Source organism: Papaver somniferum, chromosome 9 (assembly GCF_003573695.1).
Source record: "Papaver somniferum cultivar HN1 chromosome 9, ASM357369v1, whole genome shotgun sequence".
Taxonomy (NCBI): Eukaryota; Viridiplantae; Streptophyta; class Magnoliopsida; order Ranunculales; family Papaveraceae; genus Papaver; species Papaver somniferum.
The window spans coordinates 53,193,009-53,265,097 of NC_039366.1; the positions used below are offsets into that span (position 1 = coordinate 53,193,009).

General features: G+C 35.2%; 4 protein-coding genes across 6 annotated transcripts; 3 read left to right on the plus strand and 1 right to left on the minus strand.

Annotated features, from left to right (window-relative positions):
• Nucleotides 1–13,761: 13,761 nt before the first annotated feature.
• LOC113310251 (T-complex protein 1 subunit gamma) lies at nucleotides 13,762–19,246 on the plus strand. The gene is made up of 15 exons (XM_026558859.1): nucleotides 13,762–13,918; nucleotides 14,013–14,060; nucleotides 14,502–14,563; nucleotides 14,735–14,807; nucleotides 14,929–14,996; nucleotides 15,149–15,218; nucleotides 15,769–15,837; nucleotides 15,990–16,061; nucleotides 16,295–16,368; nucleotides 16,523–16,800; nucleotides 17,409–17,793; nucleotides 17,873–17,998; nucleotides 18,305–18,409; nucleotides 18,496–18,570; nucleotides 18,652–19,246. The coding sequence occupies exons 2-15, from the start codon at nucleotides 14,036–14,038 to the stop codon at nucleotides 18,838–18,840; spliced, it is 1,671 nt and encodes a 556-aa protein (XP_026414644.1). The 5' UTR covers nucleotides 13,762–13,918; nucleotides 14,013–14,035; the 3' UTR covers nucleotides 18,841–19,246.
• A 1,392-nt stretch (nucleotides 19,247–20,638) lies between these two features.
• LOC113313491 (serine/threonine-protein kinase PCRK1-like) lies at nucleotides 20,639–23,215 on the plus strand. 2 transcript variants are annotated; one of them, XM_026562272.1, is made up of 5 exons: nucleotides 20,639–20,843; nucleotides 21,117–21,559; nucleotides 21,866–22,126; nucleotides 22,292–22,414; nucleotides 22,512–23,215. In XM_026562272.1, the coding sequence occupies exons 2-5, from the start codon at nucleotides 21,155–21,157 to the stop codon at nucleotides 23,052–23,054; spliced, it is 1,332 nt and encodes a 443-aa protein (XP_026418057.1). In that variant the 5' UTR covers nucleotides 20,639–20,843; nucleotides 21,117–21,154; the 3' UTR covers nucleotides 23,055–23,215. The 2 variants fall into 2 exon arrangements, with proteins under 2 accessions (XP_026418057.1, XP_026418058.1); XM_026562273.1 differs by having other exon boundaries at nucleotides 20,837–20,976.
• Nucleotides 23,216–52,478: 29,263 nt separating this feature from the next.
• LOC113310093 lies at nucleotides 52,479–57,811 on the plus strand. Of its 2 annotated transcripts, XM_026558656.1 has the most exons (12): nucleotides 52,479–52,867; nucleotides 53,672–54,094; nucleotides 54,186–54,358; nucleotides 54,968–55,041; nucleotides 55,192–55,246; nucleotides 55,825–55,899; nucleotides 56,049–56,122; nucleotides 56,222–56,270; nucleotides 56,676–56,760; nucleotides 56,899–56,955; nucleotides 57,324–57,357; nucleotides 57,511–57,811. In XM_026558656.1, the coding sequence occupies exons 2-12, from the start codon at nucleotides 53,725–53,727 to the stop codon at nucleotides 57,551–57,553; spliced, it is 1,089 nt and encodes a 362-aa protein (XP_026414441.1). In that variant the 5' UTR covers nucleotides 52,479–52,867; nucleotides 53,672–53,724; the 3' UTR covers nucleotides 57,554–57,811. The 2 variants fall into 2 exon arrangements, with proteins under 2 accessions (XP_026414441.1, XP_026414442.1); XM_026558657.1 differs by having other exon boundaries at nucleotides 52,480–52,867; nucleotides 57,324–57,668.
• A 414-nt stretch (nucleotides 57,812–58,225) lies between these two features.
• Nucleotides 58,226–59,563, minus strand: LOC113310094 (transcription factor TCP15-like). Its single transcript, XM_026558658.1, has one exon. It carries the CDS (start codon nucleotides 59,164–59,166, stop codon nucleotides 58,390–58,392), a length of 777 nt encoding a protein of 258 aa, XP_026414443.1. The 5' UTR covers nucleotides 59,167–59,563; the 3' UTR covers nucleotides 58,226–58,389.
• Between the last annotated feature and the right edge of the window lie 12,526 nt (nucleotides 59,564–72,089).

Consider the following 72,089-nt stretch of genomic DNA (forward strand, 5'->3'; position numbering starts at 1 on the left):
AAAGGAAATATGCGCTTAGAGTATCTAATCACGTGGTCAAGTTAAATGGGTGCTTCTATCAACTATTGCGCTATAAATATATACCCTTTGACGACATTCATACAAGTATTGTGGGTAACATCTTTCACTTAAATCAACATTTGCACACTTCACTTTTCTATTTCCACTTTATTATCTATCCATGTGATTTCAGTATGTGAGTGTTGTGACAAACGTTGCAACAAGTACGATGACTGTCTTAGTAGAGTTTTGCAAACAGGTTGAATGTCATACATAAGTAATTGCTAATGTGTGATGATTGGAATGTATGTGGGATGTTTACAGCTAAAGAACATATGCAAGCTAATTATTTGACTTTCTACTTTGTGTCTATCCTTAGTGGTTCTTACAAGGCGAGAAATTGGAGTAGGTTTTGTGAGTATACCTCTTGTAATCCCTCACGAGACTATAACTCGTCCACTAGGGACACATAGGGGTTTAAAGGCCTGTTATTCATGCTAAGAATAACCGTATCCTCACGACATGGAGTTGTTGTATTTAGGATTAGTTTTATTTAGCTTGCTCGAGGACTAGCAAAAGCAAAGTGTGGGGGAATTTGATAAGTGCATAATTCATATGATTTTAGTGTCTATTCCATACTTGTTTTAGCTATTATTCTTGCATATTTTTTCGTATTATTACTCTTGTTTTCTCTTATTTGTCTCAATTAGGTGAATCATCCAAAAAGGAGCTACAAAGTGCTGAAAAGAGCTATGAATAGAAGTATTCTAAGCATTCAAGTGCCCAAGTCCAAGAGAAGTGGAAGAAAAACGACAAAAATGAGCAAAACGCTCAAAATCAAGAGAAGGGCCAAAGACCGATCTTAACTCATTCAAATTAAGGATTTCTCATCATCATCTTGAAGAGAATTGAAATATAAAAAGAATGCAAAAATAATGAGGTCATTCCGAGTTCGTACGAAGAAGTTGTGGTCAAAACGGGTTTTTATTGAATACCGAAGACAGTAAGGTACGCATACGGGTACGCGTACCTTAGTTCCGAAACTTTCTGCTGGAATTTGAGGTATGCGTACGGGTACGCATACCTAGCAAGTAGGAAAACGTTTATAAACTCCTTGGAAGGTCTAAGGGCACGTTTGGGAACGTTATTTCGTTATTTTGGGTCGGGTTCTTGAACCCAACTAAATACGTGAAGGCCAAGCAATGTAAACCTATAAAAAGGTGTTATGTTATGTAAAATGATATCATATCATTAGGTCATGAAATTGTAAGTCTTGGAGAGGAGAAATATCAAAGCTAGGGTTTCAGAGCGATTCTCAATCGTAACGTTATCTCTCTACTTTTATCATATGTATATCATGGATGTTTCTACATCCATGAGTAGCTAAAAACCTATTGATTGAGGATGAATTCTAAGTTGTAAACAAGATTTGAGTTATTATATTAATCTACTTTGAAGTTCTTCATATGATTATCGTTTGTTTATATTAATTAATATTTATGATTGATTGATATATTGTTTAGGTGGACAGCTAAATTGATTTGTTGATTCAATCTATTGCTAGTATTGAGTTAGGAGATAAGTAATTGTCGAATAACTTGTACACAAGTAGAGAACACAAAACCTTGCAGAGGGATTCTGTGGAGCGATTGTGTATATAAACAACACTAAAAAGTGGACCTTGATCTAAGAGTCTAACTAGTAGGATCAACATATAAATTCACAAAAGATAAAACATTCGATTGGATTACACCTTGAGTGATCTACTACTTGGTGGTTCGTTAAATAGAATCTGGTATGCGAGAACTTCCGTATCCAGTGATATAAGGAGTTTAGGGGATAGCACTGATCTAGCTGTTATTCTACGGTTGGTGATAATCTGTGATTAACGATGAGTAGGAAATTATAATAACTCATTGACGGTTTATATACGAAGAAGGATTCCTCGATCATATCTATCTCTATTGATTACAATACAATTTTATTTGCTTTGATTTTATTTTGTTTACAATCTAAAACAAACCCCCCCCCCCCTTTTGTGACACTTTGATAACTAAAACTCACCGCTCTTCGTGGGAACGATCCTTACTTCCATTATATTTCCATTTAATTGTGTGGAAATAAGATTATTAATTTGTTGAGCCTACGACACCCATCATTCATTTGAAAGAATCAAGAGAGTTGTTAGCAAACAGATTTGTTGTTCCTTTACTGTTTGGAATACGATCCAAAGGAATTGTTCCAGTGCGTGCAGTTATTGAATGTCGGAAGCGCAGGGATAATGAAGAAACTAAGTGAACTAGGTTTAGTTGCTTGGTCTTAACTATACGAAGTTGGTTTAGATTTTGTATAACCGCTTAATTCTGAGAGTATTCAATTCTGGACTAGGTCCCGGGGTTTTTCTTCATTTGCGGTTTCCTCGTTAACAAAATCTTGTTGTGTCTTTTACTTTTGCTTTCCGCAATTATAATTTTTGTTATTATAATTAAAAGTAAAATACACAAACGTTAACTTTGTATTACTTGATAGTGATCCTATAGAGTTTGGTTAAGTCCAAACATATTATCAAGTAATCACCCTTTGATTGTTGATTGTCTCGATCTCATATCCATAGACGATCACACAAAGTGTGAATACCGATTTGTAGTATTATCTCGACTTTATAGGTGGATAATTTAAAGATTGTGGTTTATACCATTTAGTAAACCTTTCCATATCCAACTATCCGTTCTCTTTGGTTTACTATCTATATGAAGGATATCGTAGTTAGGGCAATACTTTTGTTTTAAGATAGTAGCACACAAAGATTTGAGGTTTTGTTTTAGATTCCATCCCATCTTTGCTATCATAGCAAGGTTAAACTTTTTAACATTTTTTATACCTAATCGTCCTTCCTCAAGAGTTTTACATATAACGTCCCAATTTTTTAAGCACACTCCTTTTTTCCCATTTTCATTCCCCCCCACCAATAGTTCCTCTGAAGTTTTGTTATCTTATCACATATTTTGACCGAAATTCTGAATTAGTTCATTTGATAGACATACAAAGAAGTACTGACATTTTTAATCATAACAGTTTTCCCAGCATTATTAAAATTACCACCATTCCATCCTATAATTCTAGTTCTCATTTTATCCACTAAAGGTTCAAAGCATTATGTTAGCAAAAAGTGGTGAACCTAGATATTCATCAGTTAAAGGTATTGTTGTTACTCCTAAGATTTATTTTACTTTTCTTCTTATATTGGTATCCGTCTTAGAACTAAAGAAAACCCTCAACTTATTTAGGCTTTTTAGTCGCCCAGAGGCAATACCAAAATCCTTAAACAGTTTAACTAAACTTTCACACGTCTTTTCATTTACTTTAAAGAAAAGAAGACAGTCATCGGCGAAAAGTAAATGGCTTATGGGTGGAGCCTTATGAACTAATTTTATACCTTTGATCAGACCCGTGTTCTCAACATTCAAAATTGTTAGGGCATAGCTCGGTTGAATCCAACAAGCGTTGGTATGTCAAGTTTGGTTGTCATATTTTAGTGAATCAAAACTCATCTAAGAGTCGTTTGATTATGTACTAGAGACAACTTCGTATATGTTATAGTGGAAATCGCAGGGTCATGGCTAGGAAAAAACCTCAAGGAGTCGAGGAAGTTATAGTGGAAATCAAAAATTTACTCTATATTTGGGGAGGCAAAGAAATCTTCAAAGCCACATTTTTCTGTGAACTTATCACACATTGGAAAATAGTTATAGATAGCAGATAAACTTTTGTACATATCAAAAATGGGGGCCTTTCGAGCCTTGTTACATTTTTCTTTTAATACAATCTCAACCTTTTAAGTCAAAAAAAAAACAAACTTCGTATAGGTTAGACTAGAAAGTCTAGGAATATGAGACATACAAGTATTACTCGAAGACCTGAAGAACGTGAAGAAGTAACGAGCTACAACGGCGACATCATTCTTCCTCTTGAGGTTAGTAATATTGACTTGAACTGTTCATTCCTAATGTATATTTCAAGTCTTGTTATATTGAAAACATAACTGCGAAGCTGTGAATGAATATTTTACTCTAGTAGTGAGACATGATCATATGATCATAGTATTAAGGAATTAGACTACGAAGTATAACGCTTATCTTTTGAATTTCGTAGATACGACATCGACATAATCTTATGAATGCTATTGTGATTATGTGAATGGGTGAAGGTGAAGATTTTATCCTAGGAAACGATGTGTTACATTTTTTTAAAGGAAGTACATTCATTAACTTGTTTTATGAATCAAAAGGGAAATCGCCAGGCTTATTGGTATTGTTATTATTCATTGCATATCTTTGAATTACCAATATGTCTGAGATGGTAGAACCGATCATAACTTGTTATGTATCTTGGTATAACTAATCAAAATGCCCGACATATGATTTGGTAGGAATAGTTTTGATTAATTAGTGTAACCGATCTTAAGTAATCACATGAGATGGTATGATCGATTTTTGTAATTGGTGTGCCGATCTTAGTAATTGATGTGATGGATCACAAAAAGAATTGTGTAATCGATCCTTGTAATTGGTGTAACCGGTCCTAGTAATTGGTGTAACCGATCCTAGTGACTAGTGTGACCAATCACAAGCAATACCATGAGTATATGGTAACCGGTCCTAGTAATTGACGTAACCGATCCTGGTAGCTGATGTAACCACTTCTAGTAACTTGGGTGACCGATCACAAGTGCTCCATATTAAGGTATAATTGATCCTAGTGATTGGTAGAACCGTTTGAACCCATGAATGTGATTTGATATTTGATCAATCACATAGTTATCTTGGAATACAGATGAACCAATTCTAAACTTGTTTGGAGGTGTGGTATAACCGATTCCAAGATTGTAAATATGAAAGATGATTTACAAAAAAAAAATGTCAACATACTTTGAACATGAACAGTAACTCTTATCTTTTATTGTTCAAAGATATTCCTTAATTACTCGAGGAGATCCCGGTCCGAAATAAATTAAGCATCTTTTAATTAAGGTTGTTAGTTGTATATGTTTTAATTACCAGCAATTAAATGCATATCTCTAGAGAATAAAAATTAATAATGTGCATATACTAATTGGAGATTTTCTATTGAGAGATTTCGAAAAATATTGGAGAAAGCATTTCCTGGAATTATAAAAACCGAATGGGCATTTATTGCATATCTTGAGAATACTTTCGGTTTTGGAATTCCTTGGTGTCCAAACATCCTTGGTCAATAAATACCTAAGTTTGCATTTCTAGCAAACTATCCTAAAAACCAGGAAAACCTCATCTTTTTGTTGTTTCTGGTGGAGTCGTCTATCCGGAAAGGAAAGTACCCTAATTAGGCGAAATCTCTTACGACCGCTCGTTTAAATACTTATGTGGGATCAAGAAGCTCTATGAGTACCGTTGGTGGGAAACTAGATAATTGCAGTTTATTAGTTTTCGGTTAATTTGATTGACTAACAGTTTTTGAACTTTCATTGCACCTAGTTTGTTTATTCTTGAGAATCTTCTCTTATGATATAAGATTCACTCAAACTAGATCGAAGTGTCGACGGGATCTTTAGAACTGTTTGTAGATCTAAAGACATCTTGTGATAATCCATTATAGACTGACTTCTTTCTGTGCATGATTGATCACAAGAGATTCAAGTGGTGTTGTGCAGGTTTAATTGAAGATTAAAGAAGATTTGAAGACGAAGAAGATTTCTTATTGGTTTCTCATATCTTTGTGTAGCACAAACCTTGATCGGCTTGGATCCAACTAGAATCGGATTTATTCGATTAATTAGTTGCGTGAGATCGGTAGCACCTAATAGTTCTATTTATATCTATTTTGATTGTTACAAATCCGAATCTTATTACTTATGTAATAGAGATTGGATTGATCTAACCTGGCAAAGAATTTTATTAGTTTAAATGGAGGAGCCTTTGCATATGACTTGAGATATCTTTATCTGGAAAGAATCAATAGAGTTGTTACCAAACTGATTTGTTGTTCCTTTACTGTTTGGAATACGATCCAAATGAATTGTTCCAGTGCGTGCACTCATTGAATGTCGGAAGCGCGGGAAAACTGAAGAAACTAAGTGAACTAGGGTTAGTTGCTTGGTCTCAACTATACGAAGTTAGTTTAGATTTTGTATAGCGGCTTAATTATGAGAGTATTCAATTCTGGATTAGGTCCCGGGATTTTTCTGCATTTGCGGTTTCTTTGTTAACAAAATCTTGTTGTGTCTATTACTTTTCTATTTCCGCAATTATAATTTTTTATTATAATTAGAAGCAGAATACACAAACGTTAACTCCGCTTTACTTGATAGTGATCCTATAGAGTTTGGTTAAGTCAGAATCTATTATCAAATAACCACACTTTGATTGTTGTATTGTATCGATCTCGTATCCATAGACGATCACACAAAGTGCGATACCGATTTGTCGTATTGTCTCGACTTTGTCCATAGACAATCACTTTCGGCAAGAGGACTTATAGGTGGATAATTTTAAGATTATGGTGTATTTGGGTACCCTCGTATTTTCAATTGGTATTAGAGCAGGCAAACACGAAAAGATCTAACAATTTGTGTTTGGTGTGATCCAACCTATAAGAATTGAATCTAATGACTGATTCAGTTAACTTAGAGCAAGAAGATGATATACTTCAGAAAGGCAATTTGTTTTCAGAACCTGATAAACAGCTCAGTATTGTTAGTTCACCAGTTGAACACAACTCGGGAAATATTAACCACGATGTGTTAATAAGAAAACAAATACTTGCGACACATAAGTCGGATTCATATGACAGTGATGAAATTAAATTTTTCGTGAAGCTTGCTGAAAAATATAATTTAAAAGATAATATATATTATCCATCTGTCGAGAGAATTATCAGAGAATCTTGGGTAATAACCATGTCTCATGAAGAAGCTGTGTTTCAAGAAAATCTTTAATTTCATGAACCTCATGACATGATGATAATCACATCTAGTCTATGTCAAGATGAAAATACAATCTTGTTTTCTCTTGAAACCGAATCTGAAAATTTTGACGATGATCCTAAAGTCAAAAAAGATTTTTTAGTTAAGACAAGGGTATGTGATTCTATCTCTCAGAATCTCTTAACTAATAAACAACATTTGGATTCTAAAAGTTTAAGCACTTGCAAGAATCAGAAGAGACTTGTTTCAAAGGATAATCCTGTGACTAATATCCGGTCAAGAAAAACCGTCATTTATTATGACAAGAATTATCTCTCTGAAAGGGACAAAGATCAGCTTAAATGAGTGGTGGTGTTATATTATGGTGTGGGAAGCTTGCTAACAACTTCTTGTACCGCTCCTAATACTCATGGAGTGATTCCCCTGAAATTTGTAAGACTCCACTAATCTCTTTACGAATCATAGCCGCCTTGGAAGCTGGAAAATACTTCTATAGGAATAGCTTTTTCATCTCGGTCCATGTTGTAACATTCCATGAGGGTAGATAATACAACCATTCTTCGGCTAAGTCTTGTAAGGAGAATCGAAAAGCTTGCAGCATGGTCGTATCAATGTTATCGGTACCTTTCCTAAGACTTGTCATCTTGTGCTGAAATTTTTGCAGATGACGGTTTGGATCTCCACCAGGATGTCCTTGGAATTTCAGTAAATGGTGAATTAGACTCAACTTCATTTCCACTGGATTAGTTATTGTGATACCCAGTGGTTGCGAATCTAAGCATGAAGATCTCAACTCTCACAACTTCTTCTCCGCAGGTGGAGGTGGTGGAGGATTTATCATCTCTTCTGATGTAGATGGTTCTTCTTGTAAGTTTCGAGCTTCTTGTAGTATTGTTCCCTTACGAGTTGTAATCCCACAACGTTGGTAATCCCACTATTTAGGTGCCAGAGATCAAGTACCTGAAACAAGATTCTCAAAAACCAAGTTAGGTACGATAATAGAATCTGACACAGCAAGAATAAAACAAAAAGTAAAAAGAAAACAACTAAAATCGTCCGTTGCTCCCCGGCAGCGGCGCCAAAATTTGATGCGTGTCGTAAGCACAACAAGTTAATGAATATTTTTCCACTCAATTAACAAGTAATATGGTGTTAGTTAAGTTTGTTCCCACGAGGAGCAAGAGGTTTTAGTTGTAAGATTGTCATAAAAAGGGGGGTTTTCTTGTTTTAAGATTGCAAAAATAAAGTAAACAAAGTAATCAAAAGTTTAAGTTGAAATCAATAAGAGCGATTAAATCAAGGAATCCTTCTTCGTTGCAAAACAATTATTCAAATTATGTTCTTGTCTACTTTTTAGTAGTCGCAGATTTTCATCAACCGTAGATTAACAGGTTCGCTTAGCTAACCCTAAAATTCCTTGTTTCACTGAATAACAGGTTCGCTTAGTTATCAGATTCTATTCAAAAGAACCACCTTGAGATTCCCTTACAAGGTGTAATTTTATGAACGCATTAAGATTTATGAATTCAGGTTTGATACTAGTAATTAGACTCGGTTCGCTCGGTCCACTTTCTAGAGTTGTTTTCATACACAATTGCTCCACGGAATCCCTCCGCAAGATCTTGTATTTTCTACTTGTGTAGTGAATTATTCAACAATTACGTATTTCCTAACCACCACTAGCTATAGATTAATTAATAAATAAATTTAGTTGGCCACCTAAACGATCTATCAATCAAGCTTAAACATTAATATTAGTAAAAACAATCGAAAATCATGTGAAAACTTCAAAGTAGGTTTACAACAAAACTCAAATCACATGTTAAGAACTAGGAATTCATACCCAATCCATAAGAAAATTAGCTACTCGTGTTTTTGAAATTCATACCAATAATTAAAAGAAGAATTTTGAAGTTCACACAAATAATTAAAAGAAGAAAAGATGTGAAAAGCAAGCAAAAAACACAAGTGTTGTGTGTGTAGAGGTGTAAAAGTATATATAGAAAAGTAAAGAACTTCTCTATTTATAGGCTTCAATTTGCTTGCAATCATCTTAGGATTAGGATCCTTTTCCCATTCAATCTCCAAGTCCTTGTCTTTGTAAAATCCCTCCACTTCTCTTCCAAATTCAATTTCAAGTCAATTTTCACATCCAATTCCAAATCCAGGTCTTCACACCATGAGAAGTTCACAAAAAATTCTGGTATTTTTGATCACCGGAAAAGTCCTTAGGATCACCAGAATTCGGCCGGCGATGGAATCTTCTTCTCCACCAACGAATATTCTGTCCCGGTGCCTTTATAATTAACTGTCAAACTAACGGTCTTCCGGTAGTCAAAGGAGTTAAGTATGAGCTACCCACACCCAGTTAACTTGAGTTAGCTGTCTTAATCGGTCTTACTGGCTGAGTCAATGGATGGATCGGCTTATCGTCTCACATAAATCGGTTCATAGCCGACTACCGAGTTAACTCGCTGGAATGGAAAACCGGCCGAGTTCTGTTTATATTCAGGGTATCTCTCAGGCCGAATTCAGGCCATTCTTCTTTCCCTGCAACAATCATTCACAGACCCTAACATACATTTATTTCAGCTTCATTTGCAGCAGTTCCATCAAGCCACAACCCATTCAGTCCATTACCATCTCCAATGTCTTTACTTATATAGCAACAGCTAACCCATCACTAGAACCACTGCCTTACAAACTTAAAGACCCACTCCCTTCTCTGCAAGTCATTGCACCAAAACCAGCTCCATCTCTTCTTCAAGCTCTCGAACCAATCAACACCACCACCGTTCTTTCCCTGTCTCAGATTCAATCTCAATCTCAACACCACTGCCAATTCCTAAATCAAATAAAACCCATCTTTTAAACATCACAGCGTCATTCTTCATCTTAATCATCCACCAAAACACATTAACTCATCTCTCATATCTCTTAGCAGTGACCATCAACAACATCCACATCTTTCACCACCATAAGCTGAGCACCACCGAACCCTTGATTGCATCCATCATCTCAAACTTCCATCTTTTCTTTGAACTCAACAGACCTTTATCCTTAATTGATTTCTCACTGCTACCTCTTACAGATTCAAATCAAAACCCATTTAATTCACGGCAGCAGTAGCTTCATCATCTTCCGATTTAGCCAAACCCTTAACTTCAATTTTCAGATCTCAAATCTTCTTCTCTTGGTTGTCTGCAATTCAACCCCTTAATTCGACAGCAACAACCAACACGATCCATAGCCACAAACCCATTTCAATCCCCATCAGTCTCATGGTTCTTCACAGAACCTTTCCTTGATCTCTCGGAAACAACAGCGCAGCCGCTGCTTTTCTCCTTCTCAATTTCAGGTGTCATGAATGAACGAGAGGAATGAAGGAGTCTCTGGATTTTAGGGTAGGGTTATAGTTTAGGGCAGGATTCAGACACCCATGTCCCATAGTTTGGGATAAGAACCACCCCAGTTTGGGTGCCTATAACAAATGGTCACCCCTTAACCTCAACTAGCTGTTTTTAGTGCTCCTCCTCTACAGAGTTGCCCCTTAACCTTGACTGGGTTCCAGATATTGTTCGCCCATGAAATGACAATTTTGCCCCTTTTGCTCAATTTGGGTGATTCTTCTTATTTTTCTCCGTGCGACTCCAAAATAGCTATAAAACTCAAAACACGCATAAAATATATAATTCACAAGAAAAATAGCAAATAAAGTATAAACAATGGATAATAAATAAGGTGTATTCTACGCCTATCATTCTCATACCTTAACTTCAATTCCTAAAGTCTAATAAACATATATACCATGCAAAATACGTTGTTAACTTTCCATTTTTCTTTCCTAGCTTGTTATAGCACATGAGTCTTTTCTTCTTGTCGTTTATATTTTCCTTATTTATTTCCACCCTAACATTTTCTAAGTAGTGAAAGAGGGTGGGACAAGAGTTTAACTACATAATTAGGACTATGGAAACTATCAAGTATCATGTATCAACTAATTTGGGAATTAGAAAAAAAATGTGCAAAACTATACAGGCAAAACAACTCTAAAATGATAATCCCCAAACTTTTTATTTGTGTTAGAGCATAGCTCGGTTGAACCCACCAAGCGTTGGTATGTCAAGTTTGGTTGTCATATTTTAGTGAGCCAAAACTCATTTAAGAGTCGTTTGATTATGTACTAGAGTCAACTTCGTATAGGTTTAGCTTGAAAGTATTAGGATATGAGACATTACAAGTATTGTGAAGACTTGAAGAAGTGAAGAAGTAAGGAGCTACAACGACAACATCATCCTTCCACTTGAGGTTAGTGATATTTGACTTGAACTGTTTCATTCCCTGACGTATCTTTCAAGTCGTGCATATTGAAAACAAAACTGCGAAGCATGAATGATTATACTCTAGTTAGGCATAGTATTAAGGAAACAATACGAGGTTTATTGCTTAGCCATTAAACTTTGTAGATAAGACATCGACGTAATCGTTTGAATTCTATTGTGATTACGTATGGGTATAAGGTGAAGAGTTCATCCTATGAAACAATGTTTTACATTTTTTTTAAGGAAGTAAATTCATGAACTTGTTTTGTGAATCGAAAGAGAAGTCTCCAGGCATTATTGGTATTGTTATTCATTGCATATCTTTTGAACTATCAATATGTGTGATTAGTATAACCGCTCATGACTTGTTTATGTTCTTGGTAAAACTATTCACAAAGGCCTAACTTTTGTATTGGTATGACTTTTATTAGTGAAACCGATCTTAAGTAATCACCTGAGATGGTATGATCGATTTTGTGTTATTGGTGTGACCGACTCTGGGTAAAGGGGAACCGATCCTAGTAAGAGGTGCAACCTATCACAAAGGGACATGGATCCTTGTATGAGGTGCAACAAGTTTTTAGTAGAAAGGGGAACCGATCCTATGGACATGTGCAACAAGTACAAGTTAGATACCATACATATGTGGTGAACCGATCCTAGTACCTAGTCAACCGAATTTTGGTAACTAGCGGGACTATGCACATTACTCAGATGGAGGTAGAACCGAAACTTGTTTTGGTAGAACCGTGAAACCCATGTTTGGTGATTGAGTGTTCTTGATCGATCACGTAGTTCTTGAAATTCAGATGAACCAATTCTAAACTTGTTTGGAAGTGTGGCAAATCGGTTTCAAGATTGTAGGTATGAAAGAGGACTTACAAAGTAAGGATGTCGACATACTTTGAACATGTGCAGTAACGTTTATCTTTAATTGTTCAAAGTTATTCCTTAATAGCTAAAGGAAAAAAATCCCGGATCGAATAAAATAAATTGATAATCTTTCATTTAAGGTTTTTAATTTTATTTTAGGAAAATGAAAATTAGTAATGTGCATTTACTAGTTGGAGATTTCCAAGAGATTTTCGGTCAATATTTGGACAAAGCATTTCCAGGAATTATGGAAACCGAATATGGAATATATTGCATATCTTGATAATATTTCGGTTTTAGAAATTCCTTGGTGTCCAAACTTCCTTGGTCTATACATATGAAAGTTTGCATTTTGAGCAAACTAATCCTCGTACAGCAAGAACTATCTCAGTTGTGTTGCTACTGAGGAAGCCGCCTATTCGGAGAGGAGAGTAACCTAATTAGGCGAAATCTCTTACGGCCGCTCAGTTTAAAGACTTCTTTGGGATTGAGAATCTCTATTAGTATCGTTGGTGGGAAACTAGATAATTGCAGTTTATCTTTTGTTTTCGATTGATTTGATTGACTAACGATGGTTGAACTTTGATTACACCTAGTTTGTTTATGCTTGAGAATCTTCTATTCTGATATAAGTTTCACTCAAACTAGATCGAATTTTCTTAACCACACGAGACATTAACGGCTGGGATTTCTTGATGTCCTAACCAACAGGCGACCCATCCGAATTACACAATATCGGCTGAGAAATGTGAGACTTCCTAACCGAAAACATAGTCTCGGCTAAGAAACATGCAGATGACCCATTCAAATTTTCTTAACCACATGAGACATTAACGGCTGGGATTTCTTGATGTCCTAACCGTTAGGTATACATTACGGCCAAGACGATATGATATCCTACCCGTAAACGCTTCAGAAAACCATTTTTGAAAAACCTAAAATCATCAATCGAACCTATTTTTTCAATCTAATGGTAAAATAACTGGTGGGTGTTTTGATTTTTACCTAGTAGGAGTCATTTGTGGAGGATTCACAGGTGTTTGAACAGATTGGTTCACCACATCTCCATTAAAAGGAACATCAGTAACTTGCCCTGTTTCAGAATCAGGGTTCAATCGGTCGGATCTTGTCACTCTTGATCTTGCTACCATCTTGAGAATCAATAAGAAGAAATCGAATCACGTTGAGCTGCTTCAAAAATCAAAGGAGAAGAGAAGGAGATATTATTAGGTTTTAGAGAGTGTTTTGAGAAAAAGAAGAGAGAAAATGAAAGGGTTTTGATTTTTGATTTTGAATTAGGATTAGGTTTTGGTTATATAAGATTTGATTTTAAAATCGATTTATTAGGGAGGGATAAATCTGACTTTTCAATCACTTCAATTCTCTTCCTATCCATATCTTGGCTACCCAAAACACGTTAAGCCCCCAAATTCCTATTGGGTTCAATCCCCAATAATAGGATTCATTTATTACCAACACCGTAAACAATTCAGGTTGAACAACCGAACCTTGGTGGTCGCTACCCACGAAGTTACCGAAGCCCCATGTTATCCCAAATGTAGCCACGTCCGATTGATCCGACCCATGTATCAAAACTCAAAACCTAAGTTCCGCGCACACACAAAATCTAGGTCGAAGAAAGATTATTCCCAGTATATAACTTTGCTCTCGAAGTCTCTCTTTCTCTTTCTCACTGTAGGGGTAAATCTCCGGCAATAAACCCCCATCACTCGACTGAACTCCAACTTCAAAGATCTCATAGGTACATTCTCTCTCTCTTCCTGTCATCATCATCAGATCTTTTCCTCCGTAGTGATCAAATCTTGTTCGAATCTGATGTGTGGTTTTTGTGTTAGGTTTTTGACAAAATACAGCAATCATGCAAGCTCCCGTTCTCGTTCTGAGTAAGTTCATGATCCCCATCTTGGTATCTCTTTATTGTTGTTTACTGGTGAAGTTAGTTTGAAATGGAACTTGAGATTTGGTTTGGTAAATGAGTTTATTAACTAGGGTTTGTGCTGTCACCAAAGTTATGTTGCTTTTAATATTATTTAGGGTTTAAACTTAAAACTCTAGTTAGCTCCCTTGTACAAGCGAAAGGAAAGTGGGTACTTGAGATTTGGTTTCTGAGCGAAATATTGGAAACCGGAGGTGCTCTTTATTTTTAGCGATTTGTGGGATTTGGCCTGGGAAATGGATTCGAGCTAGAAAAACATCGGGTGACTAGTTCTATTGTGTAGACTAAGTTGGGGCTCTATTAGAAATATATGTTTTTGTTTAGGATCATTTTTTTGGTTTCAATGAAATGGTTTGTCTCATGCAATGTGTGACCTTTGGTTCAACAGAGGATAACTTAAAGCGTGAATCTGGAAAGAAGGTTCAGCATCAAAATATTGCAGCATCAAAGGTTAAGTTTTGTTTTTGAATTAAGCTTCTATGCGATGTATCTCATTCTTCAATTACACTTGTTTTCTTATTCCCTAAGTTCATTTTCTGATTGTTGATATCGCCATCTGAGCTGGATATGTTATATTTCACTGATGTTAGTGTTTGTTGTTTCATCTCACATCTGCTGCAGGCTGTAGCAGACATCATCCGGACAACATTGGGTCCTCGTTCCATGCTGAAGATGCTTTTGGATGCTTCAGGAGGTATTCACTTTGCCATAATAATCAGTTTACTAGCTAATATATGATGAGTTGTTTTTTTGTTAAAAAGAAACCTTCCCTAGCAGTGTCAGTATGGATGAGTTGTTTTTTTGTTTCTCATCAGGTATTGTGGTGACGAATGATGGAAATGCTATATTGCGTGAGCTGGATCTGGCTCACCCAGCTGCTAAGGTAACCTTCTCATCCACCTCCTATATTACAGTATCTTTTAGACTTCTAGTTTCTTAATGTTGTAATAAATTTATATATCAATATATTGTTTTTACTATGATGCAAAGCCTTTATTTGATGCTATTGATTTTTCTGCCTTTTTACTATGACAGTCCATGATTGAACTAAGTCGCACTCAAGATGAAGAAGTTGGGGATGGAACTACATCTGTCATTGTTCTAAGTATGTAACAGTTTTCTCATATCTGTAGGAATTGAGCTATACTCACATCGACTTGATAAATTACTGTACTGGGATAGTTATTTTATGTAGCTCTCAGTCTGTTCTCTTTCGATTATTTTTTTTATTGAATTTCATTAGTCCTTGCCCGGGTTAGAAGTTTGCAGGGGATGACTTGCGAGACATCGAAACTATGGCCATGTTATGTCTTATTTTACCACAGGCCAGGAGTTTGTTAGGGATCTTGGTTAACATGGTTTGATCGAGGCTGAAATATAATCTAGGAACCTAGAGAGAGAATCACTCTTTTTCCTTCCACACACTCTCACAAGTCCCACATAGTAGCTGTTCATGAAAAGTGTCACAGCTCAATAGTTTGTTCTTCGGATTGTGAAAGTGAACCTTATTGGTGGATGCATTTAGGTTTCTTGCAGATATAAATAGTTGACTAAATGTCAGTTGTAGTTTATTAGGAAAGATGAGTTGTTGAGATTTTCATTGATCATATGTTACTGCATCATTTGACTGTTATTTATTTATTTATTGTAAAAAGCTGGTGAGATGCTTCATGTGGCGGAAGCTTTTCTTGATAAGGGTTACCATCCAACAGTCATTTGCCGAGGTAATTTGTAGTACTATGATGTACAATACATCTTTCTCACACACGCTCTCCCTCTCTCTCTTGCTATCTATCCTCGTACACACTTACAATGTGTGGATGTTTCTTTTCTTTATAGTGTTCCTTTATGGATCTAAACTTGCCAAATTTTGCAGCTTACAACCAAGCTCTTGAAGATGCTATTTTGGTGCTTGAAAAAATTTCCATGCCAATTGATGTGAATGATCGTAAGTTCTTATGCCGATAATCAGAACCAAATATCTCGTTTTGTACTTATTACTTATTAGTTGTTTAGGTTTCCTGAAACACAGTTGTTGAGTTTTCTTCCCTTATAACCTGTTCAGAACCTGTTCAGGTTTCCTGCCTAAATATCCATTTAGTGTTAGATTTTAAACATCTGTTGCCATGTTTCTGTTTCAGATATGTAATTTCAATTACTAAGTTTCTTTCCTTTTGGCAGGCCCCTCAATGTTGGGATTAGTTAAAAGTTGCATTGGGACAAAGTTTACTAGCCAATTTGGAGATCTTATTGCCGTGAGTTACTTATATATATATAATCTACCTTCTCCCCCTTGTCCTTTTGTATTTTGTTCAGTTCTACTCCATCAGCCATTTTTTGTTCTTCCTTCGATTTTAGTTGTGAATTGAAAGTATTAACTTGCCATTCTGTGTATATGGTTGATTTTAGGACTTAGCAATTGATGCTACTACCACTGTTGGTGTGGATCTCGGTCAAGGAGTCCGAGAAGTGGACATTAAGAAGTACATAAAGGTCGAGAAGATACCTGGTGGCCAGCTAGAAGACTCCAAGGTTCTGGAAGGAGTTATGTTCAACAAAGATGTTGTTGCTCCTGGGAAAATGAAAAGAAAGATCGTGAATCCAAGAATCATTCTTCTCGACTGTCCTCTTGAGTACAAAAAGGGAGAGAATCAAACCAATGCGGAATTGGTCAAGGAAGAGGATTGGTAAGTTTATTCTGCTACTGCTACTGTGAAATTTGCAGCTTGTTTTAAATTGAAACTTGTCCCTTCTTATGGTCTCTGACACAGTTTGGTTTGAAATTGGTTGTCTGATTGTGATATGAAGCTTCGAAAGAACTCTTACCTTAAACCATGGTTCAAAAGTTTAGCTTGTATGGCTAACATTGTTGTACCAAACAATCTATTCTGCTTCACTTTACGTTTTGGAGTGGTGATCATAAACTATTTTCAGCAGTCCTTGTCTTGTTTCCTGGGGACAAGGACGAAATGTCCAGTTTGGTGTAATAGATTGAAAAGGTAGCTGGTCTGCCGAAATGAACAGAATTTCCAGTTTGCTAAATGAAGCAGAAACTCCCAACAATATTCTGCTTCATTCTGAATTTCGATAATTAACATTATTTATTTTGAGTAAATGGTCACAAACTAGTTTCAGTCATCTGTATCTTGTTTCTTGGGGCATGAACAGAATTTCCAGTTCTTGTAGATAAGATTGAATAAGTCTGCTAGTCTGCCCGGGTCCTGATGATCGAATGTGTAATACAACTACATATGTTTCACATGATATTTACTGCCTTTTTTTGTTGGTGTAACAGGGGAATTATGCTAAAGATGGAAGAAGAGTTCATTGAGGGTCTCTGTGCACAGATTCTGAAATTTAAGCCCGACTTGGTAATCACAGAGAAGGGACTCAGTGATCTAGCTTGCCATTTCTTCAGCAAGGCAGGAGTCAGTGCTATCAGAAGGCTAAGGAAGACGGACAACAACAGGATTGCCAAGGCCTGTGGAGCTGTTATTGTCAACAGACCAGATGAGCTCCAAGAATCTGATGTTGGGACTGGAGCAGGACTTTTTGAAGTGAAGAAGATCGGAGATGAATTCTTTTCTTTCGTAGTAGATTGCAAAGATCCTAAAGCCTGTACAGTACTTCTAAGGGGTGCTAGCAAGGATCTCCTGAATGAAGTGGAAAGAAATCTTCAGGTAACCTATTGTAGAGTCAACTTAAGGAATTTTCTCTCTTTAGTTGGTCATTTTTGAAAACCGTGTACTTGTTTAACAGGATGCGATGGGCGTAGCACGGAACATATTGAAAAACCCTAAGCTTGTTCCTGGTGGTGGTGCCACTGAGTTAACTGTGTCTGCTACTTTGAAGCAGAAGAGTTCATCTGTTGCAGGCATGGAAAAAGTAAGTGTTGCACTTGCTGTATGTGCATCTTCTTGTATACCTCAATTTCGATTCTTTATTTGTAGTATCACTTATTTGTACGATGAAAACATTTGGGAACTTAGCCAATTGAAACAGATAGTTCCTGCAGGCATCTGTTTAAGCTTTAGTGCAGTTCTGAATTTGATAATAGTGCAGTTCTGAATTTGATCATTTAACAGTGGCCATATTGAAATGCATCTGCCGGGTCATGTCTTTATTTTCCACTTGTAATATCCTATTCTTTCACATGCTAATAGTGCAGTTCTGAATTTGATCATTTAACAGTGGCCATATGAAGCCGCAGCAATAGCATTTGAAGCTATCCCACGAACTCTAGCTCAGAACTGTGGAGTTAACGTGATCCGAACAATGACAGCTTTACAGGGCAAGGTAAATATCACATAGACCAAGACCAACCTTCTTTTTTTTTAAGAATCTTGAATACTTGAATAAATCTGGTGAACTCTTTTTTGCAGCATGCAAATGGTGAAAACCCCTGGGTTGGTATTGATGGGAACACTGGTGCAATTGTTGATATGGGAGAGAAAAAGGTTTATGTTCTAACGCACTCTTTTGATTCTCCTTTTTTTGTCTACTAGAATATCCAACTTATATTGGTTTTCGGTTTTCAGATCTGGGACGCTTATAATGTGAAAGCACAGACATTTAAAACAGCTATTGAAGCTGCTTGCATGCTTCTTAGGATTGATGACATTGTCAGTGGTATCAAGAAGAAACAACCACCTGGTGCTAGCCAAGCTCCAAGATCTCAAATTGAGGATGGAGATAATGCAGATAACGAGCAGATGATTCCAGAGTAAGACCTCGGTGTTGGCACTGAGATGTAGTTTCTGACATTCTCTGAAGAGGCTCTTGCTTCCTTTTCCATGGATGCAGTGTTGTGGTTTTCTTCCCTGGTCAGTGTATGTGATTGGAATTTTATATTAGTCGCGGTGGTTTTGCTTCACATTTTGGATAACGAGTTTTATTTCCTTTTTGTGAGCTTAGTAATGAAAAAGGGTTTTAGATGGCAGGTTAGAGGATTTCTACTATTTTTGTACAACAAACATGTAATTTTTGGGGTAGTCTTTAGTTGATAAATTTAGTGTGTTGCGTGACCTTGGTATCAAAAATTCAAAATCCTTGCTGCATTCTAGAATATGTTTAAACCAAGGCTTTGTGTTCAGAGTACAGTATTTCAAATCAAGTAATTCCTTTACCAAAACTACCTATTATCTCGTAGTTGAATCTTGTAGTTGATTTTGTTCGTAGCAGATTAGTTGAGTATGCGAATATCTTACTTTTTTTCAGATAATACTGACCGATGTCGTTAGTCTAAATTATGATCTCAAGAGCACAGACTGGACTGTAGGTGGTACTGGACAAATCTTAGCTGAAGGCGGCAAGTGATAGGAACACAATATGGATTTCATATTTTTTGTTGGGCATGAAATCCCTTCCATTGTCCATTTCAATATGGGTGGGATGTGAGATCTTTAATCTTCCACTCTGACTGCAGATGGGAAGACTCGGGTGCGCACACTTCCAAGAATCCTAATTTGCTTCTAGAAGCGATTCTTTTTGCCCGTCAATTCATTGCACTCTTTCAGACGCGTTTTTGTTTTCTTTTTTTAATACACTACTCAGATATTAACATACAGCAGATGTGTTGAACTTGTCCAAAAATATATATGACATTTTGAGTTAAGACATCACACTACAGAAAAACAATAAATTAGATCAGTTAGATTTCAACTATGGAGGTTTTTCAGAATTTGATATATCTCTTTATCTATGGAGGTCACGACTGTTCCTCCAGAGTCAATCTATGATAAAAATCCAATTTGAAAACATAAAGCCTGAATCTTGACCAATATGAAAAAGCAACGGATAGATCAATATTAGTCTCGTGTACAGCATATTGCTTGATAACGTTATCGCTGACGAATGTGATTAGCAAATTTCTTCATGCTTATCATGCCTTTCTATCGAAGTCTCAGAAGCGTTCTTTGTCAATGACAGTTAGTTCTGCAAAGATACTAGCGCTCTTACACGACAGTAGGAACCACCACCTTACTCAACTCTGGTACTTCCATTCATCGTGCATTGTGGGGCTTCCTCGTATGACATAACACTCTTGTAACGAAGGTTATAGCGGTATGCCATAAGACTGAAAGAGGGCGATAAACAACCGATACCTTACTGTGCTCTCAACCAAGATGCTGAACTGTCAATTATGTCTTCTACGTCCAACAATCATTGTCTAAGGTCTTTTGTACCCACGGACAATCATGCATTAACATCAATCGAATCAAATCAAATTTCATTCAAGCAAGTTGGCAACCTGGCTCAGTAGTTTTATAGAGTTGACCTGCTACTCACCTACCTCTCTTTTTTGTAGCGTAGAAATTTTTAACCTCTTTTTTTTTTACATATAGAATGTTACTGACATTAATAAACTTAACTCTGCTCATTCTAACTCATTATGAATTCACTTCTTAGAGAAGACTTTCTATTATGACTAGTTATCTTTTCTTCATATGCAAGCTCTCCAGACCACCATTGTCATATACAGCTTTTAACCTGTCCTAGTCCCTCTCTCTTTCTTTCTGGATACTTTTTTTTTTTTTTTTAGGTGTTATATTTCAAATGGTTGGCGAAGTTTGCTGGATGGAATTGACTTGCATTTTAGAAGTTGTGGGAAGCTCGTTGTTCTCCTACCGACTTTGGATTTTGTCACTAAGGCTACAATGATCTGAGATTTCTAAAGTTTAGTATATTAGCTTCTCCTCTGGTACCAATTTGTAAAGAGCAACAGAAAAAGGTGAAGTTTTTTCTTCTGTTTCCATGACAATTGAAAGAGAAATTTCTGTTTTTTCGATTCTTTTAGTAATGTGGGCTATAATTTTTCTCATTTTGATCCTCAATCTGGAGAAAAATGGTTTTCTTAGAAATTGGTAAGGATATGGGAATTTATGGATTCAGCTTTGATTTTTTATGCAATCATGTCTTAGCTTAGAGACAAATGTTGCGTTCATAATTTTGATTTGTTTAGCAGGTATTAGATTTTTGATGTTTTCTTGCTTTCTAAATGCAGAGAAGAGGCTACTGTTTGATTACTTTTGTTGAATTACCATGAGGTGTTTTCAATCCGATAACGGGGAGAAGAGAAATGACCTGATAACTACTTCTACTACAAGGTCATCAATGCCTCATTTATCCTCTAGTGCTTCTACGTCGACCGATGATTTTCGAAGACTTGATTCTGCATTTGGATCTCAGAATGTATCAGACATGAGTGCGGGGTCATCAAGCAAGACCCCAAGCCGAAAACATTTACGGTGTCCAACACAAAAATCTAACAATCTTAGAGTGTTCACATTATCTGAGCTCAAGACTGCAACAAAGAATTTCAACCAGCTGCTTATGATTGGTGAGGGTGGGTTCGGGTGTGTTTACAGGGCGCGGATAAATAGTTCGGAGGATTCACGTGCTAAGATCGATGTTGCTATTAAACAGCTTGGAAAAAGAGGATTGCAGGCAAGTTCATCTCTTCTAATTTTATTTTCCTAGTTCAGATGCTTCAATTTCTGCATTTTGATGTACTCTTGCAGCTTGTTCATGTAAACTTGCTAGCAGAAGGCGTAAAAATACACATATGATGATTCATACAACAAGTATGCACACATATAACAGGAGAAATGAGTCTATGTGCTGCATTCCAAATTCTTGATAGCCTCCATAAGAATAGGACTACACTTGCTTCCTTCTTTGTGACTCCTGTTACATCGAAATGTCCCGTATTTTCTCATGGTTGCTGTTTTTTTATGTTGTTACCTTTTTCAGGGGCACAAGGAATGGGTTACAGAAGTAAATGTACTTGGAGTAGTTGACCATAAAAACCTTGTAAAATTAGTGGGTTATTGTAACGAGGACGACGAAAGAGGAATTCAGCGGATTCTGGTTTATGAATTTATGAAAAATAGAAGTGTGGAAGACCATTTAACGAATAAAAGCACAAAAGCTCTTTCATGGTCCATGAGACTTAAAATAGCAGAAGATGCTGCTTGTGGGTTGGCTTACTTGCACGAAGAAATGGACTTTCAGGTAAAAGATTCAGCATTTCTATTCCTATGTCATTGGATATATCGTGATTGCAGTATTACGGGCGCATTTATCGCAATTGAATCAATACTATAAGATGAAGCAGAAAGAAGTCTTGCCATTCTGCTTGTGGTGACACTGAAATCTTTTTATATGTACTTTTTGCAGATTATCTTTAGAGATTTTAAATCTTCAAACATTCTCTTGGATGATCAATGGAATGCTAAGTTATCAGATTTTGGGTTGGCCAGGGAAGGCCCGACAGAAGGAGCTAGTCATGTATCAACAGCGGTATGCCAAGGAACAACTTATATAGGTTCCCAACAGCTTATATACACTTTAGATTGGTACTGATGGGAAACAATTTTTTTGCTGAATTTTGAAACAGATTGTGGGCACTCTTGGGTATGCAGCTCCTGAATATATACAAACTGGTCGTCTCACAACCAAGAACGACGTTTACAGCTATGGGGTTTTCCTATATGAACTCATCACTGGCAGACGCCCACTAGATCGAAACCGTCCAAGGGGAGAGCAGAATCTGATAGAATGGGTGAGGCCTTATTTAACAGACATTAAGAAATTTGAACAGATATTAGATCCAAGGATGGAAGGGAAGTACAATTTGAGAAGTGCCATGAAGCTAGCAGCCGTGGCTAACCGATGCATGTCCCGACAACCAAGGGTACGCCCGAAGATGAGTGAGGTTCTGGAGAAAGTGAAGCTGATAGTGGAAGGAAAAGAAATAATAGGCTCTACCCCTAATGAGATACCACCCTTGCCCCAGAAGAGCTTTGATCCCAATGATCCTTCCGTAGAAGGCGAACATAATTCGAATTCGCCCACTTCAAAGACGTCACTTTCCACAATTACAGATAGTTGTTTGTCATGTATGAAATTCTGGTCCCCGAAGATTGTTCAGGTTAGCTGACCAAGAGATTGCCATACACCAGATGATATTTTGGTTCATAACAATTATTTGTAGCTCCACGCACGGATCCGATGCTCACTAGTCTCCATACAGCTTGCACATTGTTCCTTGAATTTTTGTTCCAAACTTTTCAATGAACACCTTTGTTTTTCCGTTTGAAATTTAGTTAGGGATGGGCAAAGTGGACTACTATGTACCTAGTTAGTCAAGTCAAATGACCCTAATGTGTGTCTACTGTTAATTTAAGAAAAAGGGACATTTTTGATAAACACATACACAACTGTGTGTATGGTGAAAAGTACATTGCACGCCATGCTATTATGACCGAAAGTGATGTACAAGAAAAAAGGTCTTTACGACTTGCAAGAAAAGAATTGGTTTTGGCTGTGTTCCTCTATTTCCTGCGCCACAAAAGAGATTACCTAAAGAAGTCCTTTTGAAATCTATAGTCTAAAGAAGTCCTTTTGAAATCTATTTCTAGAGATTCTTCAGATTCTACTTTCCTTCCTTCACACCCGTATTTCTTGTCACTGTCTAACATGTGCATCAACAGTAACACTTTAAAGTGTCTTGGTTTGAGTTGCATACAAGAAAAAAAGTTGCCATGCTAAAACGTCACATATAGTAAAAAAAGTTTCATATGTTGGTTGGATATGTATGTTTCACTTGCTTCATTGAAATGCCGTACTTGATTTGATTCCTTGACATGTACTGTACTGTACTGTATAAAATAAAATAATAGATGCAGGTACTACTGTTGAGTTATCTGCTGTTATATTGATATTTGCGCCTGAATTATTGGCTTTGGGTCTGTCTCCCCATGTTGTTGATTCATGAACCACAATTCACAGTTCTGAAATTTTCATTATTTCAACCTAATTATGTACCCTAAAGAAGCTCACTGATATCAAGGATCTGTCAAGAAGGAATTGGGTGCAACTTGTTTGTTTATAGATGCTGTGGTTTGGCATGCTTCAAACTTCAAAATTATTGTTCCCGGGGCGTCTACTAACATTTCTTTGGTATGGAGTTATTGAAACCGGATGATGCTGGCTCTACTTTATAGTCATACGATAATAAGTAAAAAGGTGTTGGAAAAGCGGGTTAAACTAGAGGATAAAAACACATACAAAGAATGGGGTATTCCTGACTTCAAGGGTTTTTGGATTCTTTGAGACACTAATTCGACCTTTCCCACATACTTCTCTAGCTGACCTCGTTGTTTAAGATTTCTGGTGATTATTAGAAGAGAAGAAAACAATAACATTTTACGTGTTTTTCAGAGAAACAAATACCATTATTCATAAGGGTTTGCATCTTCTTGAGATGTTTGTTCATCACCCACAGACACCTTTAAGAGGCATCAATAATGGCTATTGGCAGAAACGCGTCTATTCAAATTTTAACTAACTTTGAGATTAAGTTTTCAAATTAAAACCAGAAAAAATGTTTGGGGCACCTTCTGGACACCACATCGTATCAGCATAATGCATACATTTTGAGAATATTCAACGAAAGATTGAAACCAGACAATAACAAGGAAAAAAAAAAGTACCAATTTTAAATTGTATCGTTTTTTTGTTTGTTTGTCACTGTACAAACTTTACAAAGTGGCAAGTGCTCGAGTTCTTTTTTTTTCTTTGGAAAAGAGTCGAACTTCATACAATATATTAATAAACTCGATACTGAAAATCGGTAACATCAGATAAATATTCCAAGTTCATCGTACAATCATCAAAATTATAGTATCCCCTGATTTTTGAACCATCCCATGCTCACAAACACAGTAACCAATTTAGAATTCCAAGAGGACCAAACCTCATCAAAGGGTTATATTGATTTTGTAGAAAAATCAATATGTATGACTGCATAAAGCAGTGAACAAATCCAACCCCAATGGTTTCAAGGCCATGCAAAACTAAGAAACATGATATGTTTTAACAATTCATAAATCTAAGTAACAATAACAATTCCTAATGTAACAAAGGTCATCGAAATGGGTTTTTAGCGGTCTGTAAAGGGACAAATCGGACTGAATCGGCTTAGGTTTTTTGGTAGCATCGGCCATAGTTGATGAAGTAGAAGATGATCTCGATCTAGTTATCTCTGTCTTTGTTTCCATTTCTTGGATTATTGATGTTCTTGTTTCTGCATTTGATTCCATAATTTGGATTGCTGATGATCTTATTAATGTTGTGAGTGAGTTTTATCCATAGAGAAACATGCTTAAATAAATGCTAAAAGACCAAAAGTGATAAGAATCATCAGTTGGGAACCAATGAGCTCGCCGGAGAAGACGTTGGAACTCTTATACCTGTCAGAGATTATTATCATTGATCTTGAAGTAAACATGGATCATACCAAAACCCAAACTCAAGAACATTGTTACATAATCAATCACAAAACCCAAATGTGAAAAACCAAAACAAGCAGTAATCCCATAAGATTGTAATCAGAAAGATAAAACCTAAATCATATAAAGCTACACCTTAATAAAAACCGACAATAAGTAGAATATATAGATCTGATCAGAGATGTCGTAGATGATGCTAGAGAATCTAGATGCACGAACAACCCAAGATCAAAGAACAAAACCAGAAAACACAAGGTACGGAACCGAAAAATAACCTAAAACGAAAAAGAAAAAGCTAGAAAGTAAGTACCAGGCAAGTGATGGGAAGAAGATAAAGCTTGTGAAGGAGGTTGATCTACTCATATCTTCTCCTAAGGAGACAATTTGAGTAGAAACGGTTTCATGTGGTTAGGGTTTTGGAGCACCGTTTTAGAAGAGAGGGAGGAATGCATTTTCAATGTGTGTTTTTAATACTATTTGTATTATTGCAACTGAGTTTGTTTTGAAATTAAAATCGATCAACCACATCTTTTACAGAAATAACATCATGAAATTACTCAATGACCATTACAACAACTACTCAATATCCCTACTAATATTGTTTCCACCACCACCAGTGTCACTGCCTCCTCCAGTTCCCACTAACACCATCACAAGCACCACGCAAAACAAGCTGAAAATCGACCGAATAGACTTCCTAGTCTAACATAACAAAGTTGACTCTAGTGATCTAATCAAGCGACCTTGAGTTTTGGAACTAAAATATGACAACCAACCTTGACATACCAACACTTGGTGGGTTCAATCGAACAATGCTCAAATGTCCTCAAGTCTGTTGGTTGTTCCAGCCATTGGTGTGATCTTATCCACCAATGCATTAGTATTACCAACACAGATATTATGCTTAATGGCTCCCCACGTAAATCTTTTAGCCCAACTAGGGGTATGAGACAGGGTGACCCCATGTCTCCTTGCCACTTTATAGTTTGTATGAAGTCTTTTTCAAGATATCTATCACATCCAGAGGATATTCATCTTATTCATGGCCTCAAGTTAACTAAAGAGGCTCGTAGCATTAGTCATCTGCAAAAAAGCAGATGACTGTCTCATCTTTGCTAGAGCCTCTTATTTAGAGGCCAATAACCTTGTTAGAATTATTAAGGATTTTAGTGTCATTTCAGGTCAAGTCATAAACTTTCATAAATCTGATTGTTTTTTCAGTAATAATATCCATCCTGAATATGCTATATCTCTCATCAGATCTTTAAATCTCAACAAGATTTCCCTCACTAAGAAATATCTAGGCATTCTTCTGTCCATTTCGAGATAAAAATCTTATTCTTTTCGACATCTCATGATCAGTTTGATAAGAGAATGGAAAAATGGAAGGGAAAACATTTAATCCAAAGTGATAGGTTTGTTTTGATCCAGCATATGTTAAAGGCATCACCTATTTATCACATGAATACTTTTAATATCTTTAGCAAAACTGTTCAGCAAATGGAACAATCCCAAAGGGATTTTTGGCTGGGCAAAACCAAGTCTGGTGGTGTGCATTTGAAACAATGGAGTTAAGTTTGTTCTCATAAACTCCACGATGGTTTAGGTTTCAAAAACCTAAACCATGTCAACCTGTCTTTACTTTGGATAACTACTTGGAATTTAATTCATAATTCTTAGGAGTTATGTGCTATTATTCTCAGGTGTAAGTATTTTCAAAATGGTTATCCCCTTTATTATGATAAGAAAAAAGATGGTTCTTATGTATGGAGAAGTATATGTAGAGGTCTAGATTTTGTTAGGAATAAATCTCACTGGGAGGTTATGAATGGTGAAAACATCTTAGCCTTTAGAGACGATTAGATTCCTAATGTGATTTAACCTCTCCATGTAGCTAAACCCAACCCAAAATAATTTGTCTCAGACTTTATCAACAAGGATACTAATACGTGGAAGGTCGACATGGTCACTGCATTCTTCACTGCCCACATTGCTCAACAAATAATTAGTTCTAGGACTCCTTATGGTGGCTAAGATAGACTTATTTGTCCATATAACAAAAATGGCTAGTTTTCTGTTAAATCTGCTTACAAGGTGATTTCTGGTCAAACTGCTTTCACGCATAGTCCTAAATCTAATAATACCATCTATAAAGCTCAGTGGGGGGTTAAATATTCTTCTTGAAGTCCAGATTTTTATATGGAAGTGTGTCATGAAAATATTCTACCATCTAAGTTGCTAGTTAGTAGATATAATAACCATGATCCTATTTGTTCTATGTGTAATTTAGGGGTTTGTGAATTATCTGAGCGTATTATCCTGCATTGTACTTTTGCCAAATCCGAACGGTCTGTGACTCCCTATAATGATCTTATTACTCTAGTCTGTAATAAAAAACTTAATATACGTGATTGGATTATTCAATGGCTATATGTTCCTCATCTCAATGACAAAGCCCCAACTGTTTTCACAATTTCTTAGTGCATGTGAAGAGAAAAAGATGCTTTCACATCTTTCAAAATAAAACTTTGAATCATCGAAGCACGGGGAGAGTGTCTCTTAAGCTGGTTGAAGAATCTACTGTTTGTCTTAATGCTACTCCTCCATCTATTAATGTAGTGAATAATAAGTAGTGTCTAGGAATCTCAAAGATATATTAAGGGATTTACTTACTGACTGTTTTTAGTCTATTGTGATGCTTCCTACGATAAGGATGCTAATATGGTTGATATTGGCCTTGTGATGTATGATATTACATGTATTGTTACTGGGTGCAAAATCATCCCGCGAATAGCGAGAAACACTAAAGAGGCAGAGAGCTTCACTCTACTTGAAGCTGGAAATGGGCGCAATCACTTATAGGGTGTTTGGATGCCTGCATGAAGTATTTTTTTTTTGATTTTTTAAGTCAAAAAGAAAAAGGTAAGTTTGAGAACCAGATTTATAGGGTGTTTGGACGTACACTAGGAAGTAGCTTTCTGATTTCTAAAAGTCAAAAAATAAGAAGTCAGTTTGGCTATGTTATTCAAAACAACTTCTAAAAGTAAAAAAGTTAACTTTTTGTGAAGTAAAAACATTTTGCTTCTGGAGAACTGGAAGCACTTCTACTTCTGATATCCAAACGCGCTATTAGTAGCAACTTTTAAAAGTTAAGAAATAACTTCTTTTTGGAGCAAAAATGTTTTTGCTTTTCTACTTCTGAGGAGACGACTTCTCATAGGAGCGAGTTTTTTTCCTCTCTTTTCTTCTTCTTTGTTTTCTCTTTATAGTGGAAAACCCATTATTAATTTATTTCGATGTAACGATTTACGATCTTCATTTTAGGTATTTTGAAAATTTTGGAATGTTTTTTTTTAATATCGACTGGTGATGTTTTTATTTCTTCCCTAATCAATTTTCCCACAAACCAATGTAAACGAAATTCGAGTTTATCAAAACTTTCGCCTAATCAGTGCACCAAATTTATAAATTTGGCTCATTAATTCATCATTCGTCACTTTGTACAAAAAAGAATATCACGTTTATACCTATTATTTACTCCATGTTTTACTTCATCTTAAATCTTTCGTTCAATCAACACATTAATCTCAGATTTTTGATTTTGAACTTTTATCTTCTTTTTGGAAATCTTAGTAGATCAAATCATCAATTTTGTTATTCTTTGTAATGGATTGAAATCGTCTTTCCCCAAACCCCATTTTTGTGTTATTCGAGTAAAGTGACAGAACAATCTCTTTTCTTTTTTCATGATTGAATAAAATTTATTAAGCTTACTGATGAAAATCATAGAATATGAACTCAATCGCACATAAAAACAGACATCCAACAAAAAATCTCAAAATCAACCATTAAAGATAATTGTTCTTGGTTAAAACTTGCTGATTTTTTTGTTTTGTTTTTGTTTTTGATTTAAGCTTGCCAAACAAACTTCTCAACCTTTCTAAATTCTAGAAGTACTTCTGAGAAGTCCAGAAGCGCTCCTCAGAAGCAATTCCATATTCAAACAAGCTATCAACAAACACAAAGTATGTCTCATTAGTGATGAAAGCTAATAGTGGATTATTTGAACTCTAATAATAACCATATGTTCTGGTTTAATAGCACTATTTTAGACGATCGTCAGTTTTTACTTCATGAGTTTAGTAATGTCAAGGATGGATTTTTTGTAAGAAACCTAACTACTATGACTGACACTGCAACTAAGTACAGTAGAAGAACTATAATCTAGGGTGAATGGTTGGATATACTCGTAAGCTTTCTCTCTCTCTATATATATTTTTTTGTGAATAAGGATATCATTAGAAGACAAATTCAATGAGTCTGAGTTACAAAGGAAGTAGAGCCATCTAATATTGAAGGGACGTTCTTCTCATATTAGATTTATCTACTAGAAGTTTTTGAGTTATACACGCCGGTGGAGTATGAGTCCAATCCAATTCAGAAAATAAAGTCCTTGCATATTTAACTAATGAGTCTGCCACTACATTGCATGTTCTTGGCACAAAATGAAAACCTAAAAATTTATTGCAGGAACGTGCTATCTTATTTGCTTTCTCCAAAATGTTTTTGCTTCTACAGGAGACTTCTGAAGTGCGACCATTGAGGTGGTTGAAGAGACTCTCGCAGTCTCCTTCTATGCTGAAGTAATAAATGTTATTTTCTTTTTCCAATGAGCCGCCTGAAGAATGCATGCCGCCTCAGCCTCTTGTGGGTCTGAGATTGTGGAAGGTTCTGCTCTTCCCCCTTTCATTTCTTAAGATTAGAGTAAAGGTAGAGTAATGAAATTCCGAGATCCACGTTGCATCTACATTAATTTTGAGATAATTAGTTGTTAGGGCTGTCCATGAAACTTTTTTCTTTCTCACAGTTCTGTTGTTGTCCTTCTGATTTGATGTGTTTCTCGACCAATACGAGATATGTATATGAATTTTTATTGATAACTGGTAAGCTGAATTTGATTTTTCTTCAAAAACTCTATTGCATTTTTCCTTGTAGATAAACCACATTTTAGTGAGAAGAAGTTAACTTGATTTGTGGTATGTAATCTTAGTTTACAGAGTTCAAGAATACTAGTTGTTGAGTCAAATTGGATTCTAATAGGGTTAGGTCCTTGTTCCCAAACTGATTTTGCATATCTACAGTAAAATGAGAGATGTTCTGTTGTTTCTAGTTCTTCTCCACACATTGGACAAGAGGGTCAATGTCTTTTACTTTTCCATACAACTTTGTATTAGTGGCTAGAGCATTCTGAATACATTTCCAAAAAAAGATTTTAATTCTTTGTGATATGTTTAGTTTCCACATAGATTTCCAAAAAAATCTGATAAAGAAAGGCTAGCCTCATCTGATCCGCTTTTATTAAGCTTGTCATACATTGATTTGATTGTGTAGTTACCTGATTTTATTAGAGTCCATCTAAGCTTGTCATGTTTTTGTTTGTTAGATTTTTCTAAGAATGAGTAGACTTTACAGATTAGAGCAACTATATCAGAAGGGGAGAGGGAGTTTATAAGTTGATAGTTCCATATTTTTTTTTGCTGATGGGGTTAATTAGATCTGCCACTAGAATGGCAGATTCATTAAGTGAGTTTTTGTACTGCATTATGATGCCCTTTAGGCGTGGAATCCAATTATCTTCCCAAATATTAATGTGTGAACCATTTCTTACTTCCCAAATGCTATACTTTTTTGACTAGTTCTATGCCTTTACACAAAAATTTCCATGTTTATTATCCTTTGTCTGGTGGTTTGATTTTTAGAGAGCTTTTCTTCTTAAAGCATACAAGTTTTAGAGTTTTTGCCCAAGGAGAGTTTGGTTCATGTACTAGTCTCCAATCTACTTTTGTAATCATTGCTAGGTTGAATTATTTGGCGTCTCTAAAGCCTAAACCTCCAGAGAGAATAGGTTTACAAAGAGTAGTCCACGCTTTAGGATAAAAACCCTTAGAGCCTGCATTTCTACCCCACCAAAATTCACGCTGAATTGCATCAATTATGTTGGTAATCTTTTTTGGTAGTATAAAACAACCCATTTGGTAAGTGGGTATACCAGACAAAACTTCCTTATTAAAAACCATTCTGCTAGATTGAGGCAGAACCTTACCTTTCCAACCTTTCGATTTTGATTCCATCCTATCTAAAATTGGTCCAAAGGTTTTTATTTCATATTTTTCAATGAAAAGAGGTACTCCCAGATAGGGATCTTTCAGATTAATGTGTTTTTATCTTAAGAAGTTTGGCATTATTCGTTGATGTTTTGGCTGAAATTTTTTACTAAAGAAATCCCCTGATTTTTCAAAGTTTTGAGTTGACCCGGGCTTTGTTGAAGATATAATGGCGGACAATAATTTTTTACATCATACCAAGTCTTCCTTTACAAATAGCAAGCAGCCATCAACAAAGAGCATATGAGAGATAGGTTCACTCTTTGGTGTTATTTTAACCCCATGTAATAATTTTTCATGTTCCTGAGCCAGGAGAATTCTGGAGAAAGTTTCCATACATATTATGAAGAGATAAGGAGATAATGGATCTCCTTGTCTAAGTCCTCATGGGGGTTTGAAAAAACTCCCAAGAGAACCATTTAGCAAAACTCCTATAGAAGTGGTAGAGATGTATTGGTTAATAAGATCACAATCTCTTGGGAAAAACCAAAGGAACTTAAAGCTCTAAGAAGGAAATTCCAATTAACCCTATTAAAGGCTTTAAACATGTCTATTTTAATTCCTAAACCCCATGTTTTGGTTTTCTTTTTATTAAATGAATTAATGAATTATTTGATGAACAACAATAATATTATCCGAAATTTGTTCTAAAAGATAGAAAAGCTGGCTGGAATTGTGATATTATTTTGCCCAGAAGAGGTTTAATTCTATTAGCTATAATTTTTGAAATTATTTTATAGGTAGTGTTACAAAATCCTGTTGATCTGAACTGACTAGGATTTTTAGGATGTTTAATCTTGGGTATTAAGAAAAGATGTGTTTTATTTATTTAGTGGTTCATTATTTTAGTTTCAAAGAAAGATTGGATAGTTGACACTAATCGTGAGCCTACTGTTTCCCAGTTGCTTTTGAAGAAACCAGCAAGGAAGCCATCTGGGCCTAGGGATTTGTTTGGTTTCATAATTTTTAGAACAGAGAAGATCTTCTCTTTGGTAGGAATGGCTAATATACCCATATTATCTTGATCAGAGATAGAAGAAGATATTTCTTGAAAAATTTGGTCATGTAGGGAAGCATCAATATTGTCTTCTTTAAAGAGATTTTGAAAGTATTTCGTAAGTGTTGTACTAATTTCTTTTTTGTTCCTAGTGACTATGTTTTGACTATTTGGAAGACATTCAATATTGTTCCATTTCCTTCTCTCTCAGTGTTATGGTATGGAAGCATTTAGTATTTTTTTTCTCCTAGAATGATGTTTGTCTCTTGACTGCTGTTTCTCTATTGCTTCTTCAGTGTCGTAAAGGGATTCTAATTCAACCAGTTTAGTCTGGAGTCTTTGTTGTTGATACTCAGTTAATCTAGATGTGTTTAGTATTTAAGTTCCTTAGTTAATTTGACAATCTTCCTAGTCGTTAATCCAAAGATGTTCTTTTTCCAATCTAAAAGATTGATTCCTAGAGTTTTCAAGTTTGTTACTAGATCTTGAGAGGGTTCAGTGGAGCAGTCTGGGATCCAAGAATTTTTGATTATCTGAATACATGAAGATTCCTGTTGCCAGGTATCATAATATTCAAAAACACAACCTGCTTGGTTGGATTTTTTATCCAAGAGAAGTAAGACTGGGCTGTGATAGAGCCTATCACTACAAGATGTGTCGGACTTGCATTAGGATATTGTAAGCTTCATTCAAGGTTGGTTACTGCTTTGTCTAATCTTTCCTGAATGTTTATATCCCCCTTCTGTGATTATTCCAAGTATAGTCATGTCCTGCATATCCTAAATCGTAAAGCTTGCTTTAGGATGTTGTAATAGTAGTCACTATCTGTTTTGTTGAAAGGCAGACCTCCTAATTTTTCAGATTGATCGAAGACCATATTGAAGTTCTAAATTACTATCCAACGCATCCTCCTATTATTTACTTGAATTCTTATGTCAGTTAGAAAGTCCCGAGCAATTTTTCTGTTATGGGGGTAAGGGATTCCATAGAAGCGGGTGAGGACCCATTTACACGAATCAAAGATTTCCTTAACTAAGATATTGATCATGTTTAAGTTCCACTGCACTACGTCAAAGAAAAAACCATCTGTCCAAGCCATTACCAGTCCCCATGCTCTTTATATTGGGTCAACAATGTTGATAATTTAGGTAGAAAGATACTAGGATTTTAACAAGAGATCTTTAAGATTTTGTTTCTGATAAGAATAGAACTTCCGGTTTCTCTCTTTGAATAAGAGTTTTAAGATGATTCTGAGTGAAAGGATTCCCATAACCTTGGATATTCCAAGCTAAAGTCTTTATTATGCAAAAGTTTAAATTAAGGCAAGAGAGGATTAAAGTTATTATCTTAATACTAACTAGTATAAGAGATTAAGGGTTTGCGACAGTTTGGATTGAAATATCTATCGCAAGACAAATCCTATTGGCTTATAACTAAATCAGGCAATCAGGATATATAGACAAAATAAATTAAAATAAGCAGTAATTAAAAGCTAAACAAGATGTAAGAAAAAATTCAGATGATTGAGCCTGTGTCTCCTCCTTGGCCCCGATGGGGAGTTGAGTAAAATTGGATAGGGAGGTATTATTCAGATACATTTTGTTGTTCTTATTTCAAATTGGATCCATAGTTATCAATGTTAAGATGTTCTCCATTTCCAGTGGAGATTGTGCAAATGTTTTCAGAAGAAAAAGATGAGGAAATCTTTAATGCCAAATACAAAATGGGTTTGGGGTTTTCAAAGTTTGAAAATCAGTTGATGCAGAAAAATGCACATGAGAGCAAATTGGTATTTTAAAATTAGATGAAAATAAAGATGTAGAGATTGGGGTTTCAAAAGAATCCCTATAAATTTCATAGGATGAAAATGACAAATGCCTACCTTGAATAGGAGACGCAGCCCCGGTTCTTATCTGTTCTAGGTTAACAATATCATGGAGAAAGTCAGAACCCAAAAGTTGAACTGATTCAAGCGATCTAGCTGAACCACCGACTCTATGCGTTTCAGTATTCACCAGATGAGTGGACTCCGTCCCTGACAAATTTAAGGGTATAAAATCTGCAGGAAGGTTAAATGGGAATGTGCAGTTACCTAAGATGGAATCAAAGCTAATGGCATGTCTTCATCCATTGAAAGAGGGTTTTCTTCTATAGGTTAGTTTTGTTCAGAAATACCAGTTTGGTAATCCTCCAAAGGATACGAGGTACTGAAAAAGTTTGTTGTATGTGTCTTTAACTCCCAGCAAGCTAAGAAATTCTTCAACTGGGACTGATTCTCCTACATTATCTTTAGGGTTCCAGATTTGAATTGGGGAGTCATTAAGGAATAAAATATCATCACCAGGATAAGGCGAGTCGATGGAGATATCATAAATATCCTCTAAAGGTCTACCCTGGATGATAGCACAACTATTTTTCTTATGTCCAAATCTTAGACAATAAAGACAGGATTTCGAAGGGAGATTGAGATAGTTAAAGAAGATTTCCGTTATAAGGTATTTACCAACTTTTACTAAGAGTTTATCCACCAGGGGTTTTTATATATTTACCCAAACCATAAATCTTGGTAGAAAATTAGGTGTCGAAATTTCACTACCTAGACAAACCCTACTCACCTGTCCTAACTTAGTAGCGATTAAGCCTATCATTTCTCTACTTCGATGCTCATGTTTAGCATTTACTGCATCTGTAGAAACACTCATTCCAGAATAAGCCGTTGTAGTAGAAAGCACATTACCAAATTGATATCATGGTCCATTGGATGATATCCACTTGAAGTCAGCAGTTGAGTGAAAATTATAATGAAAAGGTTGGGATCTGCCTCTCTAATATGGAAACCAATATTTGGTCCCCAAAAGTTGCTTATAACTCCTCTTATTTGCCATGTTTTTAGGGTAACAGTTGAAAAATTCCTGCTAGAATACCGTTGTCTCTAATTCCGTAATCTCTTATGAGCTCTGTGAGTGTTAGTAGCAGGCATGTGTTGTCATGGTTTGCAAATCTTTTGACAAGAGAGAGGCCACTAGGGTGTTTATAGAGATTGAAACTATTAGCCATTGGAGATGGAGGTTTGGAAGGGGAGAGAAAGGATAACCAAAAGTAATCTATGAACTACTTTTAGAAGAAAGACTCAAAGGGAGAGATATGTATTTTGAGGATGTTGGTTTATGGGGAACTGATTTTGTAATATAGACTATTCAAAAGATAAATTCAAAATTTTCAACCCGTGACTGAAAGGTATATGTCCTGCTGTGAGAGTCAGAAAGGAGACCAATCCGTTCACAACAGACAATCAAACAAATAAGACAAAAAAAAACTAAGGTACGAGGTTGAATCTTGGGTTTTGCAAGTTAGTGACTGTTAGAGTATTGCTCGGTCGAACTCGCATGCGTTACTATCTCAAGCATGTTTGTCAATGTTAGTGATCAAAACTATAAGTCTTGATTTCTAGTCTACTATAGATAAGTCTCGGACTAGGATAGAAAGTGTGGTTGAGCTCAAGAACTCCATGGAAATCATCATACAAGACGAAGGACTACTCAAGGAACTGGTAGAACTTCATCGACTAAAAGGTATGTGGAGACTTGAACTTATCTATCACTCAAAAGTCTATCTACTCTATCTCATATCTTGAGACAAAAGTCGTTTTGCTATATAGACTTTGATTATACACATTTGCTATTTCGAGCCCGAGTTTATCTCGCCTATCTATTTCTCGAAATATGTGTTGGTAATCTTTCACTTTGGCCAAGTTCATCATTACCTAGTGACGAAAGTCGTGATATGTTTCAATCACTTTAAAAATTGCTTGGACGAGAAATGGTTTGTGAATAACAACTATATAACGTCCTCTAAGAATGTTTCAATGATTGAAATGAGAGTTTAGATTATATAACCAACGTTAGATATAAGCATTGTGTGGCATCACATATATGTATTAGTCATTTTTTCCTGAACCGAAGTTTGCGAACTTTGTTGATCAAGAGAACCGGAACAAGAGCCGTGAACTCATCCCGTGAACTCAGTCCCCGAACTGGCGGAAGTTCTCGACCCGAGAATATCTGCTGGAGTTTGAGAACTCCTTCTGGGAACTTAAGTCCGCGAACTAAGTATGCGAACTTAAGCTGGTTATATCTAAAGACGATTGTTTGTGAACTTATTTATATTAACTAAGGAATGCTAAAATACAAACTGTAGCTATAAAGTTCATGAACCGATTCGAGTGAATCAAATCGTTTTTGCTTTGATTGTGTCTTGTGTAGTTACATAAGATTTCCTTCCAATTGAATAACTCTCTAACTAGTTCATTTGAGTCATTTGAACTAGTTATGGTGAAGAAGAATATGGTTGATATGAAAGTGCTCATATGGCTAACCATTTGGTTAACTATTTTTGAACCAACAAATGTACATGTTTGGGTACGGTTACACAAACCTAAAATCGTGCATTTCATGTGTGTGTAACAAGCTAAGTTTTCGATCCAACGGTTGAAAGATATTAGCTTGAATATAATCAGGTTTTCATCTGACGGTGAATATTGAATGCTTTGTTGCCAAGCTAACATTGATTGCAAATCTTGATTTGAAAGACTATATAAGGGAGAACTCTAGCAATTGGAAAACATAATCCCCACACCTCATGTGTGATACTAGTTGTATTATCTAGAATCGATTCTCCTTTAACCTTAGGTTTCTTCTTGTAAACCAGGTTAACAACTTAAACACTTCATTCAGATTGGGAAGTCAGACCGATACTACTTTCTCGTAGTTGTGTGATCTGATCTTGCATCTTCTATCGTTTTGAGTACAATTGTAATGATTGACTTGAGATTTATATCTCCGATAGGCAAGATATAAAAGTAATCACAAACATCTTCGTCTCATCGTTTGTGATTCCACAATATCTTCTTTTGCCGCGTCGATTACGATTATTGTGAGGTGATTGATAATATTAGGTTGTTCTTCGGGAATATAATTCTGGTTTATCAATTGGTTCCTGTTCGCCTTGATTTATCAAAGGACAGAAAAAAAACTTGTAGGTATTTCTGTGGGAGACAGATTTATCTATTCATGTAGATTTTTCTGTGTGATACATATTTGTTTATTAAAGTCTTCGACTTTGGGTCGTGGCAACTCTTAGTTATGGGTGAGATCAGCTAAGGGAATCAAGTGCGTAGTATCCTGCTGGGATCAGAGACGTAGGAGCATAAATGTACCTTGGATCAGTGTGAGATTGATTGGGGTTCAACTACAGTCCATACCGAAGTTAGTTTGTAGTAGCCTAGTGTCTGAAGCGGCTTAATACAGTGTGTGTTCAATCTGGACTAGGTCCCGGAGTTTTTCTGCATTTGCGGTTTCCTCGTTAACAAAATTCTGGTGTTTGTGTTATTTCTATTCCGCATTATATTTTGTTATATAATTGAAATATCACAGGTTGTGCGTTAGAATCAATCAATTGGAAATTCGACCTTTGGTTGTTGATTGAGATTGATTGATACTTGAACATTATTCTTTGGTACCGTTCAAGTGATTTCTCTTGTATTCAATTAGACTCGCAGATTTCTATTTGCTTGAGAAAGAATTAAATCAAGAAAGAGAGATATAACTCTTTGATATACGAGTCTAATTCAAAGAGTTATATCTCTCTTTCTTGATTCAATTCTTTCTCAAGCAAATAGATATGCGAGTCTAATTGAATACAAGAGAAATCACTTGTATGGTACCAAAGACCAATGTTCAAGTATCAATAAATTTCAATCAACAACCAAAGGTCGGATTTCCAATTGATTGATTCTAACGCACAACCTGTGATATTTCAATTATATAACAAAATATAATGCAGAATAGAAATAACACAGACACCAGAATTTTGTTAATAAGGAAACCGCAAATGCAGAAAAACCCCGGGACCTGGTCCATATTGAACACACACTGTATTAAGCCGCTACAGACACTAGACTACTACAAACTAACTTCGGTTTGGACTGTAATTGAATCCCAATCAATCTCACACTGATCCAAGGTACAGTTATGCTCCTACGTCTGTGATCCCAGCAGGATACTACGCACTTGATTCCCTTAGCTGATCTCACCCACAACTAAGAGTTTCTACGACCCAAAGTCGAAGACTTTAATAAAAAAATCTGTATCACACAGAAAACTCTACAGGAAAAGATAAATCTGTCTCCCACAGAAATACCTACAAGTTTTTATTCCGTCTTTTGATAAATCAAGGTGAACAGGAACCAATTGATAAACCAGACTTATATTCCCGAAGAACAGCCTAGTATTATCAATCACCTCACAATAATCTTAATCGACGTGGCGAAAGAAGATATTGTGGAATCACAAATTCTGAGACGAAGATGTTTGTGATTACTTTTCTATCTTGCCTATCGGAGATATAAATCTCAAGCCAATCGTTACGTTTGTACTCAAAACGATAGAAGATGTGAGATCCCAATGAAGTCTTTAAGTCGTTAACCTGGTTTACAAGAAGAAAACTAAGGTTAAAGGAGAATCGACTCTAGCTAATACAACTAGTATCACACAGGAGGTGTGGGGATTAGGTTTCCCAGTTGATATAGTTCTCCCTTATATACTCTTTCAAATCAGGGTTTGCAATCAATGTTAGATTGGTAACAAAGCATTCAATATTCACCGTTAGATGAAAACCTGACTAGATTCAAGCTAATATTTTTCAACCTTTGGATCGAAAACTTAGCTTGTTACACACACATGAAATGCACGATTTCAGGTTTGTGTAACCGTACGCTGTACATTTGTTGGTTCAACAATAGTTAACCAAATGGTTAGCCATATGAGCATTTTCATATCAACCATATTCTTCTTCACCATAACTAGTTCAAATGACTCAAATGAACTAGTTAGAGAGTTGTGAAATTGCAAGGAAATCTTATGTAACTATACAAGACACAATCGAAGCAAAAACGATTTGATTCACTCGAATCGGTTCATGAACTTATAGACACGGTTTGTATTTTAGCATTCCTTAGTTAATATAAATAAGTTCACAAACAATCGTCTTTAGATATAACCAGCTTAAGTTCGCAGACTTAGTTCGCGGACTTAAGTTCCCAGAAGGAGTTCTCAAACTCCAGCAGATATTCTCGGGTTGAGAACTTCAGCCAACAGACTGAGTTCGCGGACTGAGTTCATGGCTCTTGTTCCGGTTCTCTTGATCAACAAAGTTCGATAACTTCGGTTCAAGGAAAAAGGACTTATACATATATGTGTTGCCACACAATGCTTATATCCAACATTGGTTATATAATCTAAACTCTCATTTCAATCATTGAAACATTCTTAGAGGACGTTATATAGTTGTAATTCACAAACCATTTCTCGTCAAAGAAATTTTCAAAGTGATTGAAACATATCATGACTTTCGTCACTAGGTAAAGATGAACTTGGCCAAAGCGAAAGCTTACCAACACATATTTCGCGAAATAGATAGGCGAGATAAACTCGGCTCGAAATAGCAAATGTGTATAATCAAAGTCTATATAGCAAAACGACTTTTGTCTCAAGATAGGAGATAGCGTAGATAGACTTTTGAGTGATAGATAAGTTCAAGTCTCTACATACCTTTTAGTCGACGAAGTTCCACCAGTTCCTTGAGTAGTCCTTCGTCTTATATGATGATTTCCATGGAGTTCTTGAGCTCAACTACACTTTCTATGCTAGTCCGAGACTTATCTATAGTGGACTAGAAATCAAGACTTATAGTTTTGATCACTAACATTGAAAAACATACTTGAGATAGAAACGCATGCGAGTTCGACCGAGCAATGCTTTAACAATCTCCCCATTTGTCAATTTTAGTGCCAAAACTATCAATACATATGGAATACAAAAAATAAATGAATTAACTTTTGTAGCTCCTATTCCACATGCCTAATCTTCAACATTACTCGAAATCTTCGTCACTTCCAAGTACTCCAATGATCCCAAAGGTTGTAAGTTCAGCATCATCGTTGTTGAAAATCCGTAGCTATAACAACGAGAAAACAAGAGTTCTCAATCATTGTTATACAGTGTCATAGTATCATATATAGTATCAAAGTTCAATTGTATCACAACTTCGACAACAATACTATGGTGATATGTATCACTCCCCCTTAGTCAATACTCCATCTTACATGGAAACCACTCCCCCTTACATAATGATCCGAAAACCATATGTATTTGTAGTGTGAACTACATGTTAATTCTCCCCCTTTTTGTCAATAAAATTGGCAAAGGTACGAAAACGGGATCCTAATGAAATTTTCGAAAGAGACATTTCATGGCCAAAAGAAAGCATATATCAACTTGTTTAGATGCAATCATAAAGCCGAAGCCAAAATGCATTCATCAAGGAGTTTATAAAGATACAAGATAACCCCTATAATATTCCGCAGTCGCACTCCCCACAAAGATTTGGCAATTAAGCACAAGTTCAATTAAGAACTCTCCCCCATAATATGTCATTCCCGAAAGAACAACAATAGCGACTTTAATTTCAAAAAGAAAAGAAGGATTTCTATGGACATAAAAAATCACATACAAGTATGAATTTGAATCCAAAATACTCAATTAAATTAACCACAAGAGAACCCATGATTAATTTAATCGGAAATGCTCAACATAAGTGAACTTACGGAGACTCAGAAATACTCAATTAGATTAATCACAAGAGAACCCATAATTAATCTAATTTGAATACACAACCAAATAAACCACAAAAAGTAATCAATTTAATTGGTCATGCTCGACATAAGAAAACTTACGGAGCAACAACTAAATAATCAAATGAGGATGATTAATTTAGTTGAACATGCTCGACATAAAATACCTCACAGAGCAACAACTAAGAATAACTCAGTCGATTGTGCTCAACATAAGTTACTTTATGGAACAACAAATTATATGCACAAAAATTGTAGACCGGAGGTCGACCAAATACTGTGGAATAATCAAGGATTCATTATATTTTCCATCACCATTTACACAATCACATACAATAGACATAATCCTTGCAAACAAAAGATTTTAACCTATCTTCCATCAATAATTGACATAATAGGCTTAACTTTTGTATTTGTCAAAAGTTCATTCCTTCTTTTATCAACACATGTATATCGACATATAAAGGATTTAACTTTTGACAAGGTATGGGACAATCACAGTTCACGGACGCAAACACACATATCCTATAAAAAAAATTGCAATATATAAAACCATAAAGATTAATACTGCAAAAATCATCTTCTAACAATTTTAGAATTTAAACAAATAAACCTAAAAAACATGAAGATGAGAATGTTGGACATAGCTATGTGTAATCACAATAACGTCTATTCCAAACTCTAGTTATTCTTCTAATCAAAACAAGAAAAATAGAAGATTTACTAGTCAATAAACTCCTATAAAGCATTTCACTTACTTTGAATACTCTTCTCATATTCTCTGTATTTATCAAGCTCATCTTCGATCAGATCAATTCTAGACTCCAGATGATCCATCTTTTCTTCAAGTTTCTTGGAAGAGGTTTCAATTTCACTTTTTAGGGCACGAACTTGCTCCAAAACGAGATTCATGGTTAAAGAGAGCTTATCAAAATGAGAAACAGAGATGTTTCCGTCCAGAGAAGAGCCGTGAATGTCAGGGCTCATCACATCATCAGAAGAATCAAAGCGTACCTTCTTAGATGGAAAGAAAACAGTCCAAACATCACTTTTTTTGCTTGAAAGGCTTGAAGAGGAAATGATAGAAGAGATAGATGGAATGTTTATTCAAAAGAGAAAAACTTCATTTTAAGAGGAACTGAGGATAAGGGATAAATATCCAAAATAGCCTTTGACCAAAACTCTAAAAGGATTATCCTCAGAGTCGGTCTTAAGAAGAAAACCGTTTGAAAACAAAAACAGTTCTAGGCTAAAACAATAAATTATCATAACCCTCTTGAAGATTATGATTTTTGTCTAAGAGGGATAGACAAGAATCATCAATACAGTATTACAAACTGTAGTTGTTCCAATCCTCTGCAGGACTGGGTATCTTCTTTCGAGGGGATGAAGTATTTGTTATACCTTGTTTATGTCTTGTTTTTAAGAAAGAAGAGTTATGTACTTCATACTTTCTTTCTTTTAGCACAGATTTGAATACCTTGATTGTTGATTTTCGTAAACTATGCATTCTATTGGAAATCTCTTTTACAAAAGATGATGGTTTTGTATGAGATTTCTTTTTCTTCTTCTGCAAACGTCTTTTGAGAGAGGAGAACATTTCCTGTTTCATAGTGCCACAGGTCTTAGGATGATCCTGATGATCATATGAGGAAATCATGAGATTAGATAAATCCTTATGATTTTCTATGTGATTCTCGTCATCAAGGTGACTTACGAATGATATAGAATCAGGAGGAATTTGCTGACAATTCATAGTCGAAGAGGTTCGATATGTCTTGTAAGAATCATGATTGCTCATCTCCAATTTTAAATTATACAGTTGGCATTCCAGATTTTCAATTCTTTTAATTAAGACTTCCTTTTCAAGTTGAAGTATTTCTGAAGAAGTAAGGTTGTTTATCATGGAATAATCAGGACTGTTAGGAGGACAGACGTGATTATCAGCAAATAGATTAAGAGAACCATCATAGACATCATCCTCGGGATAGTAGTCAAGAGTATCCATCCATGCTTTAGTTATCTCGCTTGTCTCCACATCAGGACAATTAAAAGTATTGTGAACACTTCTATAACACTTGAAACTAGAATTGTTAACATAGTTTTTCTGAACCTTTTTATTGATTGACTGAGCTTTCTTTTGAGACTTTCTTTTTCTCTGTCTTAGAGATTTCTTAAGTCGTTGTATAAACGGTGCCAGAGTTGAATTAAAGCAATTCTCATTTCTTTTGTCAGTCAATTTAGAACGTCGAGACTTACGATTAGATGCAACAACAAGATTGTTAAGCAAATGATATTTCTCTCTTCGTTCAAGTTTAAGATCGAAAATTTTCAACTTTCCAGCTAGGGAATTTCTGGATAGTGTATCAAGGTTATTTCCTTCAACGATGGCATGCTTTTTAGAATCGTATCTAGATGGCAGCGATCTGAGAATTCTCATCACAACGTCCTTTTCAGGAATAATCTTACCCAATGCAAAAGATGCATTAACAATTTCAGACACTTTGTGATTAAACTCATCAAATGTTTCTTCATCTGCCATACGAAGGTTTTCCCAAACGGAATTAAGGTTTTGAAACCTAGCTTCCTTTTCACTGGTATTACCTTCGAATACGGTTTCTAATATATCCCACGCTTCTTTAGACTTAGTGCAATTTGACACATGGTGCTGAAGGTTCGGGGTAATGGCATGTATGATGGCATTCAAACCGTCGGAATTTTGCTTTGCAACAAGTATCTCGGCAGGGTTGTATTCACCAATATCCTTGGGAACGTTTACATTTCCAACTGCCACAACGGGAGCATTATAGCCATTAACAACATATACCCATGATTGAAAATCACGTGCTTGAAGAAAAGCTCGCATAGCAATTTTCCACCATAAGTAATTAGAGACATCGAATACTGGTGGTACGTTGATAGAGATAACACCTCTGTCCATAGAGTCAGATCGCTACAAACACATCCTTATAAGGTCTTGAACGTGTTTTCCTGCTCTGACACCAATTGAAAAAGCGGGGGTACAACAACCACACCCAATATTTCGCTTAGCAATCTGTATGGACAAACTCCAATATATTTTCAAGAGAATCAACTAGACTCAATCTTAATAAAGTATATCAAATTGTTATATCTCTCTTTCTTGATTCAATTCTTTCTCAAGCAAATAGAAGTCTGCGAGTTTGAGAACTCCTTCCGGGAACTTAAGTTCGCGAACTAAGTCTGCGAACTGAAGCTGGTTATATCTAAAGATGATTGTTTGTGAACTTATTTATATTAACTAAGGAATGCTAAAATGCAAACTGTGGCTATAAAGTTCATGAACCGATTCGAGTGAATCAAATCGTTTTTGCTTCGATTGTGTCTTGTGTAGTTACATAAGATTTCCTTGCAATTGAACAAATCTCTAACTAGTTCAATTGAGTCATTTGAACTAGTTATGGTGAAGAAGAATATGGTTGATATGAAAGTGCTCATATGGATAACCATTTGGTTAACTATTGTTGAACCAACAAATGTACATGTTTGGGTACGGTTACACAAACCTAAAATCGTGCATTTCATTTGTGTGTAACAAGCTAAGTTTTCGATCCAACGGTTGAAAGATATTAGCTTGAATCTAAATCAGGTTTTCATCTAACGGTGAATATTGAATGCTTTGTTACCAAGATAACATTGATTACAAACCCTGATTTGAAAGACTATATAAGGGAGAACTCTAGCAATTGGGAAACCTAATCCCCACACCTCATGTGTGATACTAGTTGTATTAGCTAGAGTCGATTCTCCTTTAACCTTAGGTTTTTTCTTGTAAACCAGGTTAACAACTTAAAGACTTCATTGGGATTGTGAAGCCAGACCGATACTACTTTCTCGTAGTTGTGTGATATGATCTTGCATCTTCTATCGTTTTGAGTACAATCGTAACGATTGACTTGAGATTTATATCTTTTATAGGCAAGATATAAAAGTAATCACAAACATCTTCGTCTCATCGTTTGTGATTGCACAATATCTTCTTTCGCCGTGTCGATTAAGATTATTGTGAAGTGATTGATAGATAATACTAGGTTTTTCTTCGGGAATATAAGTCCGGTTTATCAATTGGTTCATGTTCACCTTGATTTATCAAAAGACGGAACAAAAACTTGTAGGTATTTCTGTGGGAGACAGATTTATATATTCCTGTAGACTTTTCTGTGTGATACAAATTTGTTTATTAAAGTCTTCGAATTTGGGTCGTAGCAACTCTTAGTTGTGGGTGAGATCAGCTAAGGGAATCAAGTGCGTAGTATCCTACTGGGATCAGAGACGTAGGAGCATAACTGTACCTTGGATCAATGTGAGATTGATTGGGGTTCAACTACAGTCCAGACCGAAGTTAGTTTGTAGTAGGCTAGTGTCTGTAGCGGCTTAATACAGCGTGTATTCAATCTGGACTAGGTCCAGGGGTTTTCTGCATTTGAGGTTTCCTCGTTAACAAAATTCTAGTGTTTGTGTTATTTCTATTCCACATTATATTTTGTTATATAATTGAAATATCACAGGTTGTGCGTTAGAATCAATCAATTGGAAATCCGACCTTTGGTTGTTGATTGAAATTGATTGATACTTGAACATTGGTATTTGGTACCGTTCAAGTGATTTCTCTTGTATTCAATTAGATTCGCAGATTTATATTTGCTTGAGAAAGAATTGAATCAAGAAAGAGAGATATAACTCTTTGATATACTTTATTAAGATTGAGTCTAGTTGATTCTCTTGAAAGTATATTGGAGTTTGTCCATATAGATTGTTAATCGAAATATTGGGTGAGGTTGTTGTACCCCCACTTTTCAGTGACAATACTAGGTTTTGGGAAACTAAACACAAACAAATTCAGCTATGTCAACTCAAAGGAACAGGTTTTGCAGAAGGGGATCAAAGATAATTTAAAATATACGAGATTATCAAAAATAACCCCAAGGTCAATCGACTGAGTTTGACTAAAAAATTTAGTGAGTTAAATGGTCAAGGATTGGGAGCTGTTGTATGTTTAAAATTGGGATTGAATGAATTGAGAGAAAGCGTTTCCCCACTCGTCCAAGCATGCAAGAAGGTGGATTGAAGTGACATACTGTGTAACAGAATATTAAGAGTTAAGACGTGAAATTAATAGAATTATGAGGGATAGGTGGGTGCAGTTAATGAAGTAATTCACTAGATAAGAAGATCAAAGAGAGGTTTGATGGAGCATATTAGAGAGGAAAATAAAGAGACAGAGAATTTTTTTTAGAGACCATGACTTGCAATCATTCAAAACCACCAAAAGATGCATTGATTTCATCAACTCGGGTCATGAGGTGCAAGTAAGGATAATTACATCAGATTCAATATATCTATGTACCAGGTGCTATATTGAGGCTTTTCTACATCGTGAGCAAGCTAAAGTGTTGGCCTATTGCAACATAAGTGAGGAGGAATAGAGCAAATTGATTGAGGGGACAAAGGTATGGATTCAAGCAAAGATGGAGAAGGAAGGACCTATAGATATTCCAATTTTTCTGTGAGAGATGCCTCCTGGAATGGATTACACCTATGCACTGATGAAGGAAGCACGATATAAGCGAAAGAGAGGAAAGTGTAACTATGAGGAGTCTGAGAAAGATGAATGAAGGCTACTTAGACAGAAAGCTTGCTAGAATGGTATTTAGCTTTATATAAGACCTATTAGTATGTTAATGTGGGTGTGTATGCTTTAAGACTATTGTTCTATTTCTTGAATATTTATACTTGTGTTTTAAGAATATCATGCATGCTATGAAAGTGTTTAGTTATAAAAATATTGTTGTTTCCTTCGTTACATGTTATCAATTTGTTTAGGAGAAAGTAGAATACAGAGTTTCTAGCCTTCTAAAACTGAATTAAGTTTAAATTTAATAACTCTGGTCAGGGTCAGGAAAGAATCATGAAATTTTAGAATTTAAGCATAAGCAGAAGATTAGAAAGAATAAAACAGTTGTATTTGAAGAGATTGCATAGGAAAGGATTGGGCTACTAATTTTAATTTTATTTCCTGAGAATCTGTCAGCATATACTTCCTAAAAGTCAAGAATACATGTCTTAGGATCAAATTACAATTCCATTTGTTAAAATCCTCTTAGTTGAATGGTTAGAGTTGAGGAGGAAACGCCCTAATGATCAGTCTAAACCCCTAGATTTGAAATCTATAAAGAAGACTAAGAAAGGAAACAACAAAGATCTGGAAACTTCTGATCCCAAAAACAAAACAGAGATACTAGTCTCATAAGATACCAATTCAAAAGAATACGGTGACATTATGCAGAGGGTATCCAACAAAATGGCGATTACCCATAAGAAGATTTCAATTATCCTGTCGGTTTACATATAATTGGTTTAGAATTTTATTCTCGATTTCTTTTGGTTCAAGATTATTGTACTAATGATGTACTCGATTTATGGATGGAAATGAGTATTATGTAATTATATTTTATTATTATACTAGAACTTCACCCGTGCCGTAACGGCACAGTCTTCATAATAAGTAAAAGAAGAATATGTCAGTTTTAATCGTTGTAATTTTTTGTTGGATATATATAGTGACAATATTTTTTGATGTTTTTTTATTTATTTTGAGAATTGCTAGGTTGACCGTAATAGCTGTCTCGAAGAAACCACCGAGTGAAACATGTAGTTGGACCAACTGAAAACATTTAACTATCCAAATAGTAGATTATTGCTCTATCATCCTTGAATTCTTCTAAGGTTGTTTTTAGGAAAAATTGCGGTCAGCCTGTACAATTGTTTCTTCTGTATTATAACCAACTTATTTTCGCATTAAAAAAATCAACCACAACTTCCATTTTCACATTAAAAAAATCAACCACAACTTCCATAATAGTTTACTTGTGTCCTAAAGACATATAATAAGAATTGTCCACTACCTGATTACCACACTGACCACCTGCACTTCCACCACCACTACCTCATCACTATCGTCACCAGCTTCCATGGACCACCACCCGCAAATACCACCCGACTGATATGATTATAAATGAATTTATTATTTATTTAATAAAAGTATCTATTAAGATAATCATAAAACATTTAAAACATTAACAAAAAATTTAATAATGAAACTATATTTATTTAATGATGAATATTTAATGTTGCGAATGTTAAAGTGGGCGATTTTCTTTTCCCTAGGTTAGGAACTTAGGGTTGTCATTCAAAAATACGTTGGAACCCTTCTTGTTGCAAGGCTCCCATCCAATTTCTTGTAACATGTTCCACTCTCCATCGTACTCTTTCCCACTAAAGGAAAATCTGTTTAAAAATTATACGACATTTATAATGAAAAATTAATATAATATTAAGTGAGAGTTAATTTATAAGGATAATTATAAGATATTTACGACGTAAAAAGATATTTATAATGTAAGATTAATGATAGTTTATTTATGAAGATAATCATAAGATATTTATAATGTAGGATTAATAAAAGATTTATTATGAGAAATTATTGATATAAAATTATGATGTAAACCACCACAACTGTTGATTTAGCTTTTCCCTAAACAAATATTGGCCACTCTTTATCTTTCCATAATGGCAAGGGTGTTATATAAATTACGTATAATCATATTAGATTATTTATTGAAAATAACTTCTAGTCAAATTATTCTGTACTTTGAAACATAAGCCCGGAGAACAGAGGCTTTTGTATACATGTAAGATTATGTTGTAAATACCAATCTATTATCAAATTATAATGTATAATCTGAATAACCTTATAAGTTTCTCTCTAAGTTTATCTATCAAGACGAAATAAAAATTCTATTTCCTCTAATGTCTAAACCTAGACAAAAAAGTTGTGAATAAATGAAACCTCGACGACATGTGATAGCCAAATTTTCGTAACCTAACTAATCACAAAATACAGGCACCCCAAAATTTCAACCACGAGGTTATTGTAATCAATAAGTTTATCTTTGAAAATGTATGCTTCAGCTAAATATACAACACAACAAATGATATTCAAGAAAATGATAGAAATTCCAAAAAATCATACATGAAACAATATATATATATATATATATATATATGTAAAAGAATTTTCTCATATGTTGTTAGCTCAGAATAGTTTAAGGTCACAGATGTACGTTTTGGTGGACGAAGATTGAGAGAAAATTGAAACAATATTGAGCGGAACTATACTCTTAGATTTGAGTTTTTCCCTCTCCGCAATCTATCTCCCTTCCCAACTTTATTTCTGATTTTCGTTTGCTCTAAAGTAAGGAATTATAGTTTTCAAATCCATTCATTATGCCGAATGTGAGCGACAGATCAATTGGTCAATTTTATGGGAAGGCAGTTTTGGTATTTTCAGTTGATCAAATTTTTCCATTTTGATTTTGACTTTTGAGATGGGAATAAAAGAATATGTAATAAACTCAAATAAACGTGTATTCGTGAATTTACCAATTGTAAGGAAAAATCAGGACCGGTCTTTATCTTCCTAACTTAGCGAAGCTTCATTGTATAATACAATACAAAGAAATAGGCAGAAAAGTATGCATACCTAGGGTACATCCCTTACCATAACGACACCTCCCGATAATAAGTAATTTTTTGGGTATTGATTTTACCTTGTGCCCGATTGTTTGTAGTAATTATATAACATGACATTTTTTGGTTTATTTTATTTTTTTGATTTTCACGTATTTTAGCGGAGATTATTTTATTAATAAGACCATCAACGACAACTTCTAATTTATAATGTTACTCATTTTGTAGCGACACAAAATTAACGTAGCCTATTTCTACGCACCAACCGCCGCCACCACTACAAAACTATCTAATACCATTTATTTCTCCTCCACAACCGCCGCGTCCTCCCGTTGGCCGTTTCTCATACCTCTAATTTTAAATCACACACATCATGAGTAAAGTTTTTATTGAACAAACTTAGGTTGTTAATTAATTTATTCAATTATATTTATTATTGTTATATACTTTGTTGTATTGCAATCAATTTTATTTTAACCCGTTTTTGAATCAAGATGAAATCAATATTCTATTTCTACTAAGTCCAAACAAATATGAACGAAAAATTGGATCTTGAAAAAAATCTCACATTTCTAGACCAAAAAGTTTTGAATAGATTGAAATTCCGACGACCTGTGATAGCCAAATTTTCATAATCTGGCTAATCACAAATTTTTGTAGCCAACTTTTCATATTATACAAAATATGATATCTGTTTTTATCAATCATGATGACCAACTACATCTTTCACGATACAATGTTGCATGTGTTGTAAATATACAGAACTAATAATGTTCGCGACTATTCACCAACATCACCACCATAAAACCACCCTTCGACATTATTTTTTCCACCACCACTGATATTATCGCCTCCACCACCACCGCTTCTACCAGACACTATTTCTTCCACTACTAACCACTAATTTCTATTGATATAATTTTTATTAAAATTATTTATTAATGTAAAAATACATATTTATTAAATTAATTAAGAGGACATTAAATGATGAAAATTTAATAAATTATTCATTATGAGAGATTAATGAGACACTAATTAATAAAACACTCATAATTATTAATTTTAATTAAAGCAAACCACAACCATGGATTTAGCTTTCCCAAAAATGAATCCGGACCACTCTTTAACTTGCCTAAGTTGTCCAAACTATATGCTTTATAAGGGAGATTTCGATTTGGGGTTTTCATGCTCCTGATTCCTTCAAAAAAAAAATATCACGTAGTTGATTCCTGATCAGATTGGGGAATACCCAGATTAATTGGGATATACCCACTTTTAAGTGGACTCTTTTGTTGGGCTAAGGGGTGTCCAAACGGGATAAACTTACCTAAATACCCTCACCAAATTCTTTTTCTTCCCAACCTAAAAAACAATTTACTCCCCTTCCCAACCTAAAAACCACCGCTTTTAATCTTTCATCATTCTCTTCTCTCGTCGACTAAAAAGTAGCCCCTTGTTTTTATCAAACTCAAATGAGTCCATTCTCCTTCTCAACCTAACGACCAATACTTTATTTTGTTGCTTGATTGTCAAAATAAGGTCAGAAAAATTGGATTGTTGATTTGCAGTTATATAGTCGTCAGGGTATTACTTCATCGATCTTGACGACTTTTCAAGTTTTATTTTGGTCGTCATCTTCCTAGGTATAGTATAGTTACGACTTTTCATCTCTGAAATTAACATTACAAGGTCGTCATTGTTTTATGTAATTAAGGTCGTCATGTTTTGAAAACTTGAACCTTGCCGACCAATAACTGTCATAAAACGATTTCTCCGTGTACATTTTTGCTTTTAGTCGACATGGTTTGTTTTATCTGTAACCGTGACTACCCTATTTATAAGATTTTTAGTCGTTGGTGTTTGGAATTATCGACCTTGACGATTATAGTTTAGTCGGCAGGTTATGAAATTAATACCTTGCCGACTAATCATGCATCTGTAACACCTTTCTTTGTGTGTCAAATCTTATAGCCGACATTATGGTTTATTATCAGCATGCCTGCTACTAATGGTCGCTATCTTCCAAATTTTTCGACCTTGTCGACTTCTCATACTTTCAGAACTGAAAGTGTTGATTCCTTCTGTAATTTTGAGTATGAAATCACTTACCAGCTTTACAATCCCCTTTGTAGAAGTGTTTCGCTAGTGTGGTTTCATTTCAGTTACAAAAAAAAAAATCAAAAAAAAGAATTCCTTAAAAATCATAACATATAATCCATGAGTTCAATCCAAATAAAACCTAATTTCAGAATTTTAATTCAATTAATTAACTAACTAAATTAATCAACCTAAACAGATTAATAGTGTTAATTAAGTAAGAGTAAATTTGGCATTTTGAAAATAAATGGTTAAGGGGTATTGTATTTTATTTCAAAATAACCCTGATTGGTGTACCCAATTAATCTGGATACCCCAATCCGGGTAGGATTTGATTAGTTAATCATTGTCATTTAGGTAAGATCTTATCAAGTCGACACCATATTCTCTTTAATCTCGTACATCCAAAAGATCTTAAAATTGGGGCCAAAATAAACCCACATAAACTAATCAGAATCAAGACAATCTCGGCCACTTATCACTCCCTGTTAAATTTAATCTAACAGCTACGATCACATCAAACGCAGATATTTCGTTATTCAACAGAAGTGGATTTCAGAGAATTCTTATGAAAAGAAACGGATTATTTTATTTTATTTTTGTTTCCATTCAAAGAAAAACCGCTTAAATAAACAGCACCTTTCATGACTCCACGAAAGTGTGATTCCCGGCATCATTTCCTTAACCCTGTAGGAAAAACCTGTTCGATCTTTAACAGGATTACTATATAATACCGTGACGTTCGCGGTTTTCTAATTTTTTTTCGTTTCCGTAAAATCCTCCATCGTTATCTCCCTGTTGTGGCGTCTCGTACGCGCTCTCTCTTTCTGATCCTCTTTTTTCAAAAATTCTTTGTAATCTCCTTCCACTTTCGTTGGATTTGATGCTCTTTTGGTGTCTGATTAGCAGTTGAATTTGGGAACTTTGTTTCTCTTCGAATTAAAGGTGAGTAATTTAATTAATTTTGATTTTGTTTTAGGTTTCTTGATATCAAAATTCGCAGGGATTTTTTTCTTCTTTTTTTCTGTTTGCTAGAAAATTAGGGTTTTTGGATTGATGGATGTCTGTGGAGTGTAGATAACTAATTAAGAACAAGGTTTTCGTTTAAAGGAGTTTGATTGATCAATACTTTATTGTCATCTTATTTGATGAGTTAAAATGTGTTTATGTGTGACTTTTTTTAAAAATTGATTTAAGTATTTAAGTTGAATTTAAAATTGTTTAGGAGATTTAGCATTATTAAGGAGATAGGAAATTTGTGATTGGATATTAAGAACAGAATGTTTTAGCGCTTTAGGGCAAAGAAACAGTGTAATGTTTGGTTTTAGGTAAAGGGTCACACCCAATTAGGTTATGGGACACCATCCCTAGTCTTGCTTTGTTTGGTCTGAGTAACTAGGTCTGGTGTAACCTACGACACTAGCAAATCAATGGTGAAGCTTCATACCATTGACGGCAAACATAAAGAGACCAATTTAATACTTACATACATTGCCATGATCCACATGATTGATTCATATATTTTTGTTTTGTTTTTAGGTGTAGTGTTTCCCCTTAAGAACATAGTGTTTGTAGTACCCTTTGTGTAGTTCAGCTATTTGTTTGTTAGAGTTTCAGTTTGTTGTTTTCTCACAATGTTATTGGATGATAACTCCTTGTCCTAGTAGATCTTTGGTTCGTATGAATTACGTTTCATTTCAAAGTTTAGATTTTCTCTGAATGCTTATTGGCCTTTACATGGTACACCAGGTCTTTTGTAGGAGCATACAGCTTGTTTCTATTTGTGAAAGGTTGCAGAACTGATGTTAACCCACGGGCAAGATCCTGATGTTGTACGTTGGGGCCTGAATCTTCTTGAGGGTGATCCCTTTTCTAATTCTGGGTATTGTGGAACTGTGACTCAAAATGACATCGTTTACTATGAAGGGAACTATGGAAACGAAAATCATTATGACACTCAGCAGCATAGCAATGTAGAAATTTATCATTATGACACCCAGCAATGTAGTAATGTAGAGAATGATGAGATTATAGCACATACTCTTCAAGAAGAACTATCACAACTAGCAGTTGCAGAAGCAGCTGGATCATCTTCTCATGTAGAGGAGGCTAATTTTCAAGCATCTATTCTTGCTCAGGACTGGCTGGGTCCATCCACACATTATACTTCTGGTATAAGAAAGATGTGACTTTCATATTGCTTTTTTCCTCCTTGTTATTACTGAAAGTGGTTGTTTCTCATATTCTTTTTTACCGTATGCAGTGCATGAGAATGTCCAGGAAGAGGGAAATGATGTGGGGCCTTCTAGTTCATGTTCTAGCCCAGAAGAAAAACCGTATAATGGGGAAGATTGGTTCTCTACACTAGAGCTAACAGATGAATCTGGTCTTGATGGTGAAGTAGGGAAGAGGTTGTATCAGATGGTTCCCATTCCTGTAAGTGTGTTTATTTTAGCGTTCCTAATAGTTGAGCATCATGTGAAAGCAACATATATACAGTAGAGTATCTTTTCTTAGATAACGCGATCTTATGTTACAAGCAAGTAATGTTGCATCCCATGTCATTAGTATTAAATAAGTTACGCCTTTTGGTGAGATATCCAGTCTAAATTGTTTTGTACTAAATGTTGCACCTAGTATATCATGCTTTTTGGGTATAACGTGGAGCATTGTACATCATATAGCTTATTATCACTATAGGAACTCTTTAATTAGGATACAGAGTCGGAGTTCAAGGTCCTTAAATTATACACAATAATACACTATGTTAAAAAAATTCTATTGGTCACTTTCGGTTTCGATAACAAAGAGTCCTGCTTCTCTTAAAATTAAACACGCCAATGCACTATTTGAGAAAAATCTGTTTGTCATTTTCGGCTGTTGTCCGTCCGTTTCTTGATAACCGAATGCATATATCTATGTCACCATACGCTTTTTTGCAGTGATACACACGATTGTTATGCATATCATACATACATATGCTCCATCTACTTATAGCGATTATTCTGTACTCTTGAAGTTAGTTATATTGTTTTGTTGACGCAGCATGTTCCTAAAATCAATGGGGAAATACCATCAGTTGATGAAGCGACTTCAGATCATCAAAGGCTGCTTGACAGGTAGCATCTTTAGATTTCTCCCTTAGTCCTATTTTTGTTATGCATAGTTCCACAATTGTCTACCAATTTCTATAATTCAATTAGTTAGTTGTAAAATTAATTAATTGTATTTACAATATCTGATAATCGATCTGTTTTTTTCTCTTGTAGATTGCAGCTGTATGATTTGATTGAGCTTAAGGTTCAAGGAGATGGTAACTGCCAGGTCCGTCGCATTTTAGTTTATTCTTTCATTGTTCAGATACAGTATGGGCTTAGTCAAGATTTTATATGTGAAGTAATCCTGGCTCTCTGGAGCTGCAAATATTCATTTAGAAGAGTTATTTTGTGCATTGGAAAGAAAGCAGAAATTCTTTGGTTTCTCAGCATTTTCTCTCTATTTCTATGGCAATTATATTAACTAGGTGAGAGCAGGAGAAATTTTTTTAGACTTCCGTATTGGCCCACCTAAATGGCTTTACTTAGATTAATTCAAAATAATGGATCTGAATACTTCACATCATAGGGAACTTCAGTACCTTGCTTTCCTATTAGCATGCAATCAGATATATTTTCCACCACAAAAACACTTGGATTTCATACTCATACACAGTTGCTGCCCCTGGTCCTTTTTCATTTGCATGTATGAGTAAATTGCATCATTCTTGACACGTTGTTGTTCCTTTTGCTGTATAGCCATGTTGCTTCTCGTCTTTTGTCATCATATAGTGTTCTTGACAAGCAAATTATCTTTTGTAATGTTTTGGATTCAGTAACATGATGTTAACTCTAAACTTTTTTCAGTTTCGGGCATTATCTGATCAGTTCTATCGAAGTACTGAGCACCACAAGTTTGTCAGGCAGCAAATCGTTAATCAGGTTTGTCAATTAATTCTGTGTTGTGAATAGGCAATTTGACTGGTGCTTTAAGTGAGGAAAATTCATTATGCTTGTTGTCAATCATCTTCGTATTGGGTTGTTATATGTGCCTATTTTAAACTGCTCTATGTTGGGGTAATTTTCATCAGCTGAAGTCTCAGCGAGAGATGTACAAAGGATATGTTCCTATGGAGTATGGTGACTACTTGAAGAAGATGTCCAAGTATACTGTTATCCATATATTCAAATTTTCTTTAGTAGGGTTTTTTTTCTTTTTTGGCTAAGAGATGGTTTTTCTTACACTAACGAATCTTGAAAACAGGTCTGGCGAATGGGGGGATCATGTCACTTTGCAGGCTGCTGCAGATTCGGTATGTATCATGTTCAATCTTTTCCTCAGTCCGGGCTTTATGTTTCTTTATAGTTGAACTTGCTTTTTTTATTTTTATTTTTGATTATGAGGGCCTATTGAGTCCTTGACTTTGGTCATTTTTAGAAGTAGGATTATATCGATAAACTCAGAACAAAAGGTGCTTGAATAGAAAGGGCTTTTTTTTTTGAGAGGTGGGTGGGTGTTCAATGAATGATTTTCAAAAAGAAACAGTGTCGACTATTTAGAAACCCAGATTAAAGGTGCTTGAAATGAAAGTTCCACTTTTGTCTTTTAGTCGATCACCTTTCTGTATGTACAACCACAACAAGACCGTAACATTCTAAATAGAATACCTGAGTTCGTTTTCTTTGATTTCTACTTATGTTCCTTTGTTTTGCTGCAGTATGGAGTTAAAATATTTGTCATAACATCTTTTAAGGATACCTGTTACATCGAGATTATCCCCAGTGTTCAGAAATCAGCTCGAGGTAGAGAATCTTTTTTTTTTCTTTTGCACTCATACATGTTATTTTGTGAACTCTAAGTCTAAACGCTATCATGTAAGAGCGTTGGTAAGGCTAACATAAGAGTGCCGTTAACTTAGGTTTTTATTGTGTACCCTGCAGTTATCTGCTTGAGCTTTTGGGCTGAGGTTCACTACAACTCCATATATCCGGAAGGAGGTGAAGACAATATCAATTTTTCTTATCTCTAGATTTCTTCCTCTTGTTCTTTTTTTAAATTGATGGGAGAAATGACTTGTAAATGGTTACTGTTGAGACTCGTCTAGCAATACTTAGTCCATATCAACGTCATTGTTATCCCGTTATTGATTGAATAGCGAGGGTTGATGTTGTATGAGGTTTTCTTAATCACCTCGAGGGTTGATGTTGTATGAGGTTTTCTTAATCACCTCGTTATTATTTCCCACAAATTGATAAAGATAATGAGACTAGAGGGGGAAGATAATAGAAATATAATAGAAACATATTTCACTTGATAATATGAGCAGTAATTTTGTTTCTGTTTTGTTTTTGTTTTGTGGACCCAGATGTTCCAGCATTTGAAACTAAAAAGAAAAGAAGGTGGTGGATCTTTGGAAATAAGCATTAGTTGAGGAATAAATGATAAACTTATACGGCTCTGTTTGTAAATTACTTTAGTTTGTGTCATATTATACTTCCATAAAAGAAACTTCTGTTCCTCATGTTGATGCTCTAATGGTTCGTGTTTATCAGGGTAAATTTTATGGAGCCATTGTTCAACTGCACTGTGATGTAATGGTGGAGTTGTAAAGGCGCGCATTTCTCTTTGTTATTTCCCCCCTGCTTTGCAGTGCAGCTCTTACCTGTATATATGCTCACCAGTCATTACACCCCGTGTATGATTTTCTTTCTTCCTTTTTTGTTACAGTCCTCTTTCACTGACTATACTTTTTACATTTAGCTTTATACAAAGGTGCAAGAGTTCTTCATAAAATAGTAAAACGAAGCAGAAAAGAAGCTCATGCAGAATTCAGTATCTTCCTTTCAGCTGAAATTGACGAGGCTCACAGTTTTACATCGTTTTCTAATCCAAGCATACATTCACACAAGTCACGACTCAAAATCCCTGAAGTTTACACTTCGCACTAATAAAACTGGAATCATTCATGTGCTCAAAACATTTCAACTGAATCATAAGATAATGGTTGACTTGGTGGCGATGTTCCTAAGATTGTTCTTAATGGCCCACTCCCCCCACATTGTTAAGAATGATGCTAGAATTTCAGGTTTAAGTCAACTTGGATCAGGTCCTACAGGAAGAAATGACTTGTGTTCTTTTCAACCATGTGCAAATCAAAACTTGTTTTCTTTAATCAACTGTGGACCACAAAAATTATCTCAAATCCCAGCATCCCATGATGTAAAAATTTCCAAAAAGAGTGCAAACACAACAACACACAAGCAGATTAAACCAAAAATAGCAAAAGATTACTGGGAACACATATAATACTGTTTTATGCTTTCCTTTCTTTTATATACCGTTTAGTATATCATCCACATCCATATCTAAACACCCATAACAAAAAAAAAACAAGAAAGAACCCTAGTCCTTGACATTGAAAAGGGCAAAATTTATGGAAGATGGTGATAAGGATTCCCCTTAAGAATTTGCATTGGAGTAACATGTTCAAAATCTACACTTTTTTTTTGATCGGAATAAGAAGGATCATGCAAATTACCTGCTCCATTTGCTTGTAACAACAACTCAGTAAAGGGCATATGCCGATACGGGTCTCCAAGAGAAAAATCCATATACATTGGTGTTATACCCAAATCCAATTTACAATCCATTGCTTCCGAATCGAATTCAACTTTAGGAACGAGTTTACCTACATTCTGATCCGGATACACATTCCTAGTTGGGTCTTCAGGCATTAATTGAACGGCCAATTGAGAACAACTTGGAACTGACGAAGCCGACGATGATAACAACAATGGTAGAGCTTGTGAAGGAGAATGTGGTTGTGGTGGCGGTCTCCGTGTAGGGGAAGCAGATGTAGTGACACAGCTGATAGGAGTAATACCAGTACCGGTAGCAGCAATAATCGAAGGTTCAGCTTTGCGAAGAAGCCAGTCAATAGTTTCACCATCAGAACGATGCCCTAATTCTCTAGTTAATTGAAAAATCCTTGCAGCAGACATAGCAGGGATTCGGACTCTTCTACCTCTTCCATTAACTTTTGTATGACGATCTTTTGTTTTTGCTCCTGAAGAAACCCTTCTTCTGCGAACTGTCAATTTCTCACTACTTTCAGTACCTTCTTCAGTCTTGATTACAGAGATCTGAAGGTTTTCTTCTTGATTTTGTGTTACTTGGTTATCAGAAGTAAAAATCAATTGAGAATCCATGATTTTTGAAAACTAGGGTTTTTGGGGTGACGAGGTTAAATGATTTTAGGGCTAAATCTTGTTTCTTTCTTTATCAGAAAGAAACAGAGGATTCAGAGAGGAGGGGGAAAACAAAACACAGAGAAGAAGATTTACTACATACACTACTTAAGCTAGGGTTTTAGGAACAGTACGGAGAAGTTAAAAAAAGGAAAAACTGACGACGCTTGACTGTGGAAATAAAGGGGTTATTTATATAGCTCTGGGAGGCAAAGAGAGTATATGGAACTCTGTAAAAGGAGTTACTAAATTTTCGAGGCCTCTAGCTAAATGAATGTGAATTTCATCTATTTCCATTTCTGGAGCAACTAGGTTTTTTACACTTTTAATTGTTCTTTCAAGGAAGAGAGAGAATCTAGGTTTGGTTGGTGACCTTATCAAAGTGTTTTTTTTGTTACTAATTTTTATTTTATCTTTTTCGTTACACTCTTTCCTAACAGGACCATTTCGATTATCAAAGAGCTGAACTCCAATTTAGTACAGTGGTAAAGTTTATGGACGATAGAGTTTGAAATTTGCCAATACCAAATTCTCTACCGGTCAAGAAAAAAATAATGAGTTCCACATTATTTGGTTGTGCGCAGCATCAATTTTTTTATGTGTTTTCTATTTCTTTTTATAGTATAAAATGTCGTAACTGAACTATTTTTTATTTTCTTGGTGAAAAATATGCTCTTCATTTCAAATGATATTTTTTTTAATGTGTAACTCCTTTTTTTTAGAAAAAAAGAGATTTAATGATCAGAAAAAAGAACGCATAAAAGATTTATACCACCCTAACCCAAAAAACAATAATAAAAAAAAAACCTATAGAAAGACTAAGCTAAAAAAATAAGTTGATAAAGGTCTACAAATAGACCTAAGCCAAGCAAAACTCTAATGCCAAAACAGAAAAAGAAAAGAGTGTCGTTTTTTATAACTTCTGGGGAGGAAATGATCTCAAATTATTTCGCAACTAAGGACCAAGAGTACGAGGCAGTAAATTGCTTTATTAGCAACTGAAAAATCCTTGAAAGTCTTTTCAGTGAATACCTTTGAATTTCTTTCTTGTCAAATGCACCATCAAATTACAACAAGAATTAGGTTCCAAATAATAGTTCAAGTAGTAAAAGACCGAATCAAATGCTAAGATTGAATAGTTGTGGGAGGAACCTCAGGCATTGCAAAAAACTAATCTTACTCCAAATTTTCTTTGAAAAGCGCAATGCGCGTCAAGTATGAGGTTGTCTTAGGTTAATTACAGAAAAGACATCCAACTAGAACATCAATCTCTCCTTCTTAGTGGGTTCCTGGTTGGCAGCCTACTATGAGCAATGTACAGATTGAAACATATCTTAGGAGAATACTGTTATCTCCACATAAAAGAGAAAATTGCTTTGTTATCTTGATCAATATCAATAACAGAGAGGAAGTCATAAAGGGATTTAGCAGAAAACACTTTCTTATAGCATAAAGTCCACCATAATTCATTATCAAGATCGTAGTTGAAATAGAAGGAATTTAGGTCAGAAGTATAAATAATAAACTCCTCGGCAGTTACACCAAACAATCTTTTAGGAGATCTTAGATTCCAAATTACCATGTTTTATGTATAATTTACGTATGCTTATTTTTCTGAAAATGAATGTAAATTCTTTGGTGAAGTATTTTTCTTTTCACATTATGTGCATCATTTCTAAATATGTTAAACTACTTATTTGTTAATGTCATTCAGGTGACATAGTAATATTCTGTATAAATTACTGGTTGAAAAGTAGAACTATGGTATTAATTAACCTATCAGTAGTCATTTAAAATATATATAAATATAAATTATTGTCATTTTTTGTGCATTTGTCTGAGAAGAGTCATCTTACAAATATGTTATCGACTTAAATAATCTTAAGTAAATATTTCTTAATCACATCTATGTCGATATCCATAGAAATATAATTACTTTTTATGTCGTATTTTAGGATGTTGTAATTGTTCATGTCATTCTATAGAGTTCAATATACTAATTCTTTACTGTTGATAACTAACATTAGTAATACCTTATTAAGTTACATATCAATAACTATTTCTGCCATCCAGAAAAATAGGATTATTTTCCTATCATTTCGAGGAATGTGATAAACAGTTGTTTATTTAAAAACAAGTTGTTGGTTATTTGAACCAATGTAATACAGATATTTCATTGATTTAGATATTTTTTCTACATTTGTTTATCGATTAATTTTCGTGTCATTCAGAAAAATATAATTGTTGTTCTAAAATATTGCAATAAATAGAATGTATTAGTAATTAGGTTGTTAATCGCGATTTAATAAAAATATAATAAAAAAATAAATATTCCACTACATGTGACATAACCGATTTTTAAGCATGAAAATATATTCTTTTTTAATGTAATCAGCAAGAATATATTGAAAAAATTATTAGTAATAATTAGTTTCGCGATCATCAGTAAAAATCCTGACTAGTCGGTTGAAGTTGCAGTTGTTGGTAAAATGCTTCAAGTTCAATTTATAGGCATGAATAACATTAGAAAATTATGGGACCTGATATAACTTCCATGGTCCAAGATATTTTTAGATCTAGTATTCTACCCAAAGTAAAAAAATTCTTTTATATCACTGATACCTGAAAACTCTGATTTCTCAAACGCCGACGAATTTTTAGAATTATTAGCTTGAGCAACACTGTTTACAAGCTCATGACCAAACCTATAAAAAACCGTATAAAACTCTTAACCCGGTGTTGGGGCCAATAAAGATCTCATTGAAAAGACGAGGGTACCCAAATACACCACAATCTTTTTATTTCAACCTATAAGTCCTCTACTGAATGTGATCGTCTATGGAAAAAGTCGAGACAATAGGACAATTCGATTCACACTTCGTGTGATCGTCTATGGATACGAGACCGAGACAATACAACAACAAGATTACTTCTGTGATTGACTACAGATACAAGATCAAGGCGATACGACAACAAAGTGTGTACTTGATAATAGGTTCGGAAATAACCGAAACTATATAGGATCAATATAAAGTATTACGGAGTTAACGTACTTGTGTATTTTACTTAATTATAATAATAATTATAATTCGGAAAACAAAGTAAAAGACACATCAAGATTTTGTACGAGGAAACCGCATATGCATAAAACCCCGGGACCTAGTCTAGTTTTGAATACTCTCAGAATTAAGCCGTTATACAAAATCAAATACCAACTTTGTATAGTTGAGACCAAGCAGACTACCCCTAGCTACTTAGTTTCCTCAGTATCCCTGTGCCTTCGACTTCTAGAGTCACACACGTGAATAGCATGTCCTTTGGATTGTATTCCAAACAACAAAGGAAGAATCTGTTTGGTAACTATTCTAATCAATCTTGCTAAAGATAAGATGAATAGTTGATAAAGCTCTTATCTTTAATCTAATAAACTTCTTTGTCTGGTTAGATCAATCTATCCAATAACTACCGAAATAGTCAAGTCTAGATTTTCACTCAATCGATATAGATCTCAAAGAGAAATACAGAGAATGCCGATCTGACGTAACTAATCAATCAAATATATCAAAGATAAACTGATTCTTGTTGGATCCCATCCGATCAAGGTTTGTGCAATAAATCCACAAGATACGAAAATTAATAAGAATTCTTCTTCGTCTTCAAATCTTCTATTGCCTTCAAATACTTGCACAATAACACTTGAATCCTCTTGTGATCAATCACAGAGAGAACATAGTCTGTTAACAATGGATTATCACAAGATGTCTTTAGATCTAAAAATAGTTTTCAAGATCCCGTCGATACTTTGATCTAATCTGAGTGAATCTTATATCAGAAGAGAAGATTCTCAAGATTAAACAAACAAGGTGCAATCAAAGTTTCAACAACCGTTAGTCAATCAAATCAAATCGAAAACTAAGAACATTGTAATTATCTAGTTTCCCACCAATGGTACTTGTAGAGCTTCTTGATCCCAAAGAAGTCTTTAAACGAGCGGTTGTAAGATATTTCACCTAATTAGGATACTTTCCTCTCTAAATAGACGGCTCCACCAGAAACAACAAAAATTGAAGTTTGCATGGCTCTTAGGATAGTTTGCTAGAAATGCAAACTTGAGTATTTATAGACCACGGATGTTTGGACACCAAGGAATGTCCAAAACAAAAAATATTCTCAAGATATGAAATGAATGCCCAAATTCGGTTTTCCTAATTCCAATAAATGCTGGTCCAATATTTCTGAAATCTCTCATAGAAAATATCCAATTAGTAAATGCACATTACTAATTTTTATTCTCTAGAGATATGCATTAATTGCTGGTAATTAAAGCATATAAAACAAAAAAAACTTAATTAAAAGATTCTTAATTTATTTTGGTACATGATCACCTTGAGTACCAACGAATATCTTTGAACAATAAATGATAAGAGTTACTGCTCGTGTTCAAAGTACGTTGACATCTTTTCATTGCAAATCCTTATTCCATATCTACATGGATTTGCATCTTGGGATCAGTTCTACCACACTTCCAAACAAGTTTAGAATTGGTTCTACCAGACTTCCAAGACTATTATGTGATCGGTCAAACTAAGTCACAATGGTTAGTGTTGATCGGTCCTACCAAGTCACCTACATGTGTTCGGATAGGTTAAACCAATCACTAGGATGGGTTCTACCTATACATGGTATCTACTTGTGATCGGTTACACCAGTCACTAGGATCAGTCATACCAATTACAAGGATCGGTCACACAACCACTTATGATCGGTCACACCAATTACCAGAATCGGTCACATCAATTATAAGGATCGATCATACCATCTCATGGTGATTACTTAGGATCGGTTACACCAATTACCAGGACCGGTCATACCAAATCATAAGTCTAGGTATTGTGATCGGTTATAACAAGATACATAACCGAAGTTAAGATTGGCTCTACCAACTCACACATATTGGTCATACAAAGAATGTGCAATGAATAGCCGGACCAATAAACCTATTGATTTCCCTTTCGATTCATGAAACAAGTTCATGAATGTACTTTCTTTAAAAAAATGTAAAACATTGTTTCCTAGGATGAAATCTTCACCATATACCCATACACATAATCATAAAACTATATACAAGATTATGTCGATGTCATATCTACGAAGTTCAAAAGATAAGCGTTATACTTCGTAGTCTAAATCCTTAATACTAAGATCATATTATTATGATCATGTCTCTCCACTAGAGTATGATATACAGTATATACAGCTTCGCATGTTATGTTTTCAATATAACACGACTTGAAAGATACGTTAGGAATTGAAACAAGTTAGTGTCAATATTACTAACCTCAAGTGGAAGGATGATGTCGTCGTTGTAGTCCTTACTTCTTCTCATTCTTCAGGTATTCAGAGTAATACTTGTATGTCTCAACATTCCTAGACTTTCTAGTCTAACCTAAACGAAGTTGACTCCAGTATTTAATCAAGCAACTCTAGATGAGTTTTGATACTAAAATATGACAACCAAACTTGATATACCAATGCTTGGTGAGTTCAACCGAGCTTTGCTCTAACACCCGTAACAAGTTACATACCTTCACGTGTTCAGATAATGATCCTTTAGGTTAATTCCTTCGCTTAGATTTAATCAAGATTTGGTTATAAGTCGATTAGGGTTTGTTGGTGAAAACTAAATCAACAAACATGTAACAATTAATATACATGAAAGAGAGAAAATGTAGAATGTGTAATTTTATTAGGCTGAGTGTTCTGGCACAAAATGAGCCTTTCTCGGCTATTTGTACAAGTGAAAATCAGGGGATTCTCATAGCAAAGGTATGATTTGCGGGGACTGTTTTAATTCACATGTGGTCTGGGAATCTTTTGATTACACTTCAATTTCCCGCCTAATCTTGCGAGGATATGAACTTGATATTTATCTACATTCAACTGCCAAGTTCACTTCTTTATAGGTTCGGGTTCTTTCTCAGCTGATAGCGCTAGGATTCAGACTTATTACCTTTCACCTTGAGGTCATATGTTTCTTAGCTTGAGGTTCCCTCTCAGCTCCATAACGCTTCAGTTATAAGTTCATGCATTACAGATGTTGTATTTTGTCTTCTACAAAAAAATCCAAAAAAATATTCAAACAAGTTCGATTTTTTTTATAGATCATTCTGGTTTTAAGGAGTTCGTTATGTATTAGAGCATTGCTCGGTTGTACCTACAAGTAATGATATGTCAAGCTTGTTTCTAATGTTAGATTACCAAAACTATTAACTGCTTTATTGTCTACTAAAGTAAGTCTCAGACTAGGATAATATTTAGGTAGTTGAGTAGCACAAATCACTTGATACCCTTGAAGATTGAATACTGAATTAGAACGAACACATTTACGAGAACTTTATTACCAAAGGTATGTAAATAGTGACTATCATATCTATCAATTATTTATGCCATTCCATCTCGTGACACAATATCACATCACTTTAGTATATGTGATGAATTATTAAGAAGAAGTTTCGAGTTCATCCTTGTACTTGACTAATCTTGAAATACGAACTCAATCATCGAATGTTGACAAGACTTATCGTATTTGAGGTTAAGGACATTTTTTACGGTTCAAATGTTAGAGCATTGCTCGATTGAACCCAACAATCGTAGGTATATCAAGTTTTGCAGCTGCTTAAAAGCTAACCAGCACACCCAAATAGAGATAAACTCACTACTAGCATAAGTAAAGAGGCAATTAGAGAGACAACTTGTGGTTCATTGTAGAATCTTCAAGTTTGGTCTTGAGGAGTTCAAGGTGGGATCTTGTGTAGACAAGATGGGATCCTTAGTTTGGAGACTAAGATTACGTATTTATAGTCTTTAGGGAATACCTTCTTAGTGATCCAGTGCTCCTTAAAGGTGTATGTTAGCTAAGTTAGATATACTCTATAGTATTTATAGACTTGGAGTTGGGTTTGATACCTTTACATAATACTAGCTTTATCGTCTTAGGAGGACATATGGAATATGGTATCCTGAAGTTTAGCTTCAGTTCCAAAAATCAAGTTTATTGATTAGCTTACTAAAGTCAACTTTGTTAGGTTAAACTAGGAATATAAAAATATTGAGACACGATCTAGTTACTCGTGAAGACTTGAAGGCGTATTAAAGAAAACGAAGACCTCATCCTTCATCTAGCGGTTAGTAACTACAAATTTGACTTGTTTCATTTCTTGTTTCTTCTCACAAGTCTTTATTCATTGAATACATAATTTAACACCCGTATTTTTCACGTGACGCATGCTTATAGATGCATCATTGAATGAGATTTACTCAAGGATGCATCATATTGCAGATGCATCAGATTTGCATTATGATGCTACGTCATCATTATTCTTATTGTTAGAGCATTGCTCGGTCGAACTCGCATGCGTTGCTATCTCAAGCATGTTTGTCAATGTTAGTGATCAAATCTATAAGTCTTGATTTCTAGTCTATTATAGCTAAGTCTCGTACTATGATAGAAAGTGTAGTTGAGCTCAAGGACTTCATGGCGATTCATCATAAAAGTAGAAGAACTACTCAAGGAATCGGTGGAACTTCTCGACAAAAAGGTATGTGAAGACTTGAACTTATCTGTAACTCAAAAGTCTATCTACTCTATCTCCTACTTCTTGAGACAAAAAGTCGTATGTTATATATATAGACTTAGCTTATACACATTTGGTATTTCGAGCCGAGTATACCTCGCCTATCTATATCTCGAAATATGTGTTGGTAAGCTTTTCGCTTCGACCAAGTTTATCTTTACCTAGTGACGAAAGTCATGATATGTTTTAATCATCTTGAAAATTTCTTTGGCGAGAAATGGTGCAACAACTATATAACGTCCTCTAAGAATGTTTCAATGATTAAAATGAGAGTTTAGATTACATAACCAATGATAGATATAAGCATTGTTGTGGAAACACATTTATGTATAAGTCCTATTCCTTGAACCAAAGTTTTCGAACTTTTTTGATCAAGAGAACCGGAAGAATGACAAGTGCCAAGTCCGCGAACTCAGTCCGCGAACTGCCGAACTTCTCATCCCGAGAAATTCTGCCGGAGTTGACAAACTAGTTGCGTGAGTACCAGTCCGCGAACCGGCGGAAGGTCTCTTGCCGAGATTTTCTGCTGGAGTTTGTAAACTCTGCCGGTTGCTTAAGTCCGCGAACCTAGTGTGCGAACTTAAGAAGGTTATATATCTGAAGATGATTTCTGAACTTAAACTTTAAAAAGACTAAGGAATGTTGTTTGCAAACCGTGGCTATAAAAGTTCATGAACTGATTCAAGTGAATCAAATCATCTTTGCTTCAATTGTGTCTTGTGTAGTTACATAAGATTTCTTTGCAATTGAACAACTCTCTAACTAGTTCATTTGAGTCATTTGAACTAGTTATGGTGAAGAAGAACATGGTTGATATGAAATACTCATATGGGTAACCTTTTGGTTAACTATTGTTGAACCAACAATGTACACTTTTGGGTAAGGTTAACAAACCTAGAAGTGTGCAGTTCATTTGTGTATAACAAGCTAAGTTTTCGATCTAACGGTTGAGAAATATTAGCTTGAATCTAAATCAGGTTTTCATCTGACGGTGAATATTGATTGCTTTGTTACCAAGGCAAAACCCTGATTTGAAAGACTATATAAAGGAGACATCTAGTATTGTGCAAAACTAATCCCCACACCTTACGTGTGATACTAGTTTGCGTACTAGAGTCGGTTTTCCTTTAACCTTTCGTTTTCTTCTTCTAAAACCTGGTTAACGACTTAAAGACTTCATTGGGATTGTGAATCCAGACCGATACTACTTTTATCATAGTTGTGTGATATGATCTTGCATCTTCTATCGTACGAGTACAATCAGATTGATTGGCTTGAGATTTGATATCTCCGATAGGCAAGATATAAAAAGTAATCACAAACATCTTTGTCTCATTGTTTGTGATTCCACAACATCTTGTTTCGCTGCCATACTATTAAGATTGTTGTGAGGTGATTGATTAATCTAGGTTGTTCTTCGGGAATATAAGACCGGATTATCAATTGGTTCCTGTTCACCTTGATTATTATCAAAAGACGGAACAAAAACTTTAGGGTTTTTCTGTGGGAGACAGATTGATCCTTTGATAGACTTGTCTGTGTGAGACAGATTTGTTTATTGTCAAAGCCTGCAATTTTGGGCCGCAACAACTCTTAGTTGTGGGTGAGATCAGCTAAGGGAATCAAGTGCGCAGTATCCTACTGGGATCAGAGGCATAGGGAGTACAAATGTACCCTGGATCAGTGGGAGACTGATTGGGGTTCAACTACAGTCCAGTCCGAAGTTAGCTTGGAGTAGGCTAGTGTCTGTAGCGGCTTAATACAGCGTGTGTTCAATATGGACTAGGTCCCGGGGTTTTTCTGCATTTGCGGTTTCCTCGTTAACAAAATTTCTGGTGTCTGTGTTATTTTAATTTCCGCATTATATTGTTTTATCTTTATACTTGAAATAATACAGGTTGTGCGTTAGATCATCAATTAGAGTAATCCAACCTTTGGTTGTTGATTGTCATTGATTGATCCTCGGATATTGGTCTTTGGTACCATCCGAGTTATTCCTTGTATTTGATTAGGACTCGTTGATTTTAGCTTGAGTAAATCAAAACAAGAGAGAGATATTAACTCCTTGAGATACTTTTACGTAGATTGAGTCTGACTGTCTAGTTGATTCTCTATAAAGTATTTCGGAGTTAGTCCATACAGATTGCTAAGCGAAATATTGGGTGGTGTTGTTAGACCCCCGCTTTTTCAATTGGTTTCAGAGCAGGCAAACACGTTAAAGACCTTATAAGTCTGTGTTTGTAGTGATCTGATTATGAACGAGTCTATCTCTAATAACGTACCAGTTCAGAAATTACCAGATGATTCTAAAAGCTTGGATTCACCTGAGAGAACTATCACATCTAAGTCAATATCTAAACATTCTCTTGATGTAAAAACCGTTGATTGGTAAACTCTCCTACAAGAACAGTTGGATGAACTTTCTGATGAAGGTGATTCAAATATTGATAGAGATGTTGATGAGGAAGTCTCAGAGTATGTTAAGTTTTTGGATTTGTGGAAGATGAAGAAGATTACAACTCGTCATGTCTCACCTCTTCTGACTCCTCTCTGTCGAGAAAACAAGAAATTGAGAAGATGTTACGCAAGTGTTTATTTTTCGAATCGTTCAAACGAATCGATCCTCAAGGATTCTGAGAGAAACCTACGTATGAAGTCACTTGAATGTGATAATCTTTATCAAAAGTACTTTTTGTTGGAAGAGAAACTTGCAGAATCTGAAGCAAGGTTTAACTCTCAACAAATTAGTTTTGATGACAGAGAAAGTGCTTTTCTCGCTCGAGAAAAACGACTTGAGGCTGATTTAGCTGCTGCTCTTGATAAAATCAAGATATTGGAAGATGACTTGAAAAAGTACAATACTAGTTCAAGCAAATTAACCACTATGCTAGGAGCAAGTAAAAATCATCGTGATACACGAGGATTGGGCTATAAGGGAATAAATGCTCCAAATATTAGTAAAGAAGTAAAATTTGTCAAGGCTAGTGATTCTTCTCAACAAAATGTTTCCACTGATGGCAAAAGTGAAATACCTTCACCGGCAATTAAGGTTCGAAAGAGCAAAGAATATCAACCTCCAAAGTCATCACGTACGGATCGAGGTAAGAACATTCCTTATGTTTGCCACTATTGCGGAAATAAAGGTCACCTGGAAAGGAGATGTCATTTTCGTATAAGGAATAAAAAACTTCATGATGTTCTTGTTTGGGCATCACAAGAAGTTGTGAAACCAAGATCATATGCTAAGGCTAATCCCCTTAACATTACAGGTTGTAACTTTCCAACCTTTAGGCAAAGGAATCGTTGTTGTGATATACATATATTTGCCTATAAACGTTATACGAAGCCTTTTCACAATCGTAATGGTTATCAAAAGGATAACTTCGTAAAGACGAAGACAAGACCCGATGCTCCCAATTGGAGAAAGACTTACTTGCAAAAGAATAGTAAATCCAATTCTTTTTCGAGAAATCTTGAAGAGAGTAATGGGAAGAAGGTTCCGGTTATTCCTAAACGCACTCAGAAGTGGATACCAAAGAAAGATAATGATGCTTTGAGTGTGAAAAGGAATGATCTTCCAGAAAATTCCATGACTACTGAAAAGGCAGTATCCATGATGTTGGAACTTAACAAGTTTTTTGGAAAAATGGAATTCGATGTGAAAGGCTCTAAAAGTGATCCCTTTCATGATAATCCAAAGGTCAATTGTGTTGAATAAGACATTGTTCACCCCAACACAACTTGATTGTGTTGTAAGTGCATCCTCACCAAGGAATTCCCTGCTATGTATACGGTGAGAGAAACACGAAAATTGGGGCGCACCGATTATGTTCGGTAAGGCTGTAGAATTCAATTGGATTCATCTAAAAAGGTATGTCTATAAACTTGAGCAATATTTGTGCTTTTATTTGTTTAGAGAACTTATAATGATTCACGTACCTTTCTTATCGTTCTTTTCTACCTAACTTGATCTGTGTTTAAGGTTCTTAAACGTTTAGGTTTGAAAATAGTAGTTCAGGATGTTTGGACTTCATGGTACACCTACCAGGTATGCATAACATCTTTTAAAATCAAAAGTCCAGGGGTTTAGTTCGCGGACTTGAAATTTCGTTTGGAAACCCGTATGCATACTTGACATCGATATTCGGTAAACTTGTTTTGGCCGTATCTTCTTCGTCTGAACTCGGAATGACCTCATTATTTCTGCATTCTCTTCCTATTTGAATTATCTTCAAAATGGAGGTGATAATTATTGAATTTGGATGAGTTAAGATTGGTATTTTTCCTGTCTCTTGTTTTTGAGTGTTTTGCTCCGTTTCGTTGCACTTGTTCCACTTCTCTTGGACTTGGGCACTTGGATTCGTGGAGTAGTACTATTCTAAGCTCATTTGTAGCTTTTACAAGAATGTTGTTGGTGAATCACAAATAAGGAAGTTCAAGAATGGGCAATAGTACGCATTACTATGGGATTCTTGAATGTTCACAATCATTTTATGTGAACTATGGTGCATGGTCGTTAATGACTTTGTATGTTCTTCTTTGAAAATATTTTTATACACCTTTGGTAGATATTCTTGGTATAAATCCGGGCGAAAAAGATTGATTCTACTCTGTAAGGACAAATCATCTTATATGTGCATTACGAGTTTGTCTTGATGCCTAGGAAACTTCTTATGAGAATTTATTCTTGTTTTTGAGAAGGATTACAAGAGTTTGGAATAGAAAATATTGTGATTACACATAGCTATGTCTAACGTTTTCATCTCCATGTTTTTAGATTTATTTGTTTAAATTCTAAAACTTTTTGGGAGATGATTTTTGCAGTATTAATCTTTATGATTTTATATATTGACGATATGTGTGTTTACGTTCGTGAACTTTGTTTGTCCCATACTTTGTCAAAAGTAAAGTCGTTCATTGTCGATATTCTTGTATTGATAAAAGAGTGAATAGACTTTTGACAGATACAAAAGTTAAGCCTATATTGTCAATTCTTGATGGAAGATAGGTTAAAATCTTTTGTGAACAAGGATTATGTCTATTAATTGTCGTTATGCAAATAGTGATGGAAGATAGAATGAATCCTTGTATATTCCGCAGTATTGATCATCCCTGATCCATATTTTATGTGTATACTGCAATACTCCAAGTTTTTTCTTGTGTTGAGTATATGGACGATTAAGCTAATCTTTCTCGAATGGTTGACTTAGTCGTAGCTCCGTAAGTTTACTTATGTCGAGCATAATCAAT

Coding starts and splice junctions, on each gene's coding strand:
- LOC113310251 (XM_026558859.1), top strand. CDS start 14,036: ATGCAAGCTCCCGTTCTCGTTCTGA. Junction 14,808..14,928: donor GCTTTTGGATGCTTCAGGAG/GTATTCACTTTG, acceptor GTTTCTCATCAG/GTATTGTGGTGACGAATGAT. Junction 17,999..18,304: donor CTGTTGCAGGCATGGAAAAA/GTAAGTGTTGCA, acceptor ATCATTTAACAG/TGGCCATATGAAGCCGCAGC.
- LOC113313491 (XM_026562272.1), top strand. CDS start 21,155: ATGAGGTGTTTTCAATCCGATAACGGGGAGAAGAGAAATGACCTGATA. Junction 22,127..22,291: donor ACGAAGAAATGGACTTTCAG/GTAAAAGATTCA, acceptor TACTTTTTGCAG/ATTATCTTTAGAGATTTTAA. Junction 22,415..22,511: donor CTAGTCATGTATCAACAGCG/GTATGCCAAGGA, acceptor ATTTTGAAACAG/ATTGTGGGCACTCTTGGGTA.
- LOC113310093 (XM_026558656.1), top strand. CDS start 53,725: ATGTTAACCCACGGGCAAGATCCTGATGTTGTACGTTGGGGCCTGAAT. Junction 56,956..57,323: donor CTCCATATATCCGGAAGGAG/GTGAAGACAATA, acceptor TTGTGGACCCAG/ATGTTCCAGCATTTGAAACT. Junction 57,358..57,510: donor GAAACTAAAAAGAAAAGAAG/GTGGTGGATCTT, acceptor CGTGTTTATCAG/GGTAAATTTTATGGAGCCAT.
- LOC113310094 (XM_026558658.1), bottom strand. CDS start 59,166: ATGGATTCTCAATTGATTTTTACTTCTGATAACCAAGTAACACAAAAT.